Source organism: Equus przewalskii, chromosome 26 (genome assembly GCF_037783145.1).
Source record: "Equus przewalskii isolate Varuska chromosome 26, EquPr2, whole genome shotgun sequence".
Taxonomy (NCBI): Eukaryota; Metazoa; Chordata; class Mammalia; order Perissodactyla; family Equidae; genus Equus; species Equus przewalskii.
Window position 1 is genome coordinate 22,880,718 of NC_091856.1, and position 72,089 is coordinate 22,952,806.

At 39.2% G+C, this 72,089-nt stretch overlaps 1 long non-coding RNA gene across 3 annotated transcripts; it reads left to right on the plus strand.

Annotated features, from left to right (window-relative positions):
* Window positions 1-20,591: 20,591 nt before the first annotated feature.
* On the plus strand, window positions 20,592-51,504 carry LOC139079728 (uncharacterized). 3 transcript variants are annotated; one of them, XR_011533614.1, is made up of 3 exons: window positions 20,592-20,680; window positions 21,928-21,997; window positions 50,684-51,504. It is a non-coding gene; the product is annotated as an uncharacterized lncRNA (long non-coding RNA). The 3 variants fall into 3 exon arrangements; XR_011533617.1 differs by lacking the exon at window positions 50,684-51,504 and adding an exon at window positions 22,085-22,582 and having other exon boundaries at window positions 20,592-20,723; XR_011533616.1 differs by having other exon boundaries at window positions 20,605-20,723.
* The last annotated feature ends 20,585 nt before the right edge of the window (window positions 51,505-72,089 follow it).

A 72,089-nucleotide genomic window follows, 5' to 3' on the forward strand; every position in this document is an offset into this window, starting at 1 on the left:
TTAATGTTATCTTTCAAGACCCAGGTTCTTCATAGATGTCATCTCATATCAACATGGAAGTTTTGAAATTCTTTCCATTGACCCATTTTGAAGATGAGTAAATCACATATTTGAAGATTAGGAAATTTCCTCAAGACTACAGAACATAAACCCACCCAGGTCCATCTTGTGTCCAAGACTCTGGTCTTTCCACTACACTATGTTGCTGAAGAGAGGAGAGGAAGGCAGGGAAGAATGATGAGGAGAAAGTGAGAAATTAAAGGAGAATATGAGAAAGGATGTGGGGTAAACAGGGAGCAAAGAGAAACATGAGACAGGAGGGAAGATCTACAGAAGATGAGAGAATGGATGAGCATGCAAGAGACAAAGAGAAAAGGGGAAGAGCACATGGTGAAGAATGGAGATAGTCTTTAGAAAATGGAAGGTTCCTGGAAGACAAATGATGGCAGTGAAGCAGTGAGATGAGAGGACATGGATGGCAAGGACAAAACATAAGAAAACTGGCCCCTGCACAGAAGCCAAAACTTCCTCCGCCCCTGAAGTTCCCCATAACAGGGTGAGAAATACACAGATTGAACTATGAGCCCAGGCATTGCTGTTACTGACTCTCTGGCCAACATTAGCACTCTGAACATGAATCCTTGCCTTTTCTGCAGTCCCATTTGGAAAGGAAGAACAGTGGAAAGGATTATGTAACACCAAGGAGGGAAGAAAGAAGGAAGGAATGTGGGGTAAGGTGTGGGGTGTGGAGAGGCAGGCAGAAACAGTGAGGAGCATCCTGGGTCCAGCCTTTTAGAACTTAAGTGAATTTTCAAGGCCAACTCTCTGATTTTATTGATAGGGAAACAGAGACCCAGAAAGGATAAAAGTAAAACTAGATATCACAGCAAATTGAGGTCAAAGCCCAGCTCTGCCTCAGACTTCTGCCCAATGTAAACTCAGACACCCATCTGTGAATGGTGGGAAAGAAGAGACAGGGAGAATGCAGGCACCTGGGTAATTAGAACAATGATAAGGGCCAGGGTGGCTCTTCTGCAAGTGATAGCAAGCGTGCTCGCCTGCAGGCACATCTCGTTTCCAGAGCTCAGGTTGTGAGACTGTGGATTTAAGCAGGTGCTGCTATTTCTGTCCCACTCTCTGTCTATTTTCAACCACAGGATGCAACCTCCTTCGGCTGCGGGAAGGACTTGTTAAAAGGTGGATCCGCTGCTACTTCATTCCTTCCTTCCCCCACTCAGTCTCCCCTTCTGCACACTATACTTCCAACTCTGACTTATTCCTGCAGATAAGGGGTGCCTCTATACCCCACATGCTCTGACTAGGACCATCTGCTTTCTGTCTTGAATGAGTCACTCTGGCTTCTGCAGGAATAGGTAGGGAGGTGATCTCATATGACCATTTTGTGAAGGCATCCTGGAGATGCCTTAAACTGATATCAGTAAGCTTCCTAGCACAGAATAGGGGCTCAGTACATGTGTGTGGGTCAGTGGATGAGTGGTGGGATGAATGAATGAATGAGTATTAAAGAACTCCTCCTCAATTTATAAGTGAGTACACTTAGAACCAATGAGGGAAAAGATTTTCCTCATATTTAACAGCAAGTGGCGGCAGTACCAGAACTAGAAGGGGTTCTGCCTCAGTGGGCAAGACAGGAGCCATATAATACAGCTATGTCATAAAAAAACATGAAGGCAGTGTTTCTTCTAAATATTTCAGGCTAAATCCATGCTAGTGAGTTCAGATGCAAATCAGGAGAATTCAGGCATGAGAAGACCCCAGAGACAGGCAAAAGCATGACAGCATGAGTCCTTGGATCAAACAAAAGAGGTCAGTGATTATGGGGTGTGGTAGGGCAGGGAGTGTGGTAGGAATTATTGACTGCACAAAGCAAGAAAGCCTCATATAGGCTATAACATAAACAAACCTATGAAACCACCAAGCTGAATTTCTAAGAGAGCCAAGATGGACAACAAGGACAAGAAGAATGGAGCAGTATGATGAAAAAGAGAGAGATTGTGGGTTCTTCCAGAATCAATGAATTATGCACAAAAGGAATGGCCAATAGGATCAGTCTATGCACTTGACAACAGGGCGAAATTGTGTGGAAGAAAGATATTTGGAAGAGCAGCTGATGTCAAAAATACTATTTGAAGAAGGGTTTCACTCTAATACTGTGCCAAGAAAAGGTTGGTCAGCAGACTGGGCTGCCCTGCTCTGCTGACCCAATGGGAACAGAGAACAGACAGGTGCTGCCTCTCTTAAATTATCTCTAAGCTTGAGTAGGTGCTTACAGTGGAACACGGAGAGGCTGAAATGGTCTCTCTAGCCAGGGGAATCTTGCAAATCCACTTGAATGTAAAGGAATCAAAAGATAATTCCAGAAGTGGTTTCGTTAGTTTGTTTCCTTAAAGTAACTGTAGAAGAATTAAGTCAATACTTGAGATGGCAGCAGATCACTGTTTCATAGGAGGTAAGAGCTAGTGTGGTACAATGAGCATTGGATAAATATGCTCTGATTTTAGCTCGACCTGTGAATTTGAGAGAAATCACTTCCTGCCTTGAAACCTCAGTTTTCCCATCTGTAAACTAATGATCATGGGCTCTTTGGTTTCTGAGGCTCCATTTTTTTGGTTTCCTTTTCTTTTTTGTAAATATTTACAACATTCATTGTTCTTTCTTGATGCAGGAAATCTCGGGGGATAGAAAAATCACTTCTCCTCATTTAATTACTCTTACCTGGATGGAAAAAAAGAGCGACTCTTCAAACAGCACCAGGAGCCTCTGAGAGGAAGCTGGTTTAGACACATGTTGGTAATTGCTTAGAAATCAGTCAGGCTCTGAGGTCCTTGAGAACCAAAGGTTGAAAAGATTCCGGGTACTTTCATATTTCAGTTCCCCGCAAGCCCCCTTCCTCATATGCATAAGCAGAATTGCTTCTTTAACCAAGGTCAGGTTAAATTGACTGGACAGGGGCACACTCCGCATTTGGCTGCCAGCCAGTTGGAGCTTAATAACCATCACCTTTCATCCTGCGAACTTTCTCGGCTCTCGTCAGTTTCACATTTTTTTACACATTCCTTTTCTGCAAATGCCTTTCCTCACAAAGAGCATTTCTAAAGGTTGAATATAGTGATTAGTGACACGTACACATTTAATCTTTCCCAGTCTTTCCCTGTCTGTGGCTCCCCTCTGCGCTTCTAGCCCTTAGAGTTTTATGCCTGTATTACGGAAATGTTTTCATCTGTCTCTCTGCTATTTTCTTTTCTGTCTTATAAATCCTTAAAGAAATGTAGTGTGAGTGAATTTAGTGAGAGGCTGGATGGATGGCTCCAGAGAATGAATTCTCTTCATCCGAGAACAGTCTCTATGCACAGAGAAGCAAATAGCATCTTCCGATTCTGTCAACGTGATTATTAAGCATTTATAGAGCTTTTCCTTCTTGCACTATAACAGCTACAAGCAGTTTAATTAGTTGGTTTTCACCCCAGAGTAGTAAAGATAGATGATTCAATTTATCCAACCTTAGATTAAATGCACATTTGAACCCAGGCTCTCTGATGGAGTACCGAGGGTGCTCAGCTCAAAGTCAAACACCCTGGGTTAACCTTTTGGGCCTGCAGTTTTTAAGCTATGTGACCTAGTGCAAATCATTTCATGAATCCAGGGTCAACATAAAATAGGTATGTGTATCATGATACCAATAGAGCATACCTTCTCAATGGTAATGAAACGATATACACCCCCATAGGGGTTAGAATTGGTTCTTACAGAGCAATAATATCTTATTCTTTATGTATAAAGCACAGATTTACACTGTACAGAAACAGATAATTAGTATATTTGTAGTGTTAAAATTTTAAGGAGGTGCAATTAGAAAAAAAATGTCTCAGAATTCTCCAGTAAGGGGCAGAGGTTGGCAATAATGAAGAAATGTTGAGAAATCCTGCAATAGAGAATAAGGAATGGAACAACCTACTATGTTCCAGCCCCCATGCCTCCATCAATCCTCACAACCTTATAAGGAAACTGTGGGTATTTTTTTTTTTTAATAAGCAGACTCAGGATAGGAAGCAGCTGAGATAATATGTGCAAAATACCTTTTAAATGATAAAGTTCTATGCAAATATAAGGTGCTATTATTGGTAACTTTTTAATACATATAACAGTTAGCGATTGGTGGAAAACAGACCACTCAAAAGCTAGTGGCTTCACACAATAACCATTTATTTGGCTCACAATTCCGTAGGTCAGCAAATTAAGCTGGATTCAGCCTGGCAGTTCTGGTATCGGCTGGGCTCCCTCACGCATCTACAGTAAGCTGCAGGTCACTTAGGCAGCTTTGCTTCTGAAGGTGGGCTGGCCCTTGGCTGGGGATGCTTAAGACTGGTGTCTGTCATCATCCAGCAGGTTAGACCCAGTTTGCTTTTGCAGGATATCAGCAGGGTTCCAAGAAACCCTGCTGAAGTAGGAAAGAGCTCTTGGGGTCTAAGCTCAGAATCAACACACTGTCACTTCAATCAGAGCATATTTGTCAGAGCAAGTCTCAAAGCCAGCCCAGTTTCAAGCAGTATGGAAATGAACTCCATCTCTTGACAGGAGGGACTACAAAGTCACATTGCAGAGTGTGGACAAAAGGAGAGGAATAATTGCAGTCCTTTTGATAAGCAACGTTTCTCAACATAAACATGACTAAATAATGATCTGTGACTTGTCTGCCTCATGAGCCAAGACACACATTTAAAACAAAACTGTGATATGAATATTGTTACCATCCCCTGATTTTTGACTCTTAACACCATGCTTGGAATGTGCGAGTAGAAAGTTAACACAATGTTCTCTTTTGTAAACATCATGAAATAGGGGCAAAAGAATCACTTGCTAAATGCTAAGTGAAATAAGTCAGTCAGAGAGGACAAATACTGCGTGATTCCATTTATACGAGGTATCTAAGACAAAGTCATAGAAGCACAGAATAGAAGGGTGGTTGCCAAGGGATGGGCGTGGGGGAAATGGAGAGTTGTTCAATGAGTATAGAGTTACAGTTCTACAAGATGAATAAGTTCTAGAGGTCTTCTGTTCAACATAGTGCCTGTAGTTAACAATACAGTGTTGTGCACTTAAAACCGTAAGAGGATAGATCTCATGTGAAGTGTTCTTACCAGACGCACACAGGAGCAAGGGGACCTAAGGGAAGTTTTGGAGGTGATGGATATGTTTATTATTTTAATTCTCAGGATGGGGTAAGGGATGTATGCAAATGCACAGACTCATTAAAATGATGCTCATTAAATATGCACAATTTTTTGCGTATTAAGTACATGTCAATACAGCTGAAAATTTAAAAAAAAATAATTGAAATAATAATTCCAAAACTTGTTTAAAATGCCTTCCATGTAAGGGAGGAAGCTTAACAGATCTGCTAACTAGCCTTTCATCCTCAGTCTCCAAGTTCTATTGAAGCATTAACTTAGGGCATCAGAAAGCTGAGTGAAGGCTTGGACACCATTATATCAGCCTCGCACAAGATTGCCTGCCCTGAGTTATGATTTAATGTCACACTCTCTGCCTTTATGGAGGGCCAGTCTGCGAATCACCCAGAAGAACAGCATTTCTATATCTTTTGTAAAATTCTGGCTGTAGACAAAGTGCACTGAATAATGTTTGTTTGTTTTTATCCTTTAAATAAACTTCTTCTTGGGTAAAAATCCAGAAAGAATTTTCTCTATAGATGAATTTGTATGTTTTCTATTATTGCATAATTCAAAATGTTTCTCTTGATAGCTTAGCCGCCAGAAAATAAACTAATTGTCCCTGTACTATAATCTTCTCAACTCAAGAGCCTGAAAGTACCAATTCTATCTACTTTTTTTCAAATGCCTTTTCAAATAACCTTAAATGTTATTTCTCCTACTTGTTTTAACTGCTAAGTCACCTTAAGCCATTTCAGAAGAAGTCAAAGGACAGATTTAAAATCTCTCTTTTTTTTAAGTGAACTAGTGTCCTAAGGAGATGTTTGCATAATTATAAGTTTGGGTTTGAAAGATTAGCCCTTCAGATGCTATTTTTATCACCCTATGTCCAAAGACTGTGTTAAGCTGCCTTTACATAGATGCGGCGCCTGTGTTTGGCTCTTTGGTCTCAATCATTTTATTTTCCTAAACTGTAGTTATCTACATTGAAGAGTCTTTCTACTCAGCTATGCTTTTTCCCCATAACAATAGAATTCTTTTTTTAAACGTGGGAATATTATGTTTACTAGAATTACTAATTATATTTAATGATATGTAATTTAGATAAAGATTTAAAGCACCGTGGAACATACCTAGCTTTAAGTTGCTTCTCCCCTTGGTAATCATCAAGTTGGTTACAACTTCTAAAATGCTGTTTATTTTTCTGACTGTTGAAAGCTCAGCAACACTTCATAGGATGCTCTAGATTTGAAGTAAGACGAGTGCATTTCCAAAGGGCAGACACTTTGTCTCTCGTGTCTGCTCTTGTTTCGCCAGAGCCTTGACCATATTGGTCAAAAAATTTTTAATGTGCGATTGAATAAATATTTGTTCTGCATCGCCCCAACTGCCAGGGGAATTCCTGGCAGTTACTTGGCCTCTCTGTTTGAACTCTCTCAACCATGCTGTGTGATAAAAGTATGTGCTTGAGGAGATGGTTGCAAAAACCGAATAAGATAATGGCCATGAAAGCCATAGTAAATTATGAAGCATTGTGGATGTGGACATGTATGAGAAAGAATCGTCTTCTCCCTCTTTGAGTTCGTCATCTCTAACATCCTTGTCATCATGACCTGTGGGCCCATTCTGGAAACAGATTCAAGGTACTGTCCACTAGAGTTGTTTTTGGACCAGCACACATGAATGTTCTGAATGTCCACTGACTGCCACACACGTCCAGGGAGGTCTTCCACACCCAGGTCACCTCTACCCTTGGCTGGTTCAGAGAAAGCCCCAAATGCTTACAAATATAATTCCTGTTATTCAGTGTTATACATTACCTTCAGCTCTATAGCTATGTTTAGTCTGTTATGCCCTTTGGCTGAAAGAAGCATGAAGCATTTCTCTTTCTTTGTCAATATGCCATCAACTTTTTCCCATTTTGAGGAGCATGGAGGCAGGAGAGGTGGTGTGAATGGGAGAAACAGAGAGAAACACAAAGACAGACAAAAGTACCCAAGCCCTACATTCTAACTTCCTAAAAAATTGTGTAGGATAAAGATATTTAACACACATTATTTCATGATGACAACCTAATGGGCACCAAACTGCGATACAGAAAGAGAATTCCTTAAAAAATCCCTATAAGTTTGTTTTACATGAAATAAACTAGAGCAGGATACAGATGATAAAGTCACAGCTAGGGAATTAAGGAGGGTTTCAGGGAAGCTGCCTGAGACCATGGGAAGAGGACTTTCAGTCAGGAGCCTGGATCCTTATCTTGGATAAGACTCATAGCTCTTTTTCTTTTTCTATTTTATTTTTTATTGAGGTGATGATAGTTTACAACCTTGTGAAATTTAAGTTGTACATTATTATTTGTCAGTCATATTGTAGGTGCACCACTCCACCCTTTGTGCCCACCTCCCAACTCCCCTTTCCTCTAGTAACCACTAATCTGCTTTCTTTGTCCACGTGTTTAACTTCCACATATGAGTGGAGTCATACAGAGATTGCCTTTCTCTATCTAGCTTATTTGACTTAACATAATACCCTCAAGGTCCATCCATGTTGTTGTGAATGGGACGATTTTATCCTTTTATATGGCTAAGTAGGATTCCCTTGTATATATGTACACCATATCTTCTTTATCCAATCATCAGTCCATGGGCCCTTAGGTGGCTGCCACGTCTTGGTTATTGTGAATAATGCTGCAATGAACATAATGGTGCATGGGTCTCTTTGAATTGCTGATTTCAAGTTCTTTGGATAGATACCCAGTAGTGGGATGGCTGGGTCATATGGTATTTCTATTTTTAATTTTTTGAGAAATCTCCATACTGTTTTCCATAGTGGCTGTACCAGCGTGCATCCCCACCAGCAGTGTATGAGGGTTCCCTTTTCTCCACAACCTCTCCAACATTTGATATTTTTTGTTTTGCTTATTTTAGCCATTCTAACAGGTATAAGGTGATATCTTAGTGCAATTTTGATTTGCATTTCCCTGATGATCAGTGATGATGAGCATTTTTCATGTGCCTGCTGGCCATCCATATATCTTCTTTGGAGAAATGTCTGTTCAGATCCCTTGCCCATTTTTTGATCAGGTTGTTTGAGTTTTTGTTATTGAGTTGTGTGAGCTCTTTATATATTATGGAGATTAACCTTTTGTTGGATATATGATTTGCAAATATTTTTTCCCAATTGGTAGATTGTGTTTTTGTTTCAATCCTGTTTTCCCTTGCCTTGTAGAAGCTCTTTAGTCTAATGAAGTCCCATTTGTTCATTCCTTCTATTGCTTCCCTTGTCTGAGAAGACATGGTGTCTGAAAAGATCCTTTTAAGACTGCTATCAAAAGAGGGTACTGCCTATATTTTCTTCTAGAAGTCTTATGGCTTCAGGTCTTACCTTTAAGTCTTTGATCTATTTTGAGTTTATTTTTGTGAATGGTGTAAAAGAATGGTCAATTTTCATTCTTTTACACGTGTCTGTCCAGTTTTCCCAACACCATTTGTTGAACAGACTTTCTTTTCTCCATTGTATGCCCTCAGCTCCTTTGTTGAAGATTAGCTGTCCATAGATGTGTGGTTTTATTTCTGGGCTTTCAATTCTGTTCCATTGATCTGTGTGCCTGTTTTTGTACCAGTACCATGCTGTTTTGATTACTACAGCTTTGTAGTATATTTTGAAGTCAGGGATTGTGATGCCTCCAGCTTTGTTCATTTTTCTCAGGATTGCTTTAGCAATTTGGGAAGACACATAGCTCTTTGAATCTCAGTTTGTTTCATCTGTAAACTCAAAGTTCACTATAAGGTGGTCTCTAAGATCTTACCCAAATAAAAAAATCCAATGACATTGTTCACAATTTGGGGAAACAGAGGGCACATGTTTTTGGTGATCTGGTTAGAGATAGGACAAGTGGATTCAAACAGCAGTGGTACCAGTTGCTCTGGAGTGTCTCCTTTCTTTGCTATTTTTAATGTGACATTTCATATCTTTTTCTAGCTTCTAAAAGGGCCACTGTAGGTCCTTGTGCATTTCTCACTTACAGTGATTGTAAAGGAGGGTGAGTTAACTTTTTTATTCACACATGCCATGCATGGTTTTTATCAAAAGCCATGGGAAAGAGGGATGGAGGCTGCATCTCAGGGACTTTCTCAGAGATCCTGGCAGGGCTATTTTAGAAACGTATTTTAATAAAATCACCATTAGTTTGTTGTTTAGTTGCAGCATTTAATTTATTTGTTTAAATTACAAATAATGGTGAAGGATTGTGGAAGATGCTTAGTTATCAAAAGGAAGCATGAACTTCAATTAAAAAGCAGAAAATGAACACATATCACATCTTATTTAAAACTGTACACGTTTCTCCAGCACCAGCCCAGGGGCTGTTCTTCAGTGGTAAGAAATACGATTATTTTTTAACATTTTATCCTCATCCTAGCCAATGGTGGATTCTCAATATTTGTGGAAATAAACTGAATCCCTCTTATCTGTTTCCTAAATGAAAGCCTATTTGAAAAATAAGGCCACTGTGTTTATGTGAAACAGGGATGAAGACAGCAAGCAGAACAGATCCTTAATCCTGTGAAGTTCTTTATCTTGGATTTTTTTCTCTCAAATGCCTTTATAGAGGAATGGATTTTTTCTTGTAGCTATAAAGTTTTTAAAAGTACTGTGAAATTTTTAACAAATAATAATTTTACGCTGCACAGTTCATCAATAAAATCAGTTATGGAGAATTACGTAATAAATTAAACATGAAATTTAGTTGGAAGTATCAGTGCTTTGAAGTCTCAACTACATGTCACATTAGAGCCGGGGCAGACAGGTACCATTTTCATTGAATAAACAACCACTATTGACAAGCTGAGAGGGGGGCAGACATTCAAGAAATGTTATTTCAATTTTCAAAAAACAGAAAATTATATTTTTTGTCTTTTATTACTAATACTTCAAAATTGAGGTTAACGAAAACACTTATTGTGACAATACTAGGTTGAACCTGCTGTTTACATAGGTTAAAAAATAGTTGGATGTTGCCATGTTTGTAAAGTGACAAAGGTTCTCTTCTTGACCAAACTCTAGTCAGGTTCCTTTGAACTCTTTATCAGCTAGGCTCCATTGTTGAACATGTCCTTCAAGAGTCCAGTTTTAGCAAGAATCTTATCAGGTCAAGTTGGTTCAACCAGAATCTCCCACTTTCAATATCTTGATCATCCTCCTCATCCTTTAGCATCCCCCAGGTGATATCTGATCAGGAAGAACACTGTTAGATCAGGTTAGCAAGAATTACCCGACCTTAGTAATTCCCCATCCACCAACTCCTTAGTCTCACTCTACTCCTTAGCTGTAAATTCCCATTTTTCCGTGTATTTGGAAATAAGACCAGTTCTATACTGAGTTCTCTTTTCCTGATATAATAATTTAATTCCATTAAATACACATATAAATAAATATAAATAATTTCTGATTAAAATCTGCTTTTACCGCTTTAACTACTGTCCAGGTCTGGTTTTCATTAACAATGGTTCAATCTAAAACTATGTATATAAAGCAGTGCTAGGAATTATGGGATTGCGTATATGAATATAGTCCTTACTATATTAACTCATTTATATTCTATTTGATAGAGAATGTGAGGATGCTTACCAAAAGATTAACAATGAAATGGAAAAGACATAAATTGATTAAAATTAAAACGAGGGAATCTAAAAATTATATGGAAATTTAAGATAAAGGAAAATTCAAATTATGTAGACATTATTCTCTCATCGATGAGTAAAATTGATTCAAAATGTCTACGAGCTTCCTAGCAGCCAAAATAGGGGAAAATAGTCAAAAGAATATTGATTTTGCACATAAGTGAAAAGCCTACGAAAAATAAGATTTATGTTGCTTAGGCCTGAGTCACACGTGGAAATGAGTGATCTGTTTAATTAAGAAATATATTTTGAAATCAGAAGGTAAATGAGCTAAAGGTCTCTGTTGTTGTTATTATTATTGTTGTTGTTTTATGGTGGTGGTGGTGTTTTTTAAATCTATTTTGTTTTAATTTCCTAATGAGATTCCAGAGAACAAGGATTCGAAGAGAGAATTTAGGAAAAATTTCTAGAGAAAATATCATTTGAATTGCACTCTCAAAAGTGTACAGGATAATGTTATTTAGCACACATAATATTTAATCTGTACAAGACATCATTCTAAATATGTCACATTTATTAACTCATCAATTCTTACAACAACCTTTTGACATAGGAAATATTATTATTTCACATTTTACAGATGAGGACACTGAGGCATCAGGCCGTTAAGCAAGCTGCCCAAGACCAAGCACATAGATGGAATGGGCAAGAACCAGGTTTCAAAGCTGGCAGCTCACAGCCCATACTCTCAATGGCTATGACATTCTGCTTTTCTTACACCTTCTGTCTTGCATGTTTGTAGACCTTTAGAAGACTTAGAAAGCAACCCGACGTGCATCCAGCTCCACCCACCACACACAGAAATGTAGGGAGTAAATGGTTTGTGACTTGGAAGAAGAGATGCTCACACCACATGGTATTGCCAGACAATGGGCACAACAGAATAAATGTTGATACAATTTAGCAGGTTGTGAAGCATTTTGGTTAAAAGTAAGGATTCTGAAGCCAGAAAGACCAGGATTTGGATTCCTGCAATTTACTACCAAGGAAATTTCCAAGACGTTTTCCAAGGAAATTTCCAAGACGTTTTCTAATTCCTCTTAGCCTTGTTTTGGTTTTTATTGTTTTTTTTGAGGAAGATTAGCCCCGAGCTAACTATTACCAGTCCTCCTCTTTTTGGCTGAGGAAGCCTGGCCCTGAGCTAACATCCATGCCCATCTTCCTCTACTTTATACGTGGGACGCCTGCCACAGCATGGTGTGCCAAACAGTGCCATGTCCGCACCTGGGATTCGAACTGGCAAACCCCGGGCCCCCTAGAAGCAGAATATGCGAACTTAACCTCTGTGCCACCAGGCTGGCCCCAAATTCATCTTAGCCTTGATGGTCTCAATCTGAAAACTGGAACAATGATTTCTCTCCCACTGAGTTTGTGCAATAATTACATGACATAATGTATGAAAAGTGTTTTTAGTGTATTGTCTGGCAGATGGTAGCTCACAGCAAAGTATATCAGCATTAGTGGTGGTGAGAATGAGGATGCACAGCTAGAGAAACAAACCCTCAAACAGGGATTAATGAAACCCGTAACCTTAGCTGAAGCTCTACAAGTGGAGTAGAGAGCATCCAGGTTGATCTAAGTTGAGAGACTGCCAGGCCCAAATATTTGTCAATGGGCAAAGATGGAGCAGAAGAATGAGAGCTTATCAGTATTTCAGGACAACTTCCTTTTATAAGTTGAGAAAAAAATTAGCATACTGCCCCCACCACCACCACCAGGTTTGGCACTTCAGTTTTATGGGTGTCATCAAATTACAGGGCATTATAGCTGTGAGAGCCCAAAGAATTGAACAAAGCCAACTTCTCCACTCTAGAGTACATTCAACACGAGTCTCAGAGAAAAACAAGCTGTTCAAACTGCTAGGGCCAATTAATAGCAGAACCAGCCAGTACCTCTCACCCCAAGGTTGTTTTTGCTGCCAAGCCTGACTCACTGAGGCAATCATTCACTCATTGATAATGATTAGGAGTCTCCTGTGCCAGGTACTAGAGATACAGAGATGAGTGTGCTTTTTCCTCATAGTTCAGAGAGACATGAATCCCTGAAGCAGACTGGGAAGAAAAAGAAAGGATTGAACCAGAAAAGCTATAGAGATATTCATTAGTTTTATGGGGATCATAGTGGAGGGCTACCTAACCTTATGTGGCATGAGATACAGTCAAGGATGGCTTCCAGAAATACAGTAAGTGATAGTTGTGCACCGAAAGGAGGTAACCAGAAGAGGAGGAGAAGGTCACTTTTTCCAGAAGGGGATCTGAAAAGGAATGAAATGAGCCATCTCTACTTAAAAAGCATAGACTCCACACCCAGGGAAGAAGTCAGACACATCCAATCACAAAGAGTGGACTAGAAGCCTCTCAATACACTCTCCCCGCCTGCTCCCTGTCCTCTGTTCAAACAGGACTACTATTAATTCTATTTTCTAGATGAAGAACCCTTAGCATAGGGAAGCCAGATAACCCTCCATAACTTGCATTTAAAACCCAGGCATGCCAGTTCCAGATTCCGTACACAATCTTAACTACCTTAACTACAACACAATATCCTTCTCTGAAATCAAATCCACTCGAAAGCGAATCTGCCTCAAATAGAAACACAATTCCAGAGAAAAGCATGCAAGAAGTTTGGCAAATGAAACTAAAATGCATGAATAAAAGTTTATTTTAGCTTATATAGTCAGAATTTATTTGATAATTTTAACTGCATGCTAATTCGTAAAATGATCAGAAAATGAGCCGGGTCTTGATTTTTTAACAGTAATTTTTCTGACAAAATTGTATGATCAAATGAAATGAAATCCTTCACTTTGCATTTAACTTTCATATCATGATTAGGAGGAAGGTAATTTTTGTAAAAATATTTGAGAGATTCATCATTTTTCCCCAAGGCTTCTCCTATTCCTTTGATATTCAAATATTTCTCTTTTGAAGCTTCTAATCATCTTCCTTGTTGATTTTCTCTTTTTCAATTGTTAATTGGTCTAACTCAGTCTAATCCTCTTTTGCCAGTGGCTCAGAATGTGATTCCAGAGAACTTTACCATCACTTTCATCAACTTCATGACACTGTGCAGCTTTCACAGGACTGCAATTTCATTTTGCAGGTGATAAGCATTGTATTCTCATTATGATGCGGGCGCTCAAAATATTTTATAAAATTGGTGTTAGCCTAAACAACAACAAAATTTATTTTGACAAGATGGGAAGAAACAAGATAACTACCTTGATAGAAACTGATTTTACAACATAGTTTTTTAAAAATATTTTTAAATAGTGAAGACTGCTCTACAGAACCATAAGTATCTGAATTCAAGTAATGAACAGTCATATAACAAAGATCCCACATATCTACAAATACCTTGAAATTCCCCAGGGTTCCAGAACTGCCAAAGGGGAAAATGAAAGCCCCTACCTGCTTGCTTTGAGTAGACCGTCTTGGGAAAAGAAGCAGGGAGAAGATTTTATAAGTAGTGTTGTATTTTATATGTACACTCAGCATATGGAATATAGCTCCTATTAATATATTTCACCAAGTTGATGGGTAGTAAAGATTTTTATTAGTACTTTGATGGCTTAGTGCATGCTGTGAGCTGCCCAGAGACAGTGTTTTCCTAGGGAACTGAAGTGCATGCAAACCCAATGACTTGGTTGAAGTTCCCATTGCCTTGAGTGGATAAACGACCTCTGAAATTGATCACCTCCCAGGCACCATCCTTCTCCCAGGGAAAAATAAATAATTAGGTATATCTCCTTAATCTCCAGCTTTCCTGTGGATCTTGGGAGTGGACTCTTTCATGAAGAAACTTTGAACAACATCAGTGCTACCGACTGGTAAGCCTGGGTTCAGAGGGCATCCCAAGAGTTCCATTGATTCCTTGTCGTCAATGAAGAGAAGAGATAGGAACCTATTCTTTAATTCAAGGAGAGTAACACTGGTGGAGATGTTCCTCCTCTCCTGCTATGCCCCATGGTTTCCACAGAGCTGATTTGTGTGCAAAGAGTTGGCCATCTGTTATGTCTGGGGATATAGTGCATATGTCTGAGAGCAGGAGAAGAAATGCAGACTCTCAGCTTTACAGAACTGAGTTCCAGAATTTCTTATGTCTCAGGAGCTTCCTAGAGCCAAGAAGTAAAGGAACAAATGTTGTCAGTGGACTGTTCTTTCGGTTTACATCTTACCCTTACAATCCATAAACTCCTCTATTCCAGCACATGACTCAACTCTTTTCAAGTCCACACATTTTTGTTAAACTTGTCATTTTGTGCCCTTCACCATGAGAATTACATACATGCCTGAATGCACATGCACACACACACACACACACACACACACTAGCTACCATTTTATACACATGTTGTATCTTCCAGTCACTGTGGTAAGAGATTTATGACCTTTACCTCTCTTAATGCATGCACCAACTCTGGAAGGAGGATCTTTTTATTCCCACTCTATAATAAGGAAACTGAGGCTAAGCAAGTTTAGGAAACATGCCTAAGGTCACAGATCTAACCAGCTGTGAAGATCTATAATTTGAAACCGGGTCTCCCTGACTCTAAAGCCTATAATCTAAAGTTTTATCTTGCTTATGAAACATATTACTTATACTTGTGTATGTACGTATGTAATACTATACAATATTTGAAATGCATATTATACTAATGCTGGAGGTGAAAACATCAGCCCACTGAGAACGTTTTGGTGTAGAAATTTACTGAAGTCTGAACTCATAGGTTCTCAGAATCAGAAGGGACATCAGACAGCCTTAAATTACCCTGTTCTTCAGTATTATGCACTGGATAGTAATCAGAAAAGGTGATTCCAAGGACCTGTTTCAACTTTGAGATGTTACAATATTAATTATTACATGATATCAGTTGCTGCTTCTCAGATGAGAGTATCTATACCTCCTGTGATGTGCCAAGGATCAATTTTACAGGATAGTAAGTATTTCAAAGGCTATGTCAAAACAAAAAGGGACATATTGTTGAATTTAATGCCAAATGTGCATGGAATTTTCCCATAAAACAGGGCATTTCAAAAGAACTTTGTGCTTTTATTTTTTTTTTAACGATTTTCTTTTTTTCCTTTTTCTCCCCAAAGCCCCCCAGGGACATAGTTGTATATTCTTAGTTGTGTGTCCTAGTTGTGGCATGTGGGACACCGCCTCAGCGTGGTTTGATGAGCAGTGCCATGTCCGCGCCCAGGATTCGAACTGATGAAATACTGGGCCACATGAAGCGGAGCGTGCAAACTTAACCACTCAGCCACGGGGCCAGCCCCAAACTTTGTGCTTTTAGAATCCATTTTCAGCTACACTTTCGCAGATTCCTACGAGCACATGCTCATTCTCTTTACTCATAAGATTTTCCTTGGGTAGGGGGAGGAAATGGTGAGCAAGCTCTCAGAGACCATAAGACTCAGATCATTCCTCTGTCATCTCTGATTCACAGAAGGTATGTCCGTATTTGAACTGAGATCTGCCTTTCCTTGCAGCTCTAAGTACTGAGCTTCCTCTTTGGAAGTGGTCAATAATTCTACTAAGCATGACGAGTCCACATCCTCAATTTGTTCCGCCAAAGTCTTGGAGTAGTTTTCATCTGTGCAGTGAAATGGTTCATCAACCATATTCAGATCATCAACCATATTCATATCATATTCAGACCCATCCAGAACCCAGATCACACAGCTTTCCTAACAGAAAAACAGTGTTCAACCAGTTCTGTGACCCAGGGAAGACCACACTCTTCTTGGGCTCCCACTCTCCTTTTCTGGACAGCACGAAAGATGCAGACTAGTCATGTCTAACATTGATTGCTCTGGGTCGTGAACAGAAGCTCAGAGCTAAGACACTTCGAAGCACCTGGCATTGCCCTTGAAATGAGTGTCCTACTGTGTTCCTATGCTTACTTTAAAATAAGGTAACATCTCCTGGCACCTCTGAAACGAGCCAGGCTTCCAATATCATAGTCAACCCCTACAGGCTACCATTTTGGCTGTTTAATTTCTCTGAATAAATATCAGAGGTAAGGAAATGCATAAGAGCAGCATCTCAAGTAAGATAAGCACTGTTTGCTCCAACAGAGAATCTGAACAATAAGCTAGGTCTGCCTATGCCATAATTCATCACCACTGACATATTGGAGAGTGTTGTAATGCACAAAAATGATTAATAAGTGAGAGAATCCTACCTCCCAGGGGTTTATACTTTCCACCATAGCTAAGTAGCTTATCCACACCAACCAGCCCTGGCTAAAGAAACTGCAAGGGCAAACTATTTTCATAAACCAGCCCATGGCCCTTCCTAGTCCTTCGTCCTCCTGCTTCTGAATGCTTCCTCCCTCTGAATGCCTTCCTTGAACATGCTTTCATGCCTCTGTGCATTTGCACAGGCTGTTTTTTCTGCTTTGAATGCTCTTCCACCAACTTGGCAAATTCCCTATTCATCCTTCATGGTCCAGATTATTTAGCAGAGTTTTGGATACACATAGAGCTGGGTTTGAATTCTTATATCTTAATACGTATATGGCTTAGGTAAACTACCTCTGAGTTTGTAAATTGAGAACAACAATAATTACTGTCTTATATAATTGCTGTGATTAGCACATTAAATACATTTAAAAAATTATTAGTACAATGCTTATCACATGGTTGACACATGGTTATTTTTGTGATTATTAATAGCATTTTTATTGGATTTGAAACAGTATCTGTCTCCTAATTCCTCAGGCTTAATTGCTATTCAGTAATAACCCTTTTATTATTCTAAACCAGGGATCTGGAACTTTCTATGAGGGATAGGATAAAAATTGTTCTAGGCTTTGTGGGCCAGAAGATCTTTGTCAACTCTGCTGTTGTTGCATGAAAGAAGCTGTAGAGAATACAAAAAAAGGATGGGCTAGTGAGTTTTGAACTCCAATATCAAATATCATATGTTATTCAACTTGTAATGCCCAATATCTAGCTCAGAAGTCTTCAAATGATGACCCATAGGCCAGATTTGACACTCCACCTGTTTTTGAAAATAAAGTTCTAACAGAACATGGCCATCCCTTTTGGTTTATTTATTGTCTATGGCTTCTTTGTCACTACAATGGCAGAGTTGAGTAGTTGATAACAGTGACGCTATGACCCTTAAAGCCTAAAACGTTTACTATCTGACCTTTTTCAGAAAAAATTTGCAAACCTAGCTCTATGCTTGGCATCTACTTGTTGAATGAATGAAGACTGACCAGAAATAGCCAGAATCAACAATGTGGTCTTAGGACCTTGCCAACTTCAGTGAAAGCAGATGGATGGAAGCAGGGATCATAAATTTTGGAAGATTCAAAGAGGTCAGCGAACTGGCAAGAGGGGTCACGGAGTAGAGGGTTGTGAGTCTTGGGCCTAGGCCTAAGACTAGTATCTTGTAATTCCCTTCTGTGCTCCCTACTAGATGTTGACCGGCCAGCTCATGTCCAGAAACGGAAACTGAGGCCCAGAGAAAGGATTAGTTTGCCGAAGGTCATATATCTGGCGTGACACTGGGTTGGTACAGGCTGGCTGCAGTACAAAGCCTTGGACGTGACATGTGCACCTAATGGAGACTTGGGCTGAAATGCTTGGCTTGCACCCCCCAAATTTGCTGGTCATTCTAGAGTTTCTAAAGTCTTACAATGTTTATCTTTCGTTTGTCCATCAGCATCTTCCTGGCCTATGGTTCAAGATGATCAGCTTTATGGTGTGCTTATTTTTGTAATGACTACCCATAAAGCCTTAAAAACACATTAAGGCATTTCACAGATGAGCAAGTCTGTGACTGATGAGGCATGAAATTTCCATTCAACCACTTTCGCCAATATTCTTCTCTACCCTGAACCCCTTTTCTAAAGCCCATTATACATACTAAGGTCCTTGTGATAATTCTTCGTAGAATGACTTCATTTTGTTTAGATGTCCCCTTTTTAGCCCCAATATCACCATGGTACATTTGGGAATCAACAGATGGAGCCTTAGATGATCATACCTAGTTAATGAATTCGTGTGGAACTACTTTTAATCAAGGATAAACTATTTTTCAGTTTTGCACTGTCCAGCTGCTACCCTGACTATCCCCTCCATCATTTATAAATAACCGTCTCTCATAGTCAATCAGAGATCCCACTTCTTTAAGATGTCCAAAGAATGTAAAAACCTTAGCAGTTGAATTGAACCTGAAGGGAAAAAGGAAATTTTACATTTATACAGAAATTTCCATTGCAGGCATTTTGGTAGGTGCATCAATTTTGAAACTTTGTGCTCTGTGGCAAATACAAACTATCCATTCATAGTAAAGTGCCCCCCTAACATCAGAGAACTGTCTAGTGGTCTTAGAGGTGTCCAGCCCACTGTGTCTAGCCTAATCACTCTTCCTGCCAGGATACATCTTCATCTAATGCATTATATCCCTCTAAGTATCCCAACATCCCGATACATGGTTGGATGTTCCTTACTTAGGAAGGACATTTCCAGGAATGGAGAATTCTGTCTCTCTGAAGGTTTCACACTCACCTGCTGGGAATTTTGATCATAAGAAAGTTCCACCTAAAGTCCATACGTTTTAACTTTCATTCAGTGACCATTTTCCTGACTTCTAGGGCCAAATCACCCAGTCTTATCCCTTTAGGATACAAAATACCTCCACAGAGTTGAGAATGGCTCTCATGCCTCTCCCTGTAGGTTCTCTTCCTTTAAGTCCAATATCTCCAATCTAACCACCCATGCCAGTTGATTTGAAGTCTCAGAGCACCTCCTATGGCCATAATCCCACTCATTGATGCTCATTAAGAAGGCCTAAGTATTTTGCTTCATTTATCACTTGTCATATTTGGTAATAATTGGATTTGATCACATGGTTAAAGGAACAATACATAAATGTACATATATTCTTTTTGTGGAGTCATTTGTTCTAGATTCTATATTCTGGAGTTTAGAACTAGAAAGACTTTAATAAGATCATCACCCATCTTTCATTTTTTTCCATTGTGTCCATATTTTTGATCTACTTCTGTATCTCCTCTATCTTTCTTTTCTCAAACCCTCTTCATTTTTATAAATGATAACAAAATTAGTATGCCTGAAAGAACTGGAATGACTTGCCTGAGTTCGTGCTGTGAAATGACATATACTTGCAAGCATTTAAAGCTAAGAAAATAATATTTAAGTAGAATCACTATGTGCCAAGTGCTTTGAACATGTTTTCTCATTCAATCTTTACAGAAAGCTCCATCCTTTCATTCCTATTTAACAGATGGTGGGACTGAGGTTAGGAGAAAGGAAAGCTTCATAGATGCTCAATGGACGTGAGCCCAGATCTTAAAGAAATTACTGGAAGACCACCCTGCTCTTCAAATTAGAGCTCTATTTAAATCATAACCCTTGGAACTTTAGGCCAATGATGCTTCTCCTTTCTGAGAGAAGTAATTATTCATCTTTTCCCATAATTGTAAAGTCTTAGAGCAGGAAAAGACCATATGGAGGTTGTCAAGTCCAACGTGATTACTAAGAAGAAAAATATGCGCCAATGCTGGTTTTCTGCATAACTCGTTTCTTTTCTGCTTTAACATCTAGCATTCTATTTTGTTGCAAAGTTCATATCTTAGATTAAAAAGAATTCATCATCACACTCACTTGAACATTTATTGTCACCTTATGACATCATTGTCACCATAGGAACAGCTGTGATTTAGCAGCATATTGCCTTCAGTTAGGGATCATGCAATGAGTTAACAAAGTATGGCAGCTTCAGATGCTGATGTGAATAGGAAGGGAAGATATGGAAAAAGAGGAACAGGTGTGCTGCTTTTTCTGCCAACGTTCCTTAGACCTGAGATGAGGTGGGAGTGAACACGTGAATAATCCTTAAGGGACAAAAATAAATCTCCTAATCACATAGCCAAAAAAAAAAAGAAGAAGAAGAAGAAGAAGAAGAGGAGGAGGAGGAGGGGGATAGAAGAGAAAGGCGAAGTATTTTGGTGACCCATTTCCAAATTTCAGAGTATTGGCAATTCTTGATCCTTTCTCTATCTTTTGTACTTGAGCCATGTAGCATGTCAGAAAGGGCAAGGAATTAAATAGGCCTGGGTGGAAATTTTTGACTGTACCAGTTATAAGCTTTTCACACTTGGGAAAGTTCCCCAATCGTTTGAATCTCAGTTACCTCATCTGTAAAACAGGTGTGATATTTGCACCCTAGAGTGTCAAGATCACAGGTAATAGTGCAAGTGAGGGATCTGACATGGAAGGCCCTCAGTTTACGTTTTCCTTTCTAAGTGGTTGAAATTTAGAGTTACAATTATGGTAGTCAGTGGTGGGCACATGGATGGTTATTGTATCAATTTCTCTATAAACAATTTCCATATGTTTCAACTATTTCACAATTGTTTAATTTCTAATTAAATATGTGTAATTTATTTAAATCCCACTTAGGTCATTGATATCAGTTCTAGAAACATTTTAATCTGTGACCTTGGTTAAACCCCTCCACTTCTCTGAACGTAAGACTATGATGAGAAAAATAGATTTTACACTTCTGTTAGTCCTTTCTAATATCATACTTTAATATATTTTAGTTGTTAAACATGCCTTTCTACACTGATGGGTTTACCCATCACTGTAACTGCAACATCACAATTGGATATTTATTTCTATTCTTATTTGTTTAATGAATTTCTTTCTAATTAGACTTCAGCAAGGAGGTTTGAATGTTTTCCTTATTGTATCTACAGGATCTGACATAACTTACACAGAGAAGGTGCTAAATATATACACTTCTTGAATAAACAGATGTCCGGCAGATATCATTATTTGAAATAAGTACTCAAAATGTCTGCAGAATATTATTGAATACCTCCATGAGTCCACTCACTAAAATAATAAAATAATGTCTGAGTTTGTCTATATTTCTTCCCTTTAGTCTTTTTGTCCTTGAGTCTCTGTCTCAAGCTGAGTCTGTATCTCTTTTTATTTCTCCCAATATACATATGCCATTCTCTTCTCTCTCTGCCTTTTTAAAATCTCTCTCTCTCTCTCCTCCACTAGGTCTCCCTCTTGCTGCTCCCTGGTCTTTAGAAGATTTTTCCTTGAGACGCTCCTGCCAACATAATTCCATGTGAGTTACATTCGTTTGCAAAACCTTTCATCACATGAAGATGTTCTATTTAATTAGTAAAAGTTTAATTTTTTTTGTCCCTGACAGAGCATCATACATCACAAAGACTGGAGAGTCATTAGCTATGAAATTAATCGGGATGGAGGAAAGTAGAATAAAATCCTAGACCTCGGTGAAACTCAGGCTCAGCTGTGTCTACCCTCCAGGATCCAGCCCTCTCAGAACCTCTTGGGCCATTCCTGTTTCTGAGGGGGCACAGTGAGGGAGGCTGTTATTTACCCCAGAAGACATTATGTTACTGCTGCTCAGGGACAGCACAGGAGACCAGGAGAACTGAAGGTTGAATATCTTGAGCACAAAATATCCCACGTGGGAGCTCCAGAGACTGTTGTGAGAGAAAGTATTTATCTGCCAGAGCCTCTTTCAGTTTAGGTGGAAGGTGACTGCTTCCACCCTTGGGGGATAAAGAATAGAGTTTGTTTTCACATCTATGCCTTGCTCAATATACAACCTTTAGGGAATGCTGCCTTAAGATTGTGATATGATGAAGAATAAAACAGGGAGCCAGAATTTGTGTAAACCCCCAAGAAGCATTCGATTTCTATATATATAGAATGTTAATTGGTTACTCTCTTGGTCTTAATGCTCTCTGGGCCTCAGTTTCCATGCCAATAAAATGGGAATAATTATGCCCACTCTAATTCTCTCACAGAGTTGTTGTGAGAATAAAAGAAAAGAGTAAAATTAATTGAGATGTTAAAATGACACGTTTTATTTCTTAAGATTCTCAAAAGTAACTTTGCCAAGTACAAAACCATATGTTGGGATTAAAAACAAAAACAAACTCTTGACAATTAATCACACCTTCTGTCCACCATGTGGATAAGAGAGATGCTGTCACATGGCAAAGAGAACACTGGTTATGGAACATCTTCACCCTTGATGACTTGCGTGACCTAGAGTCTATCTGTGAGTTTCAATTACCATATACCCCAAATGAACACAGTGGAGGTCACCTGTCAGGGTGTTGCTATAAGAACAGAATAAGTTCATAAACATCTACCTGCTTTTATTTCGTCTCAAAATATCATTAGCTAAATATTATTTTCTTAATTGTTTTGATGTAGCTATATAATCCTTACAGAGTGGGTATGGTCTAGTATGGTATTCTTCTCTCTTATCAATATTCTCTCTCCTGGATATTTGTATCTGTTTCTTTCTCTGGAATCCATCATTCAGGCAGCTTTTGCTAAGTATTGTGTGCTGTATAAAGTAGTTTGCATACATTACCTCACCTACTCCTTTAAACAACTCCATCAAAGTTAGGCGTTATCCCAATTACACTAAGAGGAGGTGAAAAGAGTTTCCAGTAGTTAGTTAGTAAGTGGGAGGTCCAGGATCCCAGCTCATAATCGTTCGCCTCTGAAGCCAAAGCATATTCCTCTTTATCCCATTGCTTTTCAATAAGCTTTCTCTAGGAGCTGTAGGAATCCCTGAATCCCCTCTGGGATCTGAGATGGGTTTGATGCTCAGGTGTAAGGAATGGGCAAACCTAAGGTCAGGCTGGATTTCTAAGCAGCAGCTGAAGGGCTTGCTTTTCTGCCTTGTTCTTTCAAATGCAACATAATGCACAGCCCAGCAGGTGACCTGAGCCTGGCAACTGGTAAATTGTCATAATAGTAATACTTTGCATCAATATAGCACCTTTCATCTGGAGGCATCTGAGGACTCCACCGACATTAATTAAACTTCACAGCATCCTAATTCTTTAAGGTCAGGACTGTACCAATTTTAAAGAGAGATAAACTGAGATGATAATGACTTTTATAAAGAACAAAATCAAGATGGATCATTTGTCAGAATAGCATTTGAAGCAGATGATAGAGGCCTAGTCTCTAAGTTGACTGAAATAATTATTAGATAAGTGTGCCGGAGAAAGCACCAGCTGTGAAGTCAGTAGACATAAGTTTTTGGCCTGACCTTTCTACTTTTTATCAGGGTGAATAGAGTCAAACCACTTTTCATTTGCATTCTCCATGTACCCTTCAGTAAGACAAGGGAGCTGCTGACCACTGTCTTCCTTAGAGTCACTTATGCTCATGGCAATGTGGTCCCTAAGAATAATCTTCCCACAGTGTCCTGAACAGTGCTTCATGGACTTTAGTCACCAGGATGTTTCAGAATCACCTCGGGGATGGTGGGGGAGAGGGGATGGTTAGGGAGCTGGTCAAAGGAATGCAGATTCCCATGGCCAACCCCAGGGATCCCAACTTAGTAGGTCTGAAACGGGACTCAGAAATGGAAAGTTTTTAAACACTCCTCAAATGATTATGATGCAGCCCAATCTGGAACCCCCTGGAGACCAACATTTGTTTTGATCTTTGCATTTTCACAGGTTATTGTGAAGCCTTCTGCTCCTGCCCCATCTACCCCCTCCACCACAACCTTCTCCCATCTCAGTTATTGCCCTAGATTTCACCTTAAAATATGGACCATCTGCTTGTTCTCAGTAGCAAGTGAGAAAAGAATTTCACATTGAGGTAGATTATAGGCAATCCACTTATGTTGATAAACCAGAATGGTTCCAAAGGAAGTTTGATTCTATAATAATAGAAGATCTTTATCAAACACTTACTATATGCCAGGCATAGTTAATTATTTTTACATGTATCAATTGATTAGATCTTCACAACAGTCTAATAGGTAGACAATTCACATTATTATCCTTATTCTATAGGCGAGAGAACTAAGACACAGAGAAGTTAAGTGATTTGTCCAAAGTCATGCAGCAGAGCTACAATTTAGACACGAACAATGAGGCTTCAGAGTCTTCCCTCTCCAGCCCTATTTATAGCATCTCAAATAATCCAGAGAAGAGAGAGGATTCTAACTACATACTATGAAGAGCTTAACATCACTGAGACCTTTGAGGATCTGATGAAAGCTATGAAAGTCTCTCCCAGAAAATCTTGGCTATGATTTAAAAAGGCAACAGATTTGTCTCTGTGACTTTTTGGGTGAGATTACAAAGACAGCACATGATAGTTAAACACAAAGGAAGACATTTTTAAATAGTCAGAGCTGTCAGAGTTTTTAATAGAGTTAGACTTCTTTAAGGAGGTAGTGAGCTAACCATTGCAAGAGATGCTCAAGCAAATGCTGAGTGGCAAATTCACAGGGATGCTGCAGATGGAATTTTTCTATAGCAAATCAGTTGCCTTTCTGAAAAAGAAAAATGCATCTTAGCGCTCTCTAAAGGAAGACACCAAAATATAGAGTCTTAATAGTCTAGTATCCATATTACCCAGTATATAATGATAATAAAAATATTACTACTTATGTAAAGAAGCTGGAAAATGTGACCCCAAAAATGAAAACTGACGCAGAAATAACCCAGCTATTGAAGTTAGCAAAATGGGACTTTAAAGCAGTTATTGTAAATATTCAAGGACTTAAAAGAATGTATGGTTATAATAAGTGCATCTCCAGCAGACAAATGGAAACTATAAAGAAGAACCAAATGGAAATTTTAGAAACAAAAAATATAATATCGAAAGTGAAAAATTCACTGATTTGGTGTAATAGCAGATTGGAGACAGCAGCAAAAGAGATCAGTGAACTTGAAGACATAATAATAGAAACAATCCAAACAAAGCACAGAGAAAATAAAAAGACAGAAAACAAATAGCAAAGCTTCAATGACTTGTAGGACAATATTAAGCACTGCAACATCCATATAATTGGAGTCTCAGAAACAGAGGAGAGAGAATGGGACAGAAAAACAATTGAAGAAATAATGGTGAAATTTTCCCCAAATTTGGTAGAAAACATAACCTTACAGATCCAATAACATCCAAAAGGAAAATAAAAAAACAAGCCACCAAAAGGATAAAAGCAAAGAAAGTGACATCTAGGGATATTATAGTCAAACAACCAAAAATTAAAAGAAAATATTGAATGACTCCAAAGAAAATGACACATCACATACAATAAAACAAGGATATAAATGATAGCTGATTTCTCATCAGAATCAATGGAGGACAAAAGACAATCAAATGACATCTTTAAAGTGCTGGCATTTGAGGATGGGAAACTGTCAACCTAAAGTGCACATCCAGCCAAAATATCCATGAAGGATGAATGTAAAATTAATACATTTTTAGATTTTTAAAAATTGAGGTAATTTGTCTCCAGGAGGCTGGCATTACAAGAAATGCTGAAGGATGTTCATTATGCTACAGGAAATTGACAGATCTACGGAAAGAGATAACAAGTACCAGGAGTGATAAGCATAGGATAAACATGGCAACGTTTTATTTTCTTAATATATTTAAAGTGCATATAACTATTTAGAGCAAAAATTATAATACTACATAAATATCACAGACATATATGTGGTACCGTAAAAAAAAACTCTACCGTTGCAAGATTCTTTCACTTTACTGGAAATAGTGACATTAACTCTAAGTCAACTCTAACAACTTAAGGATGTATATTGGAATCCCAAAGGCAACCATTTAAAAAAAATGAAGAAGTATAGCTGAAAAGCCAATAGAGGAATTAAAATTAAATGCTAGAAAATATTTGATTAACTCAAATGAAAGCAGGAAAGGACAAATAGCAAAGTAATAAAAAAATTGTAGACCTAAATCCAAGTATACGAATAATAATATTAAATCTAAATGAACTCAACATTACAATTAAAAGGCTGAGATTGTTAAACTAAATAAAAAAGCAAGATGCAGTGCAATTGTGTGGTGCTTTAAATATGAAATCACAGACAGTTTGAAAGTTAAAGGATGAAATGAAAAATACCATGCAAACATTAAGATTAAGAAAGTTGAAGTGACTATATTAATATCAGACAAAATAGACTTCAAGACAAGGAGTTTTTTTTTTTAATTTTAAAGTTATTTCAGACGTACAGAAAAATTGCAAAAGAGTTTAAAGAATCTCTATATAATCTGCACCCAGATTCTCCAAAAGTTAAAGTTTTGCCACATTTCTCTGTCTCACTCTCTGTTCCTATCTCTCTTTCTCTTCTTCCCCCTTCTCTCCCCTTTCTCTCTTTATCTGCACACACAGCCATCCCCCCCAAGACTCTGATCTCTTTTTCCGGCATCACTTGCAAGTATGGTGCACACATAATTCTCTTTTACACTTAAATATTTCTTTGTGTATTTTCCCCCAAACCAGGACATTCTCTTACATAAGCACGAATACAATGATCAAAATCAGAAAATTAACATTACTACCACAGTATTATCTAATCTACAGATCCTATTTAATTTTTCCCAATCATTTTTATAGCAAAGATAATTTTTCTTCGAGTTCAGAATTTAATCCAGGATGAAATGTTGCACTTAGTTACGTCCCTTTACATTCCTTTAATGTGGAGTGGCTCCTCAGCCTCTGTCCTTTATGACCTTGAGATTTTGGAAAATCACAGGCCTTCTTTGGAAGAATGTTCCTCAAACGGGGCCTGCCTGATGTTTCCTCATGATCAAGCTCAGGTTATACGTTTTTTGGCAGGAGTACCTTGGGAGTGATATTGTGTCTTTTTCTCTGCAAAATATTGGGAAGAAAATGATGTCTATTTTTCCTGTTTCTGGTGATTACTTTGATCATTTGATTAAAGGAGTGTCTGCCAGGTTTCTTCTCTAAAGTTGCTATTTTTGCATTTGTCATTAGTAAGTATCTTATTGCAAGATTTTTTGAGACCATGTAACTATCCTGTTTCTCATCAACTTTTGCCTACGGTTTTTGCATCCATTGGTAATCCTTACCTGAAATAATTATTACTAAATGGGTTTCTAAACGAAAGCAAGCAGTATAGCCAGAGGTAAAGAACAAAATTAATACTGAAAAAGGGTCAATTCATTAGGAAGAAATAGTGTTATAAATGCATATATGCTTAATAACAGAACTTCAAATTATATAAAGCAAAATTGACAGAATTAAAGGGAAAAAGATATAAAGTCCACACTCATCAGTGAAGATTCTAAAATACATGAAGCAAAATTGATAGAATTAAAGTAAAAAGATATATGCACAAGCAAAATTGAAGATTTTAACATCCTTCTTCAATAATTGGTAGATAACTAAACAGAAAGTCAGTAAGGATACAGCTAAAAATAACACTATCAACCATACTGACATAAGTGACAATTATTCCACACTACACCCAGAAATGACAGAAAGTACAAACTTTTCTGATGTATATAGAATGTTCACCAAGATAGGCCATATGCTGGTCTCTTAAGTAGATCTCAATAAACTTAAAAAAAAAATAGGTATCTTACAGAATATAACCTCTAATCAAATGGAATTCTATTAGAAATCAATAACTTTAAGATATGTAGAAAAGTTCCAAATATTTGTAAATTAAAATATTACTGGCGTGAACAGGACATTAGCAAAGGAAGTGAGCTTATAGAAAAGATATAAATATAAATTTCACTGTGTCACACACTTAAAGGGTCTTGGGAGATAAACAATATTTTAATGCATTTCATTATTATTTGATTTTTGTATATTTCAACAGAGAAACTAGCAGGTAAAGAAAGGATGACAATCCTCATTAAGTATAGATGCAGATGTTTAATTCCATGATTTGGCAAAGACTTTATTGGTGGGGGAAGAAAAGCATGGGCCAGACCACATGACACCCTAACACAGAGGGTGATTCCCCCAAATGTATATAGGAATAGCACCCAGTGCATTTCACAGGACCTGCTCCATATTATGATTTCAGTGGTTACTCCTCCATGATTTGGGGAGAAGGGGTACATAGCAACCCTACTTTTACTAGATTCCAGCTTTTAGAGAAGTTGACATTATTCTGGCTTCAGGGAACTATAGAAATGAAGCAGCAGCAGCAGAATTACCTGGGAGCACATCCCTGCATAAATGCCACTGGATCTTTATTAGAATGGGAACAGAATGCTTCAGAGCAGCTGACCTCAGGAGGCTAGTTCTGCCAGTAGACTGTGGAATAAAATTGCATCTATATCTATATATACATTTATATATTTTATTTTATTTTGTTTTATCTCTAGTAACTAGTTTTTCTATTATGAACTCTTCTTTATGCAAGATATATACATATGTGTGTATATATGTATATATATATTTTTAATTTTAAAAGTGAAAGTGAATTCAATGTTCAAAGCAAGAAAAGTTTTTCTTTTTTCATTACCCTTTTAGAACATTGCACTGTCCTCATTATTTTGGGAAATAAATCAGTGCTTCAAAATGATTAGGAAGCTAAAAGGGGAAAGGTCACACTTGATTTGTTTTTTCAGGCGATGAACTTCACACTTGAGAGGGAGAAAGGGAACCTGAGAATGTAACTGTGCAAGTTAGCAATCAGTGTGCCAGTCAAAATGGGTCCCAAGAAGAGAAAGGTGGTGGGGGGAGGCATTACGAATTAAGAAAAGCAATTCAGTGAAGAAGTGACTCAAAAGGTCAAGCTGCTAAGAGTTCCTGCAGGGCGAGAACCAGAAATCACACGATGCAGCCCACGCAGGCCCACATGAACGACCAGAATAATTGATGATATAAGAGCCAGGATCTGCGAAATTCACAGGCTCTTAAACCGCCCACAGACGTGCAGCCCAACTGTCTCTGTGCAAACCTTACAGAGCTCGGGTGATGGTGAGAAGATTTGGGGCTGCAAGGTGATAGGGTAGCTAAAGAGAGGGTTTATACAGACAGGGACCTGGACTATGTCCCTATCCCACCCACTATATTTTGAAGATAAACAGGGGACACTGGGAGAATCAAATTCCCCACTTTGTGTGAATACGTATGCTAGTCACTGACAACATCATGTGGCACCCTCTGGTGAAAAGCTGGAATGGAGTTGATGTACAGCTTCAAAGCTTAAGTAGCCATCCTCCTGCTCCTTAAATCTAGCTTGAGTTAGCATTCTCGAGCCTACCTGGGGGAGAAAGACGTGGCTGGTTCAGCTTGTGCTTTCTGCCTCTTGAGGAAGTAAAGGGCATATAAAAAAGATGCTATTACCTGGTCCCTGCTTTTTAAGCCTGTCTACTGTTTCTCATAGCTCAATTAGTGACTCAGACTTGACCAATCAGATGAACAACTCTTCCCGACTTTGGAGAAAGCTAGGAAGTGGGTGGAGAGTGCAGGCCTGGTGTGGAGAGGCAGAACTGTCCCCATCTATCTGCTATGTTGGGGACCAGGCAGTCACTCTCAAGCATGCACGTTTCAGCCTATAGGAGCTTGGGTGTGGCTCTCTAATCACTTGTCCCCTTGAAGAGACTCAAGCTTCTCCTAGTAACTGTTCACAGTGCTTCCTAAACCCTCAGGCCTGTTACCTTGAATCCTTCTCTCATGATCATTTCTTTGCCATTTCTCCAAATCAGAGCAGAGAAGAGTCAGGCTCTTGTGTTGGTACAGAGTGAACTTGGGAAACCACTTAAGCTCTCTGGGCCTGCCATTTTTATTCATCTTTGACTCAACCACCTGGTACTAAGCCTAGTTCTGGGAACCTCGGGCATAAACCTTAACAGCTGCTTCCCTTGAGGTACTCACAATATAGTAGGGGAGGCAAAAAAATCACATGTACTTTGGCAGACTGGGTTAGTTTGCTAGGGCCACCATAACAAATTTACTACAGACTGGGTGGCTTAAACAACAGAAATTTATTTTCTCACAGTTATGAATGCTTGAAACCCAAGATCAAGGTGTCAGCATGGTTGGTTTCTTCTCATGCCTAATCCTTGGGTTACAGACGGCCATCCTGTGTCCTCACACGGTCTTTCCTCTGGGCGCTCTCATGTCTGTTATCTAACCTCCTCTTCTTATAGGATTAGGGCCATCCGTCTGACCTCATTTTATCTTAATTACCCCTTTAAAAGAGCTATCTCCAAATATAATCACGTTCTGAGGTACTGGGGCTTAGGACTTCAACATTTAAATTTTGGGGGTACAAACTTTAGCTCATAACACAGGCACTATGTTGGATATAACAAACAAGAAGACATAGTCCTTACTTCAGATGTTTTCAGGCTAGTGGGGGAGGCAAGACCCCATCTAAACATAAACTAGGCAGGGATACAGCCATCTAGGCACTCAAATTAAAGTTGAAGAAATAAAATATATTCACAAATAAATAGTAAACAGGCATTTGGCAATGTTTCAAGTAAGAGAGGTAAGAATGTTAGGACTTGAATAAAATGGGCTCTGTCCTCCCTCCCTCACTTATAAACGTTGGCCCTTGTTAGGACTTTTGTCTTACCACCCAGCAGTAAATTCTCAACGCAATAATGCTGCAACGGGTGTGGGGTGTGGGGAAGCAGCAGGGGTGAGAAACTGGAGCCTGAAGTTCAAGCTGCCACATCCTATGTGATAAATCCAAACTCTCTTTTGCTCAGCATTCTTTACATTATCAAAGATTGTTGTTAATTATCATTATTCAGTGGGCCATCCTAATTCCTTCAAATATGTTCATGCCATCTAAGAACTAGAAGGAACCTTGGAATTCTATGAAGTTGAGGGGGAACATGGACGGGATTTAGGGAGAGCTGGGAGCTTCTAAAACAGTAATCAATTTTGTGATTATGCACATTGTGTTACCGATAGGGTCCATATTTCTCACTACATAAAGATCATGCCAGTCCTTTACAGAATACCCTCCAAAAACTTCCTCCTGTGACACTTGGAATAAAATCCATTCTCATTACTAGGCCCTACATGATCTGACCTCTGCTTATTTTCTAACCTCATCTCCTGCCACTCTCTCCCTTACGCACTAAAACACAGCTACTCTAACCTTCTTTCTATTCCAATAACACACCAAACTGATTCCTGCTTGGAAAACTTGTACTTCTTGTTTCTTCTGCCTGAACTGCCCTGCCCCGCCCCAGATCTGTGCCTGTCTGGTTCCTTCTGGTCATTCTCATCTTAATTTAAATATCACCTTCTTTGCACCCAAACTATTGACTTTCTCAACTATTGTTTATCATATTTCCTTCATTATTCTGTTTTGTTTTCTTAATATTCGCTACCACAATCTGAAATTATCTCCTCCATATGTTACTTTACTTGCTTATTTCATCCCACACAACTAAAATGTAAGCGCCGTGAAACCAAGGACCATGTTTATTGATATCGTCCAAGCCTCAGGAATTGCATCAGGCACATGGCAGGTGACCAATATATATCTGATGCAGAGATCCTCAGAGTGATTCATGATCCATTACTCCATCCCATGCTCATTAAACTAACAAACAAATAACAAACAACTAACAAGTAAAGAAGTAAAACTGAGAAACATCAATTGCTGGGAATCTGTTCATTTTTCAAATGAAGTCTGGAGGAGTTCATCTGTCTTAGCAAGCCCTGTATGGGTTCATTCCAGCCCTTTTCCACTCTTGTTTGGACCTGATTCAATTGCCAATGTTTTTCCCAAAATGTGGCACTGGGAACACCTCATAGTCTGCTGATTGGAAGAGCATGGGACCTTCGCCTGCCTTACCCTGACACCATATACCTCCTACAATGCTTTGGATTCTTTTTTGATATCTTCCTTGTGCCATCAGGTGACTCATTTCTTCCGGTTCTTTTGGAAGCAGTTGCCATATTTTCTGTTATTAGTTATTACCAATCCAAACAAACACATTCGTTTTCCCAAACTCTAGGAGGAGGTATTTTTAAAAAGGCCATTTTAATTATACATAAGCAATGGAGAATCACAGAGGATTCATTAACATAATAAACAGAAGTCTCTTTCCAGCGTCTGACAAGCAAGGTGATATAAAAACAAGCATTATTTGCTGCTCAGCAACCGTGGGTTTCTTTTCCAAAGTCTTCTCCCAGCTTTCTTAGTTTTGAGACTTTACTCACTGCCCATACCTGAAGCAAAAGGAAGAGCTTCAAGGAGGAGGTTACTCTTGATCTTTGCCTTGAGATAGAGACAGAAATAAGACTAGGAATACTCCCAATAGACACTCTTAAAACAATAGAGATGATAAAATATGAAGAATGGAAATGCGAGAAGAGCACAGCCTCAGCACCAGAGAAACTGGAGATCTAATCCTAGCTCCACAAGTCACTAGCTCTGTGACTTTGGAAAAGCATTAGAACCTCTCTGGGTCTATTTCTTCCTCTTGCAAATGGCATTAGTCCCCTGCTTCATTGGGTTATGAAATAAATTTGCATGTATGATTCTCCCAGCACAGTGCCTGGCACATCCTCAGAAACGCTAGTTCCCTTTTCCCAAAAGAGAGTCTCTAGCAGCGTGCTACATATTTTCCCTTTTCCACCTCTTCACCTTATCCTACCTGGGGAATTTGACCTAACTTGATTCTTCCCAGGCCCTCAGGGCTGGATCTAGAAGCCTGCAGGCTTTGAGTGGTAGCTGCCTGCCAGTTGGCAGGGAAGAACGGTGTGCTGGAGTGGGGATTGAACTGTTGCCATTGGAGATGGCAGCAGATGCTTCCTGGTTGAGGCTGAGTTGGCTAAATCAGGGCTCTGTGGTTTGAGACAGACTCCCAATTATTTCCAATTAGGAGATTGCAACGACAGCTGCTCCTTACCCAACCACCCCTCACTGCTGCCGACCTGGCCTCATTCAGTTGAGAGCTTTAACCTGGACTCGAGATTTGTAGGTGAGAGCATCCTCAACACATATCGTATTTGCATTATTTAAATCTCTCTATCTGAACCTGAGGTCCCATACCCCTTAGTTTAACAATAATCCTGGGAGGAGGTAAAGGGCAGTAAAAGAAGAACTGGGTTCAATTCCCAACTCTCCCACTTGCTAGCTGTTTGACCTTGGGCACCTGTGACCCTCTGTTTTCTTGTCTGAAAAGAGCATGATAACTTGAGTCCTGTTGTGATGATTAAAGTGAAATTCCCAGTGTGAAAGGGCTTTGTAAATTGGGAAGGACTATACACAGTCCTTCATATCTTTGATGGCCCCTTCATGATGAACTCAAGCCTGATAAAGCCAGTGGAAGGAGAACTCTAGGTGGAGTCAGATCAGGATGATGCAAATATTCTGTGAGGCTTAAGCCCATCATTTAACCTCTCAGACCATTCTTTTTATCTTTAGAATTGAAGTAAAATTAATAGTAGGATGCTTGCCTCACAGGGTTTACAGCTTTATAAGTGTAATGTGGAGCCCTTTGTAAACTGTAAAGTGCTGTGTACACATGAGCAATTATTATTATGTTCTTAGGGCTTTTTTTGGTTTGGCACCAGTTGAGTCAGCTGAATGCTCTGAGCAAGAACAATCTGTTTTCTTTCCTCTTGGCAAAGAGCACAAAAGACAGAGCAGCTCATAGAAACTGGGACAGGAGAGAAAAGTTAACTCTCTGTCTCCCTCTCTCACACACTCACACACTCACACACTCACCTACACACAGCTCCCCCATGGATTCCCACAAGTCCAGCATCCAAAGTACCACAGCAGAACTTGGGAAGTGGCCTCATTTCCTACCCAGTTTCTGTATCCCTAGTCCCGATGCTCACTGCTCATTGCCCAGATATAGTTAAGATCTAAATTAAGAACAAGCCCCTGGCTCCAGCAGCCATTGTCACATTGTGTGGAGTCCTAGACTTGGATCCCAGATGACTGGCTCTGCCATTTCTTTAGCCTCTCCTCAACCCTCAAGTCAATCAATCTTCAAGTTATGTTAAATTTTATGTCTTAAATTGAAATCCACCGACTTCTCTTCAATCTCTTTGACGCTACCTAGTTCAGGCCACCACACCCTGCCCTCACGTCCCCCCTGCCCCACCACCACGTGGAAGAGCCTCCTTCCCAATCTTCCTATCTCTAGCTCTCATTTAATATGTTCTCCACTCTGTAGCCAGGAGGATCTGTTTAAAATGCAAAAGTCACTCTGCTTAAAACTGGTCGGTCTTCCCACTTCTGTACAGTAAAAAGCAAATGCCTTAACACAGCTCACAGGACTCTGCGTGATCTGGTTCTGTCTGTCTGTTTAGCCTCTGCAATACTGCCCTGTGCCCTCTGAGCACAAAAATATTTGCCTTCTGTCTGTTTGGGGAACCTATTCTTCTCTCTGCCTCAGCCTACTTGTGGGATGCATATTTTGCCCACTTCCAAGTAATTCACTCTATACTCCTCCTGCAGGTACCAACTTACAGGTCCTTCCGCCAGGAGCATCTTCCTTAGTTTCTCAGAGCAGGTTAGTCCCTGTACTGTCCGTGCTGGCATGCTCAACTTTCCTGTATGGCAGTTATCCCAGCTTGCCATTGTATATGTACTTCAGTGATGACATAATGTCTCATAAGACTGAGCTCTGAAAGTGCAGGAATCATACACATGCTGACCTCATAGTCCTAGCTTCCCTTACAGTACCTGGCACAAAATATTTTTGAATGAGTGAACATGAATTCGGGCAATTCATATATCCTTTCTCATGGTTATTCTTCCTCATCTACAAAATACAACTAATATTACTTTTTCTACCTATTTTAAAAGATATATAGAAGAAACAAATGAGATAGTGCATCTCATAAGGGCAATGCGAATAAAGCATCATCTTTTGAGCTGGCACAAGGCTGACTGAGAAGCAGGGGCAATAGGAGGCAGAGGGAAGAGGTGTTGCTGGGTTTACATCCAAAATATGTTTAGACACAGTTTACTCATCTGCAGAATTGGATAGTAACATCAAAATTGCATAATTATTAGGAGTATAAAAGATTATGTAGATAAAGCAGCTGGCAGAGAATCTAGAGCAAATAAGTGCTCAGTAAAATTTATTTTCATTACTGCTACTATTGTTACTACTATTGTAAATATTCAGAAAATGTTGGTGTTTTCTTTGCTCCATTTCTTGCCTCCTCTAAAGAGAATTTCCTGTAAAATTTAATGGATGATGCCCTCCTTTCTGATAAATTATCCGCATTATGCATGGCAAATTCGGTATCATAAAATGTCTGTATTTTGTTATTCACTAATTAATCCGTGTTTATAAAACTTGCTTCTCCTTAAGGGCAAGGACTGTCATATGGATCTATTTTATCACCAGCTGCACCCACTTCAGTGGAAAGCAAGCTGCAGATAGTTGATGAATTGATTCAGGAGATATGAGTAAAGTTAATTCACTAATTCAGACTTCATTAATTTGCATTTTGGAGAGAGTGGGTCAGGAACTCCAGTGCTTCCATGGGGAAGCTAAACATATTCATAGATAAAGCCAAGGTGTTCAAACTAAGGAGAAAAATGAATGCTTTATGAAGAATTTTGGAATCAGTTTATTATTAGTTTCCAGTAAGAGGAGAATAATTCACAAAATCAAGGGCAGTTGCATTCTAAACACATTCTATTTGGAGGGATTTTCAGTGATGGTGGCATAAAGAGGTTGATGAGCCCTCTCTGCAGAAACAAGTGTAAAAGTAAACACTTTAAATTTACTCAAATGCCAACTTTATGAGAAAGCGCGCGAGAGAGACAGAAACAGAGAGTGAATATAAAAATGAATTTAATGTGGGAAATTTTCTCAACAGTCCATTAGATGTGTGTGTGCTCCGGAGTACATCAGCTCTTCTTGCATCACGGAGAGACATCTGAATCAGCTGTTCTTTCATCATGCTGTGAGCATCCTGCCGTGATGAGCGTGTTTCTTGTATTTAAAGAAAGTTATTCACTATAGTCCTTAAACTAAGTCAGTCACTGAAGATAAGGAATTACGTTGCGTTTTATGGATAATAAGCAGTAGAGCATAGTAAGTAAGAACACAGTTTCTGGAGCCAGGCTGATTAGTTTTAACTCCCAGAACGACCACTTATTAATAGTAGGAAACCAGGCAAATGACTTAATCTGTCTGTGACACAGTTTTCTCATCTATAAAATGGGGATGATAATTGGAGATTTCCTCATAAGATTGTTCTGAGGATTGAATGCATTTATATATATAGGTATTTGGCACATAGTAGGTGCTATATATTTATTGGTTGCAATTGTTATTATTTGAGGCATTTTCAAGAGTAATTTAGAGCATACGCAATTTTTGCCTTGACCACTGACTTTGGAATCTAACCCTCAAGGAAGGTACAGCTTCAATGAATCTACAAGATGATTATAAACCATTTCATTATTAAAGCAGGTCTTTCATGGGCCTGGCTAGGGTAGCAATTTGTCAACCCAATTCAAGCAACTGCCTTTGATTGTTTCTATACACTCTTTAAATGGCCATAGGCTATACCCGTATTTAGTACAGTTCTATTTACTTTTTAAAAGTCCTATAAACCTGACTTTTTGTTAATTCCTAACTCCTATGTCATTCCTACCTCCAATGTCATTTGAAATAACAGACAGGATTTGCTTTACTTTACTTTACTCAGCGTAAATTCTAGTTGGAAAGTTTGGGTCACTGGGGGGCTGGAAGTCTTTGTGCCAATCAGCTACAGCAGCATATGAAGAGGAGGAGGCATCTAGAAAGAAACAAAGCATAAAAATTCAAAACAAGGCCTCTGGATTTGAGACCCTGAGTTCAAATCCAAGATCTACATTTACTGGTATGACTTTGGGTATGGCAATTAGTCTCTGAAGTTTAATTTACTTATTTTGAAAATGGAGGATGATAGTGGCATGTGTTTCACGAGATTTATTGGATAATGAGTGGATGTCATCTGCACAATATAGCTGACTCATAAATATTAACTATTATTATGAAAACACCTACACCTACATTCTAATATGAAAGTCTAATTCTCATATTCATTTGGGTGTTTGCTGAGCTAAATAAAGCTCAGAGTTAGGGATCATTCTCTAAACAATTTGGGAGTCTCTCATTTTCCAGAAGATCCTCCTCCAGGGCATGTCCCTCCGACTCACAGGAACATTCAAAATGGGTGTTTTTCTATAATTTTACGTCTGCAAATCTTCTGTCTTCTAGAATTGTAGAAGTCCTTGGGTCAAGGATAGGTTGACTGAGAAGCCACGTCAAGAGCATATCTGAACATTAGTCTCTGCTAGCTATTCTTTTAGAAAAAGGTACTTACCAGTTAACTGACAACCTGACAGATTGCAAAACTGATGTCAGTGTGTTCATTCCCCGAGAGAAATAAATCAGTGTATGGAGATGATCTCACAGGCTCTGAAATGTTCCTCCCTGATGCTGTCCATCTGTCAAAATTCTACCCATTTCTTAACACCCAACTCAAAAGCCACCTCCATCTGAAATTATCCCTCATCATTTTCAGCCTAGACTGAGCACCTACTCCTGTGAACTCTTCCTCTGCACGTCTTTTGCCCATCTTCAATGAAGACCTTTCACATGCTTCATTGGACAAAAGTTATAGCCATATATTTCTTATCTCACTTGCAAGAACAAAATAGACCAGAGTTGTTAAAAGCACCTGCATTCTTTTCAGACATCTCAATTTAAATCCCAACTTCTTTACCTGTTTGTTGAGTGATGTCAAAAAAGCTAAAGCTTAAACTTCTGGAAAGCAGGTGCCAGGACATGGCCAGATGTTGTCAAAATGTATCTGATGAATATTAAATGAAAGCAGATCTTCTGTGAGTTCACAGGGCTTAGCTTCAGTGGGAATTGGATATTTGGTACTAGTTCTGCAGAAACCTTGGCAAATAGTCTCTGATGAATTTCTAGAAGCTATAAATAGATGAGGCTTGGTCTCTAGTTTCTTACTTTTTTCTTTGGTTCTCTTCAGTCTCAAGGATCTGAGCCAAGATCTTTAGAATTGGTAGACATGGGTTTCTACCCCATCTCCCAACTTTGTCATTTAATCTGAGACCTAGATAAAGTAAGCCACCTCTTTAAGCCTTGATTTACTTGTACGAAAAGATAAATAATAATAACTTCCCAGTAAGATCCTTATAAGCATTCATTTAGATCAGCAGATGCTTAAGAATGTTTCGTAAAATGTTAATCACAGAGCATATAAATAGATATCCTGGGAAAGAAAAAGGAACATGGCATGATCAAATATGTTTGGGAATTGCTGGATTAAACAAAATTAAACAGTTTAGTTTAAGGTAGAGGTTTATAAAACTTTTATGTGTCAATGTGCTGTATGAATCTCCAGAAAGGATATGTAGGATTCAAGGTCTCCCAAAATATTGGTCATGAAATCTGTGGTAGTCAGAGCTGTTGCATACAAGTTTTGGAGCCCAATTCAAAATGGAGAGAGAGAGAGAGACTAGGAGACAGACTGAGAATATATTTGCTTTTATAACTAAAACGTCTTTGGGAAGGGCTATATTCAGAAGATCCAATGTAATCATTAAAACTGGGTCCCTGTTTATTCTTGAGTTCTGATTATTGTTCAGCATTTTTATTCTATGCATACAGAATTGGGCCCTTTATTCATCTCTGAACTAACCAATAATGATTATAGTCAGATGGATATCATGCTTTGTTTAAATGTACTCCACCCCTGGGGCTTAAGATGAAGTTATTTCCATATTACCCAGATGAATTAAGAGTAAGAAAGGAGTGACTTGGGGTTCTATTATCAGAATGGATATAAATAAGTTAGAAATAACATAATAGGTGCCACAGAATCATGCCCTCTCCTTTTGGGTAGGAAATCAAATGAGATAAGGATACAACATTTTGGGAAATATGAGCTCAATGATTGTGTAAAGGGCCTAGGCCATAATAAGGCTTCATGAAATGCCAATCTTCTTTCCTTTTTCACTCCCACTATGTTATTTTAGTGTCTGAATGAGCCAATCAAACCATGTGGAAAATTTTTTTAGTATCTAAAGATCAATCCAAGCATCAAGTCTTAGACTTTAAATCAAACTTCCAAGCACTTGAGAAATTCTTTAACCTTGGTCCTCAGATCAGTCCTATAGGATGCCTGACTACATTCTACTGAGTATTCTTTAATAGAATACACCAAAAATAGCTGTTTCCACATACCACACACCATACAGCCCATAAGAGTTATACATATTTATTGGTTTAAATGCCACAGGAAAGACTTTCACAAGTTTTTTCTCAATCCATTATGAACATTATTTTTTTTTTCCATTCTCTCTGAAGACACTGATACTTCAAGGTGGCCTTGACCTGTTTTTTCTTTCTTCTCTTCCCTAACTACTTTGGGCTCCAGCTCTACCTTTCTCACCTCCTCGGATCCCCCTTGGTTTGCCTCCCACACTTCCTTTGGCCAGTCTTTCTCCGACATGAGGACACCTTCTGCTTCCTGCCTTTCTATTGATCTTTATCAGGGTTTGCCAATATGTACTTCCTCTTGGACCCTTTGAACGCCTGTCCTCTTGAGCTTCTTTCCTCACCTTAGGCCCTGCCATGGCATTCTATTCTTAAAAGTTGTCTCCTCCAGTTGAGAGCCATATGACTTTTTGTTTGCAGAAATCATATCCATATTCATAAATTGCTAAGCATATTTCACAAATCAGAATTTGTTGTGAAATACATTAACCCCTCCTGCTGTTACAGATTGCCCGATAGAGGAAGCTGCAGCCTCTTGCCATTTTTTCCAAGGAATAAAGGCAATGTTTACTGAATGACAACATACTCCAGGGCCTGCTGAAGGGAAGATACCAATAGATCACAGTCCTGCTAACATACTGGAGCTTTTGTCTCCCTATCAGTCACTCTGAATGTAGATTAGTAACAATAATAATGGAATTGCAGATATAAATACATTTTCAATCTGGAGATTTCCCTCCTTATCTCAAAACACCTGAGCTTCTGGAATGATTGTCAAGCATCCAAATCTGTTGTTTGAGAACCAAGAAGGTCATTCAACCAACAAGAAACTTAAAGCTAAATTACTAACTTTTACAGTAAAACAAAAGAGGAGATGAGAACTAGTGTTTATTGATTACCTCCTTCACGTCAGCACTGGGTTAAGTGTTTGGCCTCCTTTTCGCCTCAAAATGATATTATTACATATCTGTCTATAGAAATAGGTATAACTATAGCTATACATATACATATGTCTTGGTCAGCTCAGGCTGCTATAACAAAAAAACATACACTTGGAGGCTTAAACAATAGAAATTTATTTTGCACAGATTTGGAGGCTGGAGTCCAAGATCAGGGTGCCAGCATAGTTGGGTTCTGGTGAGAGCTGTCTTCTTGGCTTGCAGATGACTACTTTCTTGGTGCATCTTCACGTGGTGGAGGGAGAGGGAGTACCAATCTCTTCCTCTTCTTGTAAGGATATCAATCCCATCATGAGGACCCCACCCTCATGGCCTCATCTAATCCCAATCACCTCCCAAAAGCCCACTTCCTAATATCATCACATTAGGAGTGAGGGCTTCAACATATGGATGGGAGGGGTGGGGAGGTTGGCAGACACAAGCATTCAGTCAATAACAATATATGATCCCGATTCTTACAGAAGAGGAAACTCAAGGCCCTGACATAGCCCAAAATCACACAGTGATAAGTAGAGTGAGTTTTGAACTCTGATCTCTCTGTCTCCAACCCAAGGTACGTTTAAAGCTGGTTCTCAATCAAAAAAAAAAAAAATCCCCAGTATAGTAAAACAAAGTAATTCAAGCTCTTTCTAAGGTCTTAGAGTGATAGGAACTTACTTCCTCTCAAGGTGTGGTGGAGTTTTCAGTGTAGGAAGTAAAGCATGGACTGAGAGTTATGCTTATCTGTTTTTTAGACTTGTCTCTGCCTCCTTAAACCGTTTTCCCTCTCTGTGGTTTCTTATTTCCTAAACAAAGGTATTGGGAGGTGCTGTGTGAGATCTTTCTTCTGATTGATTAAAGCTCTCATTTGTGGAGTGGTCACAATGTTCCAGAAACCCTAATAAGTGCTCATTTAAATCTCCCATTGGCAACAAACCATTTTTTAGATGAGGGAAATGAGGACTCAAGATGTTAAATTAATCCAACTAGCAAGTAGAAGGAATTGGAAGCCAGATCTGACCTCAACCTTCGGCTCCATCACAATTCCAAAGAATGGTTTAAATATTCTTTCCAGGGGAGTGCAAATCCCTATTAAAATGTAAGGGACAGCTCCAGGTATGGTCTTGTACATGAAGGTGACCAGGGAACTATCACCTCATTGAACTGTCTGCTGTAAACACAGCCTCTTAACATGAAAGACATATGCAATCCAGCTCCAAGGTCAAACCAAGCTACCGCTGAGGCCGATCATGGTTATGGTCCACTCCCCTGACTACAGCCAGAGAATGAAGAGACTGAGGTTTATCTGCTGGGATTTGAACCTGCAGCCCCCAGGAATCACAGGGGTATGCAAGTGCTCCACTAATGAAACCCTCCCGCTGACTCTTTCTGCCTCACTGGCTATCTGTCATTTTTGTTAGTTCTGTGCACACCATGCTTATACTGCCACCGATACTGTGCATTCTGGTGAAACCTTTCATCTTCACATCTCAGGCTGCTTTACAAACAGTAATTAATTAGGCCTTATAACCCCCTGATGAGATTGTTATGTATAAACACAGTTTCATGCACGGCCCAGGGAATTTTGTCATCGGGAGTTGTAAGTCCAATTCACACATCCACCATGGACCTCAGGCTACCTGCACAAAGTTGAAAAGAAAGGAGAGATGAAAAAGGGTGACATTATGATTCAGATCATGAAACCCCTACTATTGAGCAAAAATAAAAAAGTTTTTTAACATGAAAAATTCAGTTGGTAGCATGATATCACTCATGGAGCACTGGAGTTAGGGATAGAAGATGAGAGTCTTCAATCTGCCATTGATACCAAGTTCGTGGCAGTGATGTCATCAGTGTGCCCTTGGGCAGGCTGATTAAAACCCTTAAGCCTCAATTCTTCATCTGGAAGTAGAGCTAATAAGAGTTCCATTTTTACAGACTTCACGGAAGAAGTCGTTCTAGTAAGTCGGACCATAAATAACAAAATGTTTTGGGGCCCGTGAAGTGTTATACAAACATTAGCATTTGCACATCACTATGATCTGAGCTCACTATGCCCTGCAGAACATAAAGTTCAGTTTAGTTCTGTTACCTATTGAACACCTAGGGATCCCTGCAGTGCTTTTAAGTATGGAAGGTGCAAAGATGAATACAATTCATTTTCTGAAGACTTTCTACCTCCTTGGGTCTATGGCAGGATGCTATGGGGACAGATTTTGGAATTTTAGTCAGCACTGGTTACAATCCTGTAATCATTCCCTAGTTTTTGCTTTTTGTGGACTGCGTGTACACATCCGCAATGTGGGATCGCTATGGTGTAAACATTTGCATCCCCCCCAAACTCATATGTTGAAATTCTAACCCCTGAAAGTGATGGTATTGTTAGGTGGGGCCTTTGGGAGGTGATACGTCATAAGAGTGGAACCCTCGTGAATGGGATTAGCTCTTATGAAAGAGATCCTACATAGGTCCCTTGCCCTGTCCACCATGTAAGGACACAATGAGAAGTCTGTGACCCAGAAGATGGCCTTCCCCAAACAACTTCTGTTCTTTATAAGCTGTGGTATTTTGTTATAGCAGCTCAAACAGACTAAGGCAGTGATATACCTAGCCTTCACGGCAAGGCTATATACTTTTCGATAATGTAAGATCCTACCAGCATATTACAGAAAAGGAAAGCAGTATATATCCAAAATCTTTTATTTGTGGTTGGAATATAAGAAGCTCCTATTGCTTAATAACATACTACCTGTATTTCTCACTTTGAGTCTTTTTTCATCAAATTTATTATACTTTAAACTCTATATGTATGCCCTTGTACTGAAATTTATTTTTACAACACTCAAATCTAAGGACTTCATATTTCTGAAAGCAGTTTGGTAATCAATCTGATATGTTCAATGAGCCTTCTTGTTAGTCTATTAAGAAAAAAGAAAGAATTTCTCACAGAGAGATTTGTTGTGAAATTATTTTGTGGAAATTTGAAGTCCTCTGATTCCTTTCCTCATTATTAATAAAATAATTAATTAAGACAATTTATTAATTTAACAAATGTTTATTGAACATTCCAAGTACAAGTTCAAAATGGCACAAGCATTTGAAAAACAACTAGGCAGTATTTTATAAAGATAAAAATGAGCACTTACCCCATGACCCAAAATTTCCTCAGTAGAAATGAAAATATCTCTTTACCCAAAAGGAATGAAACTATGTGTTCACAAAAAAGACGTATACAAGAAGATTCATGCAGCTCTATTGAAAATAGCCAGAAATTGGAATAATGTCCAATAACAGGTGACTGGATGAAAAAATGTGGTATATCCATAGTATATAATTCTAATTACCAATACAAAGAAACTGCCAATATGTGCAACACATCAATGAGATGGATAGTTTTCTGTGTCAACTTGAGTGGGCCACAGAGTGCCCAGATATCTGGTTAAACATTATTTCTGGGTGTTTCTCTAAAGGTGCTTCCAGATGAGTTTAGCATTTGGGTTGGTGTACTGACAAAAGCTAATGGCCCTCTCCAAAGTGGATGGGCCTCATCCAATCCTTTGAGGGAGTGAATAGAACAAAAAGTAGGAGGTAGGTTGAATTTGCTCTCTTCCTAATTACTTGATCTGGGACATCGATTTTCTCTTGCTCTCAGTGCTCCCTATTCTAAAGACTTCAGGCCCGAACTGGAATCTATACCATTGGCTTTCTGGCCCTCAGACATTTGAACTACACCACCAGCTTTCCTGGGTCTCCAACTTGTAGACAGCAGATATTGTGAGACTTCTCAGCCTTCATAATTCTGTGAGCCAATTCCTTATAAAAGTCTTTTATTCTCTTGGTTCTAGTTCTCTGAAGAACCCTGACTAATAAAATCAGTGAATCTCAAAAACATTGTGCTGAGCCAAAGAAGCTTGACACAAGACTACATCGTGTATGATTACACTTACAGAAAGTGTTAGAATAGATAAATCAATCTATTGTAATAGAAATCAGAATAGTGGCTGCCTGGAGTTGAGGGTGGGGAATTGACTGGGAAGGGGAACAAGGGAACTTCTGGGGCTGAGGAAAAATATCCTATATTTTGATTGAGATATGGCCACAGGTCTGCATGCATTTGTTAAAAATCATTGATGTGTATACTTAAAATGGGTACAGTTGTCTTATTGTTGCAAATTATGTCTTTGTAAAGCTTATTTTAAAAGTGTATACAAAGATTTTATCACATTAAAAGTTGCCAACAATATTGGTTACTTCCCCAACAGTGTAGCTAACTTGTTACTAACTTGAAAAAGAACTTCATTGAATAATAACTGCATTAGAACACAGCTAAAAATAAAAGGCCCCCTCCAATTGGGAGTTTCTATGCATCTAACAATCCACTTGAAATTCTAAAAATATGCAACTCCACATGGAAATGCTTAGGTTTTTTTATGGACAAAAGGGTAAGATGACACACCTGCTCTGATTTGTCAAACCAAAGTTGTTTCCACCATGTGGCATTTTTCATAACTTTGGGAACCCATCCAAGCCTTTATAGGAGCACATGAGCATATTTAAAGCATGTTTCTGAGAAAATATATATATATTGATTCTACCTGTTAGTACCTGCTGTTCAGGTGTGCTTAACTCATGGAAAATTAAAATATCTTGCTCTTAAGCTTTTCCAGCAGAATGTCATCCTTTCTCCATCTCCTCTCCCATATGGTACCTGAAGCACAAAGTTCTCACTTCAACGTCTAGGATGCTGTCTAAGGCTTAGCTCCAGATAACAAGTAGAATTTGCTGAGTGCAGACTCTCTGCCAGGCACTATAATAACAACTACTTTACTGATATTACCTGATTTGCTTCTCAGAACAACCTGAGAAAAGATGATCTTATTCTTTTTTGAATGAATAAAGTGACTAATGAAAGGCAACACAGGTGATACAGTAATGACATACCTGAATTCCCATCCAAGGGGAATGGTGACAAGCATGTGTGTTAACCACAGAGCACTATCACCTCCTTGATGACACAATACCTGACAAAAGCTGGCTTATGACTTCTGGTATTAGAGACAGCTAAGACAATATAACTTCTACCCATGGATTAAGTCATATCATCTGAATAAAGTTTGCAGAACATATGATCTCAGGCCACTGGCAGAAACATTATTTCTGTGCTCTCACCTCTGTTGTGTCCTCTGATTTGTTGCAGACCAAGGCCAGAAATCTCCATTTTAACTGTATTTATGCTTTTTTTGTTTTTAATAAAATCATAGCAGAATGTAGGGTCAATTACATAATTTGTGGGGACCAGTGCAAAGCAGATAGTTGGGCCTATGGGTAAGGGTGGGAAGGTCAATCTCCACTTCCCACAGGTCGTTTGCCCCAACCCATGGCAGACAGACAATACTCCAAGGGATAACCACCTCTAATTACAACAGAAGTGTGGTAAGTACTTGGATCAGAGGTAGATAGGGGGTTACTGCTAAGTTTCCCCCTGAATGCATCACTGTTTTGCCAAGCCAGGGCAAGACACCCACCACCTTGTCCCACTCCAAGATGCCACCAGGCACAGGACCAACCCCAACCTTCCCTGTGACCTCAGGCAGACCCCCACTGGGGACAGAGGGTAACGGAAGAATGTGGTCTTTGCTCTGCCAGTTTGATCTGGTCACCACACTGGATGAAGGTTGGCAGTGGCTGTGAGGTGAGGGTGGAGAGGTGGAGTCTGAGCAGGGGCCAGGGCACTTGGGATGCAGAACAGAATCTGAGAACACTTCTGGAGAAGGTGGAACCACATGTGAGCAGTGGCTCAAAGCCCTCAGCACATATTCCATTGTCCTATCTGACTTCACTTAAAAAAAACAAATTGAAAGACAAAATTATTAGGAATTTCAAGACAGTAATAAAAGAACTTTAAACCCCATACATGGGATCCTTCTGAGCATGGGGCTCAGTGGGGTGTGACTGCACTGGTCACATACGTATGAAGCCATTCCTGGCTGAAGGCAGAGTATGTGATGGGTAGGAGTATGGATTTGAGGATAAGACTAGCTAGACCCAAATCCCATTCCACTACTTAGTAGCTATGTGACTTCTATCCAGTTACCTATCCACACTATGTGCTAGTTTTCTTATCCGTAAAATAGTGTTATTGTGAAAATTCAATGCATAAAATGAATTAAGCACTCAGGCTATAGTACCTGGCACATAGTGAAATCTGTATAAGTGTTACCTATTTGCTTATTATTTATAAATATAGCCCATATAAATGTCCCAAGCCCTTTTATGCATGTCTCTAAGCAAATTTGTTTTTACCACTAATTCACTGATGTGAGTTATAACAAGTATGCCTCTCTATTTAGTCATCTCCTGCTGCATGTTTTTATTATTGAATAGGTGATTTCAAAACAATATTAAAAAACAATTTGTTAAAAGGAAAAAAACCTTTAAGTGCACACCCATACATAATTATTTCAATTTTTGCGTATAAGATAACAGTACTTGCCAATATGCGTGCATATTTTTACAAAGCCACAGTTGTACTGTATATATCATTTTATTTTTTTCACTTAACATTAAATTGTAAGCATTTGTTCATGATGCTACATTGTCATAATTATCATTGTAATGGTTTCATAATACACTATTATGTTGATACATTATAATTTACTATAAATTATTCCCCTATTGATGGACATTTAAGTTGTTCTATTTTGAGGGCAATTATGGCTAATGCTATAGTGGCGAGCACTTAGCTTTATCCTTTTGTTGATTTGTTTTCTCGAGATTCATTTCCAGGAGGGGGATTGCTGGGGCAAAGGGAATAAATAAGTGTATGGTTCTTTCTACACATTGAACCATTGTTTTCCAAAAGGGCATAACAATAATAATAATAGCAGCAACAAGAGGCATAATCCGCATAGCCTGTGCTGAACTCTCAGCACATATTATGTCACTCCATTCTTTCTATGGCCCTAGGTATTATAATTCTCACTTCACATACACGGGAACTGAGGCACAGAGAGGTTAAATAATTGGTCCAAGGCCATATATATAGTAAGTAGTAAAGCTTGGAGAGGAACTAGTCTAGTCTGACATTGAAGCTTTTCATTAAACCAGGCACTTAAACACTTCCCTTTATTCCTGCTGTTGTTGTGGTCAGGATCTTACATATTTTCAAATATTTTCCCTTTGAACTCTCCATGGAGAGTCCCCTTAGCACCCACGCACAAGGAATGTTTGGTCCTTTAAAATGCTTTTTCATCCCATGTAATCTCCAAAAGTAATGGCAATTATTTACCTTCATTTGTTCTGCTTCTTGTCTTTCTTTCCCCTCCTTCATCTGTCATTCTCTCCTCTTCCTTTTTTTATGCCTTCTCTCATTTCCTCCTTTCTGTCTTTCTTCTCTCCTTGCTTATCACATATTTAGAGTATCTTCTATATACTAAATTTTACTAGAAGTTGATATGGAGTCTTTATTCTTTCTCTGTTTTATTTACTTGCCATTGCATTTTTCCCCGTTTCAAGTCTTTAAGTAATTGTGCCAAATGTTAATAAAAATTTCCATTAACTTTTTATTTATATTGAGCAACTTATTTTGACAACGTTAAAATTTAATTGGTGAATTCCCATTTTTCTTTAAATACTATAAGCTATTTAAGAAGGTTAGAGGAGTCTCAACTGTAAGTTGCATTCATCTCAGGACAATGGTTGTTCAAAAGAACATGTTCACATAATATTTGTCATGTATATTGTCATAATATATGTAAGAATCGATCTAGGTAAATGCAGACTTTCTTCACACACTTTTAAAGAACAATCATTTGGGATAAAGTGAAGTATATTTTATTCCACAGAGTGTATATACTGTCCAAAACATTTTTAGTACAGAGTTCATCTAGTCCTGTTGTTTTTAATATAATTTCTATTACAGGAAGGGAGTGTTCAGATGGTTGTAAACAAATATTTACTGAGCCTGTACTCTGTAACTTAAAAATGGCTATGAGGAAAAAGAGAGGAGGAATTAAATAAGAAGTTGAAAAAAGAAACAAAATGTAGAGAAGGCAATTGAACAGGTTTCAGTAAGTCCTGAAGTGGAAGAATCATCTCACACCCAGCACATTCTATTACAGCTGTTACAAGTGCACCTGAGAGAGTCTCCAAGCATCCAACACATAATGCAGTGGTGAACTTTAGAACTAAGCCCAGCTGAGAAATAACTTTCTAGATTACAATACCCGTCTCTTGGGGCTTCCACATCCCTCTGTCTTTCTCATTCCTTCCCCCTCTCACCTCTTTCCCCCTTAAGCCCCTTTCAATCTTCAGCAAAATGAAACATTCGAATACATTATTCAGTCTAGGAGAAAATGTCAGCTCTTTCTTTCCTCTTCCCATTTATTGTTTTCTCTGGTTTTCCTCCCTGTTGCTGCTGCAGACCCAAGTCTCAGTGGTTTTTGCCTGTGATATTTTGAAATAGAAAAGTTACAAGGAAATATTTCCCTAAGCACAGCAGAGTTGAGTGGCTGAGCAGCAGAAAATCAGAGGTTTCTAATAGTGCCCTTTGGCTGTGGTTGTAATGGGTGCCAAGGAGACAAGACACAGACAAGAAATGGATGGATCCAGGTTGGGTCCTCTAAGACCCAGGCCATTCTCAGGCCCCAGGGGATCCTGAGGCCAAATTATCTTTTTTGAAAACAAAAAAAGAGAGAGAGTAGCCAAAACCCAAGAGATATTTATAGAGCAGTAGTAATATAAATTCCAATGATTTTCTACCAAAATTTGGAGGCAACTTCAAATTTGTTTGTTTGGTTTTGCTGTGTGTAATGCCTCAATGTCTCGATACGATCTACATCTCTTTCTCCATCACACCCAGAGGTCTCCACACACAGAACTGTGCTTGGATAATCCTAAACACACAGGGGGTCCCAGATAAACCTTTGCTGAATGAACTGCCATGGAGGCACAGTCAGGGAAAGAAAGTCCAAGCAAAATGACTACTGGGACTCTTTCCCTCATCTTTTCAAAGGGGATCAAGCAACCCAGCAGGCTTTCATATAACGAACAGACTACTTAAATGTTGCAATTGAGGAGCCTTTCAAATGTCTGAGTTGTGACATTTACCATGGCATTGCTTACAAAAGAAAACCAAATAACAGAGGATACCTTCTCAATTACTATCAGTGAACAACTGAGTAGGTATATCCATTAAACAACTAAATGTTCAAAAAGATGAATTCATGTCTGCAGACATTGGGAGAGGCCAACATAATACTTTAAGATGAGAAAAACATTCTATATATATCACATATGGAATTAACCAATTGTTCATATACATTTGTGTACATGAAAGGATGTGCTGGAGTAGCTAACATATGGGAGCTCTCCTTGTGGGTCAGGCATTGGGCTAGTGTACATTATTTCATTTAATGCTCACAAGCAATCCTGAGAGATAGGTCATAACATTGCATCCCAACTTTTCACTTGAGGAAACTGAGACCCAGAGAAGTTGAGTCACTTGACCAAAGTCAATAGGTTGGGAATGGTAGAGTTGAGAAACAAACCCAAGTGGAAGGAAGCCAGGGCAGTGCTGCTAACCATTAAATGCTACTTCCCAACCACACTTTCAACAGAGGCATCCCTGGGGGTGAGAGCATCGAAGAGCTTTCACTTTCCATTTTATAGATTTCCATTTTATTTCACTTATTTTTACTTTAAGCAAATATTATCTTTATCATACAAACAATTTGTATTTTGAGATGCAAAATCTTTAGGGGTTATTATAAGCCACTATGAGTGAAGTCCAGTGTGGGGAAAAAAAACAAGAATGTTTACAATTTCAGCAACCAAGTGAGAGAAAAGAAGAGAAAGGCCAAGATGAAAAAGGTGGTGGATGAAGAAGAAAGAAGAGGAGGTGGAGGCGGAGGGCAAGAAGAAGCAGAAGGAGCAGCATCGCCTTGGTTCTCCCTATGGCTAAAGGGCTCCAAGGAAGCTTAAGAGGGGCCTAAAAGTAATAATAACAGCAACATCAGCAGCACTAGTTTTCACTACAGCTACCATTTTCTTAGCATTTCTTTTTAAATCCCGCAAAATCTCTCCTTTCCTTCCGTCTTGCCATATGCCCTTTGCCACCCCAGATGGCATGCTCCTGTGGCCTGTTCTGTAACATCTGTGATGATCAATGGAATTCAACACAAAAACTAGACTTGTAGTTATTTTTACAGTACACCCATACAAGATTTAATTGTACAATAACTGATTTCTATTATTTTTAATTGAATTAGGCAACGTTGCATGTAAATTAGGAAAGAAGCGACCTGCCCTACAGTTTTACCAAGGGAACGAAGGAAAGGAAGCAGTGCTAAGGTTTAGACTGGGCAGAGAAAAGGGAACTCACACCCAGGGTCCCTGTGACCTCAAGAGAGCCCTTCTGCGCAGTGAGTTGGTTGGCCAAGGTGATTGCGCCATCACCCCATGGTCCTGAGATGCCAAGGTGAAGGCTTAAGTTAAAGTGTAGAGTGGGAACTCTATCCTTGGACTGTGCAGCTGAGAATGGGCCTGGCATCTCAGGTGACATGCATCAATGAAGCAAGTTTAGTTATTCATCCGTGAGCACATGACTTAACTGAGCTTTCATGAATAAAATGGATCTTCACGAAGAAAATGGATTTAATTGCCCATCTTTCCAGGGTTGTCATGAATATCAAGTTGAATAATAGATACAGCGCTCCTATCAAATGGAGGGTACAAAATATTGTCCATGTTCCCTTTCTCCTTCTTCCTTCCTAACTCCTATGCCCAAACCTTGTCAAGGCTTTTTCCCCGACCCACAGAGCTTTCCACTTTTCTTTAGAAAAAATACCAATTCTCCCCTCTCATTTAGAGCTCAGATTTGTGAAGCTTTCTTTGTCCAATACCAAGCACCACTGACCTAGATTGAACTGTATAGCTTTCCCAAGACTCAGTTTCCGCACACACAAAGTGAGATGATTAGACAGCATAATTTCCGTCTTTTTTAATATTAAAATCCTTTAATTCGACATACTTTCATTTCTCTCTCTTTCTCTCTTCCCTCTTCCCTCTTTTCCCCACTCTGCATCACGCTGTGCTGGTGAAGAATATTCAAACCATAAATCAGATTCAGGTGTTTACTTGCATTGCTCACAAATAGACAATTTAATTGTGCAAGAATAGGTTCCCCTTTTTCTGATTGAATTAGTCAGTTCTGTCTCTTTCTGTTCCCTCCCTCTGGCTTTTCATCTATTTTTAGACAGACAGTCTGAAAAGTCTTAATATATCAATGACATTTATAACACATGTTAATATCGAAAGCGTCAATGCTCTATTTGTAGAAATGACTGCTGATGTGATGAGATGCTTTTATCAGTGACTTTTATTATAAATAGGATGAAACTGTGCACTCTTTTTGGAAAATTAAATAATAATAATAAAAAAACTATTCTCTGCCCCAGTTTGTTCAACCATCAGCTTCAAGTACTAGGTTTTACTTTTTTTGGTGCACTTTTTATAAATTGCTCTTTACAACATCAGGGTGAATATCTGTCTCCTGGAATAGATGACAGCAGGTTCTTCTGGGAGAATGCATTAGGGAGGTAAGTGCAGACACCTAGGGATCCATTTTGTAATCTTTGTAGCTTCTCAGGCTCCCTAATGGGACCCAGTACCTCAGAACTCTGAGGGTGGCCAGTGCTGTGGTCTTTATATAAAATGTATAACCCCATCTCTACATCACCACATTTTGCCTATCATTAAAGTGCATTTCATAGTTATAGGAGTTGAAAGTGAAGAGCATCTGTTTTGGGAGCACACAAATGTGGGCTGGAGTTGCTGCTCTGTCCTTATCAACAGTGTGATTTGGTAAGCCACTCAACCTCTCTGAGCCTCACTTTCTTCACCTATAAAAAGTGGGAAATCAACACTGCTACTTCAGAAAGATGGTATGAGGATGCAATGAGATGCTGTATGTAAAATATTTACCATATATTAAAGGTTCAAGAGGAGTAGCTGTTGTGAATTTTTGTTGTAATTATTTTTATTACTACCTCATTCATGAAGAATTTCTTTCTTACTCTGCAACTTTATGCAGATCTTCTCCTTATCTGATCTTCCACCAACCTTTAGCTAAACATCATTTGCCACTTTCTGACTGTACAACTTTATGTCCCCTCCCAGACCCAAACCTCAACATATACAACCTACTTTAAACACATAGAATTTTCCCCTCATTTTCCAAATATAGCCAGCATTTTGCAAGCTTGCATGATTTGTCTTGCTATTCCCTCTGCCTACCTCTCTTCCTTTATCGCCTTAGCTTACTCTACAAACTCAGCTTAGATTTTACCTCCTAGAAAGTCTTGGCTTATCTGATCTGAGGTCACTCTATCTCTGTGATCCCACAGAGTCCTCTGTTAGCTCTAGCATGGCTTTTTGCCAGATTCATCAGTGCAATTGACTTTGTCATCCCCTAGATCAGGAGTTCATGGACAGCAGATATTCTGACTCATTTGCCTTTGTGTCATCAAGTCTAAGCATAGAGAACACAATAAATACGTGTTGACCAACTGATTTCTGATCCCTCCTGATGGATTGTCAATTCTTCTAATATGTAGATTATTGCTTGCTTTTTACTGGCCTCTATTGTCTTTAGCACAAGTCTTTATTTATTCAACAAACATCCTTGAGTACTTACACTTTGCTTGGACATAACATAGATGATGAGGTATGGTGATACTTAATGTAGAAGAAGCAATATTTCACGTTCTTCTCTCCATGACAGTCATGTATGCGGTACTTGGCAAGAAAGAAAGAGACGTCTAATTGGTGGAAGCAGAGGCCACGTTTCCCTAAGAGACAAGATTACCATGCTTTAAATGCAGAATCCCATACATCTCATGTACTTACTCAGACAAAGAAGAAGTGGGCCACTTGGGGCAGGCAAGTCTCTTCTCTCGTATTTTGCCTTCTATTCCCTGTGGTGGAATGGTAAACTGAGCCATATGCTGCTTCTCAGACCTGGCCATGTCATTTGCTATCCCCCACTTCATTTCTTTCAAGCAGCTACAGAAAATCATAAAGCTTCAAGATTTATGTTGGAGAGGGGTACAATAGGAGAAGTAAAATGCCCTATTTAGACCTTAAACCAAAGTCATGTGCACCAACCCAAACTTCACCTAGAGTATTACACTGCAGTATCAGGTGCATGGGCAAGTATTTATAATTTTTAGTCCTGTCATGTTACCATGACTTGTTTATCTAGGAACTTCTTGGGACCCCATGGAAGTGGAGGTATTTGAGGTATTTATCACAACAGGTACATACTGTAGGAGAAACAATGCATTCCTAGATTTCTGATCCTAACATCAAGTATCACCCAAATTTTAGCCTTGATTTAGAAGAAATAAGTCCAAGCCCTTACCTAGTTCACTTGCCAGTGGAGACAGCCTTGAACACAAATAATTATATCACAGTGAGAAAAGTATATCACAGTGAGTTAAGAAGCATCAATGTGGCCCCAACCAGCATTACTATATGAATGATTTTAAGGAGCAAGTCTCACTCTTGCACAGAAAGACCTGCTGCCTCTATAGGTTGCACTATAATGTTCCATGCTTGTGAATCTCACAGGATATAAGGAATTTGTCCCATGGCCTTAAGAAAAGTTCTTATACTTTCTAAAGGGGAAGTTGTTCCAAACTGGCTCTCAATCTCTGCTTTCCCCATCCCTCCAAATTACTACAAGTTCATAAAAATACATTAGGTGTTACTCATCTCCCTTCAAATGTCCCAACTCTGGAAGATGTAGCAAGTAAACTATTTCAAAGAGAATGTGAAATGGTTATAAAATAGTCTAGCATAAGGCACATTTGGCAAAGATGAATCATACTGTATGAGTTAGCTATTGCCATAATAATGATGAAACAAATTACCTGAAATCTCAGTGGCTGACAGAAACAAGTGTCTCTTTTCTCACTCCTGAGTCTTTGGATTGGCTAGAACAGTTCCACTTCAGTCTGCAGATTCCATGGGTGTGTTCCTAGGATTCAGGTTTTGTTTTAGTCTGTTCCATGTGTCTCCACCCTCTCCTTGAATCAGCATCTACTGAGGCATATTTTTACTATGGAAGATCACAGGAGTGCAAGTGAACAAGCAAATCTGTGCAAGCACATTTTTACCTCTGCTGACATCATGTCTGTTAGCATTCCATTGACAGAAACAAATCATATGACCATGTCCATTATCAATAGTATAGGACTATGTGCACAGTAAGATGGCACTATAAGGTTGCCTGCTAAAGGGTATGGATGAATAACAGGGAATGAAGATTTTGGACCAAATATCCAACCTAGCACACGTGCATTCTGCCATTTACTCCCCCTACATATGTGGCATGAATCATTCCTCTGTCATGATACTCTTCATTTTTTATTCTCAACAAACCAATTTTTGGAAAGTGCCATCCCTGATGTTGTTCGTTGTTTTTGGAAATAGGAAATCTCCCTCTATTTGTGTCACTTTAAACAAATCATTTCCTCTCACTGGACCTCACTTTTCTCATCTGTAAAATGAAGAAATTAGTTGAGGTGTTTTGTAATATTTATTCAACATGATCTTCTATGCTTTTGGTGACTTTCATTTTTCAAAAGCCAGTATGCCACAATCATTAAGAGTTTAAGCTCTTAAGTTAAACTATCTGAGCTCATAACTGGGCATCACAACTTTGGATAAGTTCAGGCAAACAATTTACCCTCCATGCCCTCAGTGTCCCATCTGTAAAATGGGAACAATAAAAGTACCTATTTATAAAATGATTGTGAGTGTTAAATGAATTCATGCACATGGAGTGCCTAGATCAGTGCCTAGCATATAGCTAGCAAACACGTAACACAATTTCCCTATTATTTTCAGGTTGAAATGGTCTACTGCTGGTTGCTCCTTTTCACATTTCACTTTTCTTTCTGTCTCTGTCTCAAATTCCTGTGTACTTTCATGTTTTGTTGACCATGGAAGACCCCTTTACTCTAAGATGAGAAAGGTACAATGACTGAAGAAAACAGTAAACACCAGAACAAAAATTGGAAAGTTCAGCTGGTAGTTAGAACCCATCCATCCATTTATTTATTCATTTAAAAAATATTTATTCACTGCCTACCCACAAAAAACATGATCCAAACTACAACAAGAAGACTCCAAAATATAATGGCTTCAACAAGTTAAAATTTTATTTCTTTTCCATGTATCCACGTAGAATTAAGCTGTCCGAGACTGATAACACAGCTCTGCCATCCTCATAATGTGTCTTTCAGTTCTGGTCTAATGTAACTCTCCAGTTCTCATCCTCTTCCAGACATTGGGGAAGGAGAAAGGGGCAGATTTGTACACAACTGTTTCTTTTATGTGTCATACATTACTTCTACTCACATGCTAATGGCTAGAATTGAATCCCTCAGCCATAAAAGGCTTCAGGGGTAGCTATGACATATAGTCTATAGTTCATTGGTCATGTGCTGTGCAAACATTTAGGATTGTTAATTAAATTCTGTAATTAAACAGAGGAGAACAGATATTGGTGAACAATTAGTAATCTCTGCCTTAGGAACTACATCAGACAGACGACATTGAAAAAGACAGACATAGCCCCTGCCTTCATGAATTTTTATGGTCCAGTTGGGTGATGGACCATGGACAATTCATCTGGCTGTGTGCAGGGGTCAATGAGGAAGCAAGGTCAATAATAAGACTCGAGGAATGGATGAGGCAAACCAAGTAAAAGCTGTGGGGAGGAGGAGTTAAAGGCATTATGAACAAATGGAACTGCACAAATGTCTGGAAAGAATAAAGAATATGACACATTGCAGGAGCTGAAAGACTTTCAAAATAAAGGGGTGAAGATGGAAGGGAAGGTGAGGCTAGAAAAGCAAACATAGACAGCAGGAAACAGGGGCTTGTGCCACATTAACATGTTTGATTTTTATCCTATGACTGATGGCCAACAGCACAATATTTTAAACAACAAAATAAAAGAAATCATAGGGACGCACAGAAAATTAAGAAAAGAAGAATTGGATACCTATAAAGTTGCATAGTCAAGGAACATGCTTTAAAAATATATGCTTTGTTTGGGGGAGGGGTTGGGGAGGGAAATGGAAATGGAGCAGAGTAGGATAGAAAGAATACATGCAGAAGTTGTGATGGTTAAGTTTAGCTGCTTGAAGGCAGTTTGCCAGAGGCCCAGAACCCAGTGTACAAAGCCCCAGGGCACCCAGCAGCACCTCACATCCCGTGTACCGCTGCTTCACCAACCCGACTGCCTTGAAAGATTCAAGAGTGAGGAGGGAGAAGGGGAGGGAAAAAAGCTAGCTGAACTTTCCTACCTTCCAACTGCCCTCAGCCTTTGAAAAGTGAACTAATAGAGGGTTAGGGACGAGCTGAGACAGATCAGTGCTTGCATCCTGCCAAGCAGAGGAAGGAGCAGTAACACTGCAGAGGTATTATTAGGCTGCCTCGCAGTGTCTTTAGAATAATCCCCCAAGGAGGTGAGATTGAAGTGGAGCAGTCACAGCGCAGGCTAGCCCATCCTCCACTTGGAGCGAGCTACAGCAGCACTCTACCTAAAGACAGCAAGTAGAGCGGCTCTTAAAATCACCATGATTCTTGCTTGTTTACATCTTCTACTGGATTTTGGGGACACTTTGTCATGCCTCCACAAATTCCCCCGAAGAATGCACACATCCCTCTCTCATGTCTTTTTGCTACTACTTAAGAAAGAAAAAAATCCCTTAGTGATTACCTGTATGTGCATGTCTTGTGTGTGCCTGCTCCAGCCCCTCCTTAGCAGAAGCTTGTCTTTTCCCCTCCTTTATCTCTTCCTGCAACCCCAGAGATCTAAAAAGAGCCTCTTGCCCCATCCCTGAGAGGACTGGTCAGCCAGCAATATCTAGGTTCCTTTAAGGAGTTTAAAAATATTTTGTTCACCTAGGGCTTTCTGGCTAGAATTTGGTTTGGGGGCTTGGGGAGATTGCAAAGGGAAGCTCAGAAAACTACTCCAGACTGGAAATCTTGAGTCTTAAGTGTATAAGCTTCACCAGGAGTGACGTTTAAGGTTTGTGATGTGGACTGAGGAATATTCAGGTGTTGAAGCCCTTTGACTCAGTAATTCCACTTCTGAGAATTTCTCCTGAAAAAATAATCATGAAAGTGTTCAAAGATTACTAGAAGGATAGCAGTAACATCATATTTAAAATTTAAAGGAAGAGGAAAGAAAAACAACAACAACAAAAAATGGAGAAACCAAATTCTCAACAGTAGGGAATGGATCACATTCATTATAATGCATCTTATCTCTATAACAGAATCACACACACAAGCAAAGAAAAAGAAAGACTAAAATGATAAACAGAAAAAAATGTCACTTTAGAAACATGGTAACTACCAAAGAAATATTTTTGAAAGTGTAATAAAACACCTACAATTATCTTAATATATTTGACAAATCTGTGTTGAGTCCTACTATGCGCCAGGTGTTGTTCTAGTTACTGGCAATGCATCACTTACTAAACACAGGCCTGGACCTTGCCTTAAGGGAGCTGCCTAGGTAACAGCTATTATACTGGAAGAATAGTATTAAACATGATTTTGTATCTTACTTTCTGCTTTTTTCTGGTAAATGAGTAACCTTGTATTTGTACAACACTTTCACCATCACTGTTTATTTTCTTCTCACAGCTATTGATGCAGAGGGAGAGATAAGGGGGAGAAGAGAGAAGGCAGGAGGGACACGTGTCATTGGGCAGGAATCTGCTATAGGCCAGATGTTTTACACACTTGACCTCATTCAGTCCTCAGGACACCTCAGGGAACCATAGGTTAATCGTTCATCCCATTTTGCAGTTAAGGAAACTCTCTGATCAGCAGGCTAATGTTCAAGGCAATATTAGAATGGACACAAGTTTACCAGTTCACATCTCCTTCAACTCCATGAAATTGAGTAGGCAAAAGTGGCTTAGGAAATTCCAACTGGTTATCCTGCTCCCTGAAATTCAAACACAAAACCAGTGTCTTGATCAGTTTCCCCTTCTAATTCTCTACCCCATGCTGGTGGCTTCACCTCTTCTACTTCAGTTTCCACATCTATAAAATGAGGATGGTAATAATTTTCTCAAAAAGTTAGTGTGAGAATTAGATGAGTTAACAAGGCAAAGCTCTCAAAATAAGGCTTGACATATATTAAGCTCTCAATAAATGTTATCTGTCTATCATCATCATCATCATTGCTAGAACTAATTACACTGTTTTTTGTCCTGGTCTTGCATAGACAGTACCACACACAGTCACCATAGGCTCTTCCATTTTCCTCAGTGTCTTCTTTACCCTCCATTCAGGCACCAAGTCCTGTGGATTCTGGCCGTCATCATATCTCCCATCTTGATAGCCTTCTCTTTGATAGCTCAGGGGAAAAAAAATAACAGTAGGGATTTTATTGATATGGCGGCTATCTCTCAGGACTTAAGCTAAAGGATCAATGCATATGAGGCTCAGGAAGACAAGATGGCCCTCAGAGGGGCAAGATACTAAAATGGAAGGCCGATCAACAGGCAAGATAAGTGATCATTTCGGCACCCTAAAGATGTCTCACTTCCACTGGTATAACATGCTAAGGGAGAAAAGAGGATTCTCTATCTATAGAAGTCTTTTCAAAATCTAAGCCAGCGTCTGTTCTGCTAGCTTATCCGGCTTAACGGAGAGAAATCGAGCTACTTATGCTGGGCCTGTGGATGCAGGAGCTGTGTAGAATGTATTTTAAAAGAAGTGTTAAAACAATTGCAACGTTAAAAGCAGAGAGATCATTGTTTTAATTACCGGCTGCGTGATTTTGGAGTATGTGACTTCACCTCTCTGAGATCTGTTTTCCTCCTTGGTGGTTAAAGATCGTAATATGTATCTCATGGGGCTTTTATGAAGATGAAATATGTGTAATTGATCTGGCACATAGGAGGAAATCAATAAATGGTAGCTATTATCAATACTATTGTGGGTGATAAAATAAGTAAGACACAGCTGTTTTGTTCTGATAAGAAAGTGAGAAGCAAATGGACATTTATTGAATAACATTTAATGAATGACAATTATATGTCATATCGTCTGAGTGTATATATTTACATGTATGTATACAAACACATAATCAATGCTTGCTGCTAATAATTGATAGTTGTTAAAAGTTAATGATTGTTAACTGGTAATAGTTGTAAACAGGATCTTAACTTTGACAATAGAATCCCTTATTAAGATGATAAAATGAAATCACAATAAAAACTATGGATTCCAAGCTCCAGGGGACACCTGGTTAGTGAGCACATCAATGTACTGGAAGGGCAAGGTGGTCTGATTCCACAGAGAGAGAGCACCGAAGTTCTGTGTTCAGGACTCCTCCAGACCTCACCCTGTGTATCCCTTTGCTTGGCTGTTCCTGTGTTATGTCCTTTGTACTAAAACTGCAATCATAAATATAGCACTTTCCTAAGTTCTGTACGTCATTCTAGCAAATTATTGAATTTGAAGGGGTCATGGAAACTATTGAATTTGTAGCCAATCAGTCAGAAATGTGAGTGGCCCAGGGACCCCATGAACTTGCGGCTGGCATCCGAAATGAAAACAGTCTTGTGGATCCTTGTAGGGGGCCTGTGCTAACATTGAGGGGTTAGTGCCAGAATTGAATTGTAGTACACCAGTTAGCATTGGAACAGTTAGGGTTGAAACAGAGCAGTCAACCTCAAGTAGTAATCCACCATTTAACAAGCTAAAAAATAAATTACACAATCATTTTAATCGATGCATTAAAACAGTCCAGAAACTTCAACATTTATGATAAAAACTCTCAGAAGATCGAACAGAGAATTTTCTCAGCGTGATAAGAAGTATTTATTTTTAAAAACACAAAAAACTCTAGGTGATATTATACTTAACAGTGAAAGCCAATGTTTTTGCCCTAAGATTGGTAACAAGGTGAAGATATCCATTCTCACCACTCTTATTCAACACAGTACTAGAAGTTATGTCCAGTGAAATAAGGCACAAAAATGAAAAAAGGCACACAGATCAGAAAAGAATAAATAAAAATTTCCCTATTTGAAAATGACATAATTGTCTACACAGACAAGCCCAAGGAATGCTTAAAAGAAGAAAAAACAACCCACCTAGAACTATTAAGTGAGTTTAACAAGGTGTCATAGAATATGAGATAAATGTAAAAAATAAATTGTATTTCTTTACATTAACAATGAACATGTGGACACAAAAATTAATAATATACTATTTCTAATCATTGAAATAAAAAAGAAAATCACTGGAAAAAAAGTGTAAACCTAATAAAACATGTATAGGGTTCAATTGCTGAACACTACACAAGAAAGAGGAAAAATCAAAGAGCTAAATAAATGGAGAAACATCTCATTCTCATGAATTGGAGGACTCAACATAGAAAAGACGTCAATTCTCCCAAATTGATATTCAGTTTTAACTCAATTTCTATCCAAATCTCACCAAGATTATTTTGTAGATACTGAGAAGATTATTCTGAAATTCTGAAAAAGAAGAATAAAGTGGTGGGAATGAATCTGCCTGATCTCCAGACTGATTATAGTAAGCTCTGTCAACTGAGATGGTGTCGTACTGGCATAGGGATCAACACATGGATCAGTGGAACAGAGTAGAGAACCCAGAAACAGAGCCACAAAAATGTGCTCAGCTGATTTCTGGCAAAATTGCTGCTTTAAGCCACTAAGTTTGTAGTACTTTGTTATGGCAGAAACTGAAAGCTAATACAGAGTCCTCACTAATTATTAAGAATGTAAATGAGACCCAAGACCAAAAATTTGAGGACCACTTTCCTGTGATCTTGGGCAAATATTGCAAATGTTACTAGCCTCAGTTTCTACATCTGTAAAATAAGGATAACAATTTTCCCAAAATAAAAGGGCTGTTTTGAGCATCCAATGAGATCATTCAATTAAAGTAAATAGCAAAATGCCTGGCATTTGGTTAATGTTAATATGTGTTGGCTATTATTATTGGCAGAACTGTAGTTGGTTAGATCAAAGTCACAGAGAAAAGAGGAAGGTAACGAAAAGTACTAAAAATGAATAAACACAGTAAATAAAAGTCCTAAAAGTATCTTTTCCTTTAATGAACCAGATTTGACTGCAGTAAAAATACACTCTGTTTGGTGACCCTTCTCCTGAATCACTTTTTATTGTTCTGAAAATATTGATCTCTTGAGGCAGGTTCTCCCCCAAAGTTTTATAAATACTATAACTCTTAAAACAACAGCAACAACAGTTCTTAAGAAACGCACTAGCTCTCACCGATTTGAAATACAATGGCTGTACTTACATTTTTAATTTTATTTCATTTCTGCATAGCTTGGCAAATTGCTTGTGTAAGAAAGGCCTGGCGTTTTCACAAATTATCTTGGTACTTAAGGGCACATTTTTCTGAGCCTGGTCTTTTAGTCATCCGTCTTAGGAAAGATGAGCATAGAAAGATCTCCTTTTTCCAAACCACTGGGTAGATCAACTGGTGTCATCTTCAGGAGGTGAGCACTGATGGACAGCACATCTTGTTTAGAGACCAGACTGAACCTCACAACCCAAAAAACAAACAAAAACAAAAGTAATATTTTTATCCTTCCACCACATCTTTTAATCTCAAAGCTGAGGTTCATGAGGGGTTGCTGTTTCTTTATTCACCTGCCCGACCATTAAATATATATTGTGCAGGTACTAGGAGCGAGATAGTTTTCTCCCTTTATTGCGGAATGAAATTATTTTGTCCATTTGTCCTCTACCTGCTTGTTGTCTGTCACCCCCAATTGATGATAAATTCCAGGAGGATAGAGACGTCATTGGACTTTTCTCTGCAGTCTAGTGCCCAGATCTATGTCCGTCGTAGTCAGTGCTCAAAACATGTTTGAATAAATGGATAAGGGAATCGTTAGCTAAATAGTCTCACCCCTATTGGGTTTGGGCTACACTGTCCAACTGGTAGCCACACATGGTTATTAAGTCCTTGAAATGTGGCTAATTCAGAGAGAAAAATGCTGTAAGTATAAAATACACATTAGATTTCACGATCCAGTTAAAAACAAAGGTACAATATTGCATTAATAATTTTTACCTTGGTGCTGTGTTGAAATAATAATATTTTGAATATATTGGGTTAAATAAAATAAATTATTGAATATTTTAAAAGTTAACTTCACTTTTTTCTTTTTTTTACTTTTTAAAATGTGGCTACTGGAAAATTATAAATTTTGTATGTAGTTCCACTTTTGTGGCTTGCTTTCTGTTTCCACTGGAAAGCACTGGTCTACAATGATAGTCATGAAAAGAAACTCCAAGAAATACATAGCTATGGATAGGTTGATTAATACAAGGGCCAGGCAGAAGCAGGAAATACTTAGAAGAAATTCAGATTCTGGCTCTAGGCAGCTTGGAGAGTGAATAGTCCAACTTAAAAGAGGTGGAGCCAGTACTTCCAGCAGGGCATCTAATAGAAGCTAGATGACACAACCACACTTGGAATCTGGGAAGACGTGGACTAGGGTTAAGGCTGCCAGAACCACATAGCAGACACCCTCAGAAACCGCATCCCTCCCCTTGCTGTGTGACCTAAATGCTATCAGGATGGTGGGCAGCGATTAATGGTGACAGCTTTATGAGCACAGCGGTGCGTAGGGACACAGACAAGGAGCTCCCCAGCCTCTCAGGAGGGACTTTTAAAGGCCATTAAATCAATGCTGTGATATTTTATGTTTCACTCCAACAGTCCTGGCTTCAGATGGGCCAATTCAGAGAGGCATCAGTGTATGCGTGCATGAGGCATCTAGAATTACAGTGGAAGGCTGTGATAACAGGTTGGTTCTGCTTTGCTTTAGATGCTTTAGGGGCTTGGAGAATTGCACAGGTGGCAAGCCTTGTCTTAGGGGGTTTTCCCAGTGGGGAGAGGCCTTTTCTTGTTGTAAAGAAGGTCGAGGACGTTAGCGCTGTTATGGCTCTGAGATTTTTCTCAACCGCTTCTTCATAAACCATAGTGGGCAGGGGACACAGCCAATAATGCAGATATTCTGCTTTTGTCTGAAGCCTGGGGCTCAGGATTCTGTGTTTTTAAACCTGAGTGATTCTGATGCTGATGGCCTGCGTGGTCCACAATTATCTGGGATATCATTTGTCTCATAGGTCAGATGAGAAAATTGAGGTCCCCAAAAGAAAAGGAACTTGTCCAAATTTCCATTGAATCCTGACTTCTGGGGATGTAGCAATGATGTTTTTAATGGTTCACTGAGCCAAACCGTGACGGGACTTTGGCAAAATTGTTGAGCTAAATATTTGAAGGAGTGGGGTGGGTGGGTGGCGCTTTATGATCTTCAATGTATTCCCCGACTCAGATGACAATTCTGCTCCTCTCCTGGGCTCAGTTGTCTGCCGAAATAGAAGTTTTCTGTATGACCTTGCATCTCTCAAAACATGTGAAATGAGACGTTAAATGGTGCTTCCAGGAGGCTGAGTTCAAGGGTAAAATTAGATTTTGAAACTACTAGGTTTCAAAGCTAAACAAGGTTTCTGTTTCTTTATATTTACTTTTTGTTTATTTACAGCAGGGCTCATCAGGGCTTTTAATATAATAGTGTCACACACTTTATTTTACCACAGACATGTCACAAAACTCTAGATGGGGAAACAACAGGGACTCTAGCGTATTAAATGTTATATATTTTTAAATACCCGTTAGTTCCTGCAATTACAACCACTCTCTCGTGAGGGAAGGGCTATGATTATAACCTTCGCCAGTTAATGGATGAGGAAACGAAGGTGCAGGTGGTTAAGTGAATTACCCAGAAGCACAGAATTAGTAAGTGGTAAAGCCCTTTCTCAAACCCAATTCTTCAGGTACCAAATCTGGGGCTCTTTCTCACGTTTCTGAGGGTTGGGTAATGGGAAAGTAACCTAGGAGTCTCATTTAGGAAAGGGACAGTTTCCTCAAATTACTTTGCACCTCCCCCCCCCCCCCAACCCGCCCCGACCCAACTAGCAGCCTGCAAACAAAAGCATAGCAGTTTTAACACCTCAGATGGAGAATCTGTGAATACATTGGTTTGCCACCTGTCTGCTCTCAACCCTGTGGATCGTGTGCTCTCTCTATTGCTAATTAATATTTAACTTAAAAAAAGCCAAACAAATTTTTTTAAAAAACTAAGAACATGGAAAATATTTTAAAGTGATTTTAATGCTCACATGCTGGTGACAATTGTGACATTTAAGGACAGAGTAAAATCAGGAATGAAGAGGCCCTTCTCAGTGACCAACCTGAGCCCCACGCCTTTCCATCTCTGTGAGGCTGGCAGGCTCCCCTCATCTCCAGATCCACTCCCAGGAAAGCCAGATATGACCAGGAAAGAGAGACCTTTTGAAGCTTACCAGTGAGGACCCAGAATCAAGCATGAGCCTCTGAAAGTTGGTTAACAGACACCAGCTACTTTGTGATAACATGGAATGATGGATGATCTCGTCCTCTAGTCTCTAACCATGGCACGTTTCTGGCAGCCACACCACACAGCAGAGTTCCCAATCTTCTATCTTCTCTACATGCCCCTGGCTTGTTGGCTTGAGTGTTGTGTCATAACTTGACAGTCTCTCTGAACCTAGATTCTGCTTTTCCTTTTAGGGGCTTTCCAATTCTTTTTATCCTTGTATTTGCTCTGAGAGGACTATGATGAGTCTCAGGCATATTTTAATAAATAAGACAAATGGATGGCCTCCTTGGGCATTTTGTGAGCATGGTTGTGTGTATGTGCATGCATATGTGTGTATGTGTATGCAATGCCTATGCCTATGTATGAGTGTGCATGTTTGAACGCATGTTAGTGTTTCCTTGCCGAGTGCATTGACAGGAAGGAAAGGCATTCACTAGAACCTCACTGCCACATTGTAAACTCGTGTTCTTTCCCTATAAAAACACCTCTGCAAATGACAAATTCAACCATTAATTATTCAAGACCACAGCTCTCCTGGCCTCCAGCACTGTGGAAGCCCTCGTAGAAGAAAGTGACAGGACTTGCACAAGGGAAGCAGCACACAGAAATATTCCAAAACACCCCACACAATTGCATTTTTCATTTCTATTTCAAAACAAACCACCCAGTGCTATAAGTACAGAGTAGTAATGACACCATGGCTTGGACACTCCCTTGTGACCATGATCCCACTATCCTTGGAGAGTTCTCCACCACCTTGTCAGAGCTGAAATGTCCCCTTGTAACAGCTTCTGTTGGTCCTAAGTGGCCCTGTAGAGCTTCAAGGAGCTAACCTCTCTCTTCTTCTGCCTTTAGTATCTTTCCTCAGGCTTCTTCAGGAAAAAATAAATAGTTTTAGATGATTAATAAATAAATTTCCTTTACAATATTTAGAACTTACTGAAAAATAAGATTCAAGAAACATACCCATGAAATTCAAACATCCCAGATTTGCTACCAATAAAAGTTTATTTGGAAGGGAAACCAGATCACCAGTCATTAAGGGTGCCATTTTACTCTACCCTTGAATTAAATTTACCCATCCATCATAGGCAGCACTGGACCATGCACACTTCATCCCCCAATCTGGGGAGGGACTGCATCTATAAGCTAACCATTATAAAAATGGAGACATCCGGGTCCTGTAGACAGGCTGACTCTAATAGAGAGAGCTTGGAAAGGCCTGAGATGTGCAAGCTCAGCAATCACATAAGTGAATACCTATCCTCTTGGGAAGAGGGAGTGTGAAGCCAGAAAGAAAGAGAAAGTCTCTTTCCTCTCTTAGGCAGTGGGATAGAAATTTCCCTCCCATCATGGGCACTTGAGTTGTGAGGAAGAGCATCATCCCTGCCCCCTCCCTAGCAATTGATATCCCTTGTTCTGCTGTCCTTGTTAACTCATCATCCTGGTTGGCCTTCCCTGAAAGTCATTTATGGTTCAAATTTCCCTTTTACTTGTGAGCCTGAGAAGAGATAAAACTTGATGTCTAGGGAGGGAAGAGTTCAGTTGAAGAAACCGAGGTCCAGAGTGGTTAAGTGGCTGCTTCAAGATTCCACCCTGGGACATCAAACCCAAGCCCCCTCCCCGTCTGAGGTTCTTTGCCACAGCACCCCTTGCTGCCAAGCTGGCTCCCCAGGTGTGGACCATTAGCAGTGCAGGCTATTGTTACAGTATTATCTGTCACATGAAATAATGATTCTGAGATCCCGGCAGCCTGAGCCAGATGAAAACTGGCAGCCCCAGGAGGAGAGAGCATTTGACTCACCACAGCCCCTTAATCCATCCTGCCTTCTCCCTCCCCTTGCAGGGAACAGGGAGGGTTGTAATGTGTCTCTATTGCCTTAGCGAGAAAGCAGATGTTGAAAGCAAGCTGGGAGCAGCCTACCAGAAAAGCAAAATGGAGTATTCTGTTTTTTAAAGGAAGCTTTTGATCAAAAGGCAGAGAAATGAGAACAAAGGGCTAAAGATGAGACAAAACGGTTAAAGGGAGAGAAAGAAAAAGGTTTCATTGTGCTGGAGCCTGAGGATGAGAAAAAAGAGAGAGGTAGCCAGCCCTCATTAATGGAATCCCACACCTTGCACCCCCTTGACGGGTGACATCTACAAGGATCTTGTACAATTGGTCTGGTTTCGCAGCCAATCGGAAGTGCAGCACTAAACGTGATCTATTTTAAATGTATTGCAGTTGAATTATTTAATTCGAAATTTAGCTAGTGCCACAGGCACTGGAGCGGGAGCAAGAAGAATGAACAAAATTATTTCATTGGAAAATGGTTTAATTTTTAATTATGAGATGGGGCACTTTGGGGGAATGCAGTGATTGGTCCATGAAAGCTCTGTCTCCTGGATTCACGTGGAGTCGTGACAGGCCCTTCAGCGTATTTAATTATCCCGTCCTGGTGTCTGTCCGCTGACTCTGAGAACCAACAGGGAGCAGAGGCACAAATAGCATAATTATAATAATAACAATGATAATTGCGACTCGTGTTTGTGTAGAGGAAATTTCCACTGATTTTCTTCATTGCTATAGATACCATAAGGTAACCTTGAAATCTTTTCGTCTTCTTGTATAAAAGGTGGAAAGGATACAAAGCCTTTGGGGACAGTAGAAGAAAGATTCGGAGTGGGAATGAGGAACGTCAGATTCTACTTGTCTTGTTGCTACAGTAACTAGAATCGTGTCACCTTGAGCAAGTCACTTTACCTCCCTTGTCCTCAACTGCCTTAATATGTAATAAGGCCATTTGAGTCAGCAGACATTTGTGACCCTTTCTGACTTTAAAATGTGCCTTTCATACATGATCCTAAACCAGATTCTATTCCCTGTAGATTAGGCTCTTTAGGAATCTAAACAAACATTTCATTCTACTAAATATCTTTCTATTAGTGTATCATTTAATAACTCTTTACTGAACAGTATTGCATTGTGATCCATAATTATCACTCAGAGTCACACAGACTTGGATTTGAACTCAAATTATGCTATTCCTAGCCTGATAGCCCTGGACAAGTTAATTGATTTCTCTGAGCCGTATCTTCCTAAAATTGGAGAATGATAGTACTTACTTCAAGGTTTGTGGTGAAAATTAAATGAAGCAATCCATGTAAACTGCTTAAAAGTGCTGTTACAAAGTAGGGACTTAATAAATGTTAGCTCCCATTGTCGCCATTATCATCACCTTCATCCCCATCACCATCATAGTCACTCTCGTCACCATCACTGTCATCATCATCATCTCCATCACCTCCATCGCCAACATCACCATCACCATCATAATATGCTAGACTTTCTCATAGATGATGGGAATATGAAGCTGAATATTAGGTAGTTCCTGTTATTAAAGAGACATTAATATTCAAAGGAAAATAGACAAACTATAAATGTTGTCATTTAGGTTGGAACAAAGAGCTCTGCGACTACAGAAAAAAGGGGAAACTGAGGTCCATAGAGATCACTTGACTTGTCTAAGACCATCTAGTGTGTTATCCATAGCACTGGCACCCGAAGCCCAGTGTTCTCTGTATCAAAAGAAAACCTTTACAAGAAGATATTTCAATAAACTAAATGAAATTAATATCATGAGTCTAACCTTTGCAAATTATTGAGTTTCTTCTATTTCCCCACACCTCAAGGACTAGTGAATGAAGAGGATTAGTATTTTCTATTCACAACTCGATTTGGAATCAATAACAAATGGTGGAAAAATTATATATTTACATACATATGTGTGTACTCATGTGAATGTGTAAGCATAGATGTGCAGAAAAGTGTGCATCTTTAAGCACATGTAGCCACGTATAGAGATCCCAATTCAGTCCCCATGCACACACATTAGTATAAGCTTAAGCACATGGGCGTGCTCATGCCCACGTGCACATCCATATGTGGCCATGCATATATTTATACACAGGCATGCATGTGTCCAAACACACATCCGCACAGATACATATGCACAGAGGGTATTTTGACAACACTATGAACAGCTCCAGCAGCAAACACTGTGGAGGTTCCTATAATTTAACTTGGCAATTGTCACTAAACTCCAATTCTGGTTCAAGAGGAGCCAGAATCTCCAGCTGCACTGAGGCCTTAGCTCTTGATCAACTTAAGTCAAATAAAACAATACTTTAAAACGTTGGTTTTCTGTGTATCTGTACAATTTAAAATATACAGCTTATACTTCATTCCAAATGAATCAGAAAATGCTAAATCAAGAACAGAACTTGACAGTGGTTTTCAAACTTCAGTGCCATAACAACCGTAGGAGCTTGCTTAAGATGCCAATCATTCATCTTCATCTCCTGAGATTCTGACTTAGTTTTGGGCAAGGCCTAGGAATCTGCATTGAACAAGCCTCGCCAGTGATTTAGTTGCTGGTGGTCCATGGAATACCTTTGAGAAACACTCAATTAGAGATTATCTAAGTCTCCTCATTTTTCAAAGAGGGTATAGAGAGATCCCAAATGGTGAAGTGACTTTCCAAAGTTCCACTATGATTAATGGCATGATTGGGTGTGTAACACAGATCTTGTCCCCGTGTCTCAACAAGGCAGTATATGAAGTTATTATTTTGCCCAGGTAAGTCTCTCAACTTCCAACAGGATGTTAAGCTTCCCAGGGTAATCTTGTTCTCTTTTCTCTCTCTCTGTCTCTGTCTCTGTCTCTCTCTCTATATATATCTCCAGTATTTGAATATGCATGATCAACCAAATGAAGAGAGTAAGCAGTGGATAAATATATAGGAAAAATATCTTGATGGAAAGGTCGATGACTGAATTGGAAAAGAGTAAATATACATTGAGTTCTTATTTTGTGGTAGGTACTATGTTAGAACTTTGTATCAGTTAGAACTGTGATTGCCTGCAAATAACAGAAAACCTGACTAGAGTGGCTGAAACTAACAGAAGTTTATTTTTATCATCCAAAAAGGGTCCAGAGTGAGGAAATATTTTGACTGCATAATGATACTGAGACTGATCTCTATATATTGATAGTTTTCTTTACCATTTCCTAACATTTGTCAAGTCATAGTCACAAGATGGTTGCTACAGCTCCAGACATTGCATTTGAATTCAAGGCCAGAAGAAAACTGGGGAGACATACCAGCTTAATTTGTCTCTTTTATTGAGGAAGAAAAGCTTTCCTAGAAAATTTCATCAGGTTTTTGGCTTATATATCATTGGGGGAGTATTTAGCTAGGAATTTGCTTTCCGAAACAAAATGGATTATGTCAGCAAAGATGAAGAGGGGATGGCTTTGGGATATTTTGCATCATCACACTTATATCATAGTGGAAAAGGGAAGGAATAATCCATGTAGTACAAAGACAAAACAGTAGTCTTTTCTTTGCCAATATTTTGTAGCTGATGGTGAAAAAGTCATCTTTGCATGCACCAGGCAGTATTTAAGTTTCCTTTACATACCAAGAACTGAACTAGGTGCTGTAAACATAAAGTAGAAATAGTCATGGTTCAAGTCCTCATTTTACAGTCAAGGATACAGCCATGAGAGCAGCATTGCAAATCAATATAATATGTACTACAATGGAGACAAAGCGTTCTATTGTTACATGTCATTTCTATGTTCCTTATAGTGTTTATTTGTTCTCTGTATGTCTTTCAATAAAGAACTAAAACCCACGAAGATTAATATGATCAAAACTGGGATCACCTCACTAGACTCATTTTGTATTACTTTCTCCCTCACTCTGGGCACACATCTATGACAATGTTTCTTTAATTCCTATAAGGGGTCAAGCTTATTCCTACCTCAGGCCCTATGCTATTCCCTCTGTCTAGAATATGTTTTACCCACCTCTTCAACACACATCGCCTACCAATCCCTATTCATCATTCAGATCTCAGCTCACATATGATATCTAGACCCTCAGATGAGCTCATAACCCTTGTTGCCACCTTCATAGCACTCATTGTGCCTATTACATCTTGCTAGTATATAATTGAGTGACAATTTGAGTAATATAAGTCTCTCACTCTATATGTCACCCTCCATAAAGGAAGGGGCTATCTGTACCAGGATAATCGTTTTATCTCTAGCACCTAGCACACAGTAGGTACTGAATAAACATCTATTAAATGGATGTATACATGAATGGGAAGAATGAAGCCACAGGTTCTACTTAGGGGTGCCAGGCTCCTCAAAGGATATAGCGTTTGAACTTGCCGTCCCTGATCCTCAATTTTCCCATCTTTTAAATGGGTAGGAAACAATGATTGCTAAGGGCTTTCTCAACCTTATTTTTTGCTGACATCTCTTCTTGAACCCTGACTTCATCTCTGTCTTTCTGTGTGATCCTGGGCAATATGCTTAACCACCCTCAGCCTCAGTCTCCTCTGTAAAACAAGTAGAGATGATCTCGAAGGCTCCTTCCATGCCTGAAGCATCAGTGAGTTTTTGAAACTCCAGAAAGAACATGAAAACCACAGGAGGAGAGCGGGAGGGATTCTGCTGAGCTGTGGGGTTTGCAGGTGTATCTCAGCAGGTTCCCGGGCGCCATTCTTGAAGGGACTCAGCGTGCTACCTGGACTAATTTATAAAGGAAATGAAAAGGAAATGGACTCGTTATAATGAACACCATTAATTCACCACTCCAGACTTCACTGTTTGAACAGCAAGTATCAAGCAATTCAGTTGTCATTTGTCG